At 54.9% G+C, this 57,885-nt stretch overlaps 2 protein-coding genes and 1 long non-coding RNA gene across 8 annotated transcripts; all 3 read left to right on the top strand.

The window, feature by feature from the left end:
- The first annotated feature begins 923 nt into the window (after window positions 1-923).
- PER2 (period circadian regulator 2) lies at window positions 924-30,958 on the top strand. Its single transcript, XM_088021945.1, has 22 exons — window positions 924-1,129; window positions 1,600-1,662; window positions 2,846-2,997; window positions 5,480-5,601; window positions 6,360-6,561; window positions 8,794-8,845; window positions 9,704-9,846; window positions 11,431-11,509; window positions 14,045-14,151; window positions 14,702-14,855; window positions 15,127-15,235; window positions 15,954-16,079; window positions 16,500-16,581; window positions 17,795-17,954; window positions 18,043-18,167; window positions 19,074-19,238; window positions 20,038-20,277; window positions 22,117-22,946; window positions 24,402-24,588; window positions 25,646-25,838; window positions 26,771-26,921; window positions 28,880-30,958. The coding sequence occupies exons 1-22, from the start codon at window positions 924-926 to the stop codon at window positions 29,027-29,029; spliced, it is 3,798 nt and encodes a 1,265-aa protein (XP_087878071.1). The 3' UTR covers window positions 29,030-30,958.
- Window positions 30,959-34,025: 3,067 nt separating this feature from the next.
- On the top strand, window positions 34,026-37,250 carry HES6 (hes family bHLH transcription factor 6). Of its 3 annotated transcripts, XM_028105037.2 has the most exons (5): window positions 34,026-34,402; window positions 35,051-35,172; window positions 35,705-35,791; window positions 35,916-35,997; window positions 36,226-37,250. In XM_028105037.2, exons 2-5 carry the CDS (start codon window positions 35,128-35,130, stop codon window positions 36,648-36,650), a joined length of 639 nt encoding a protein of 212 aa, XP_027960838.1. In that variant the 5' UTR covers window positions 34,026-34,402; window positions 35,051-35,127; the 3' UTR covers window positions 36,651-37,250. The 3 variants fall into 3 exon arrangements, with proteins under 3 accessions (XP_027960838.1, XP_027960837.1, XP_027960839.1); XM_028105036.2 differs by lacking the exons at window positions 34,026-34,402; window positions 35,051-35,172 and adding an exon at window positions 35,462-35,630; XM_028105038.2 differs by lacking the exons at window positions 34,026-34,402; window positions 35,051-35,172 and adding an exon at window positions 35,462-35,630 and having other exon boundaries at window positions 35,916-35,957; window positions 36,226-36,442.
- A 3,830-nt stretch (window positions 37,251-41,080) lies between these two features.
- LOC114210728 (uncharacterized) lies at window positions 41,081-55,035 on the top strand. 4 transcript variants are annotated; one of them, XR_015767826.1, is made up of 4 exons: window positions 41,081-42,033; window positions 42,764-42,924; window positions 45,314-45,456; window positions 53,709-55,035. It is a non-coding gene; the product is annotated as an uncharacterized LOC114210728 (long non-coding RNA). The 4 variants fall into 4 exon arrangements; XR_015767825.1 differs by lacking the exon at window positions 53,709-55,035 and adding an exon at window positions 46,342-47,790; XR_015767823.1 differs by lacking the exon at window positions 53,709-55,035 and adding an exon at window positions 49,604-51,081 and having other exon boundaries at window positions 41,085-42,033.
- The last annotated feature ends 2,850 nt before the right edge of the window (window positions 55,036-57,885 follow it).

Consider the following 57,885-nt stretch of genomic DNA (forward strand, 5'->3'; position numbering starts at 1 on the left):
CTATACCTGCCTAGCTTCCAGGCTCAGACATCTTTTGCTTCGAGCTGGGACCCTGAGGAGACACCATCCTGGGTCCTCCTCTGCTGGGGACATCTCTCTCCCCATCCTTGGCTCCTGGGTAAACCCCTCCCACCTTGCCTACGCCCTGTCTGCTTGTCCCCATGGCTGTCTCCCGGAATTACTGCAGAAGCCTTGGGGCTGGTCTGGCTCTGACTTCAGCCCCTCTCCACCCTCTTGCCCCTAAACTCCAAAGTTAAAGTTTCTACGTAGCACAGTGGTGAGGACCTGTCCAGATGCAACCAAGTTCGTTCATCTGGTACTGGCCTGGTGCTGCCCCCACCCCTGCTCCCCACTAGCACAACCCCCCTCCCGTGCTGCTGTCAGGGCTCCCACCCACTCGGCCCTCCTCATAGGGCAATGCCTGCTTCACAGCCTCCTCTCTCCCTGAAGTCTCCCCTGCCCACAGCCTGGTCTTGGGGTTCCCCCTGCATACAGCCTGCGCTTGGGGTCTCCTGCAGCTCGTGATGGCCCAGACTTCTTGGGGAGAAGACCTCCCCATCAGCTGGGGAGATTTGTAAAATGCAGGTTCCTAGGCCCTGCCAGCCATTCAGTGGGAATCTGCGTTTTCCCCAAGGCTCCCCACGTGCTGGGAGGTGCTCACTGATGCTCTTGTCACCTCCGACTAGGCCATCAGCGGTTTGATGCCTGGGGGCTGTGGCCACGGGATTCATCTGCCTTCCTAATTCATGGCAGCTAAGAGCTCATGAGGAGGAACAAAGAATACCATGATTGGCCCTGACTGGTACAGACCCTGACGTGGAAACAGGTTCCAGCACACATTCCATGCGGTGGCTGTGGGACCCCCTGCACTCGCCAAGGCCTGACGACACTTCTCTCTTTCCCAGCTTCGTTGTGGAGCCAACATGAACAGATATGCCAAGTACCCGCCCAGCCGCGGTCACCCCACCCAGGAGCCCGAGGAGCCCCGGGGAGCCCCACTCCAGGAAGATGTGCACATGAGCAGCGGCTCTAGCGGAAATGAAACCAACGAGAACCGCTCCCCGGGGCCGGACTCGCGGGGCGGCGAGCAGCTGGGGATGCTGGTGGGGCCGCCCATCGTCCCCCCGGGGTAGGTGGGGCCCTCGGAACGCTGAGGCCGGCCGCTTGTCTGTTTTCTCAGCATCTCATCCTGTTGTTTGATAGCTTTTGCGGTCTTTAAATCATGATTCCCCTGTTTTTCAACACTTAAAAAAAATCTCATTAACTGAGAACTAAAATTTACTATAATGATGCTGCTGTTGACGTTGACTCTCTGATTGCCGATAGATAGATACCGAATGAGTATAGCAAGATCTCGGGAGCAGACAAGCCTGTGGCCCTGCTAGCAGCCGGGGTCTATAGAAAATGAACCTGCTCTGTCAGTCCTTCTCCCGGTACCTAAAACTTGAAAGTTTTATGCTCCGGCTTTATCTTAACCTTGTATTTTTCGTAATTGTCTTACTACGTGTGGGATAATCTGGATTGTTGTCCCTGGTTGGATGAGGGGATGGTTGGAGCATGCAGTCCTCTGAGTCTGGCCTTTATTTCTCGTGCTCACAGTCCCGATGCCTTTGGCCTCATGATGGCCAAGTCCAAACACAGCACGTCTGCAAGCAGCTGCAGGTAAGGCCAGTCACATGTCCCTTGATTTACGGCCTCAGAGAAATGGAGATTTGTTACTAGAGGTTAGTTTCGGGGTAATGTGACGTTTTGCAAGCCTCCGCTAGAACCTGTCGGTCTGTGCACCTGTCTTGGTTGTGAGCCGGCCGTGCCCTCTCAGACACCAGCTGCTCAGGGCCCCTTACGATGCCGGGATCTGGAGCCCCTCCAGCCCCGTCTGCACAGGTCTTGTCTGCATCCTAGACATGTTCATCTGGAACATTCCTCCCCCTTTTTAGGTGTTGGTAACAAAGGTATCCTTAATTTCACGTCCACAGACATTTCCTCCTCTCTCTCTCTTTTTTTTTAAAAGGTTTTATTTATTTGCGAGGGAGAGAGAGAGCATGAGCAGGGGGAGGGCCAGAGGCAGAGGGAGAAGGAGGCTCCCAGGGAGCCTGACTCGGGGCTCGATCCCAGGACCCCGGGATCATGACCTGAGCCAAAGCAGATGCTTAACCGACTAAGGCACGCAGGCGCCCCCCACAGACATTTTCGTATCACTACAGGGGCAAACTCCAGCTCTGAGGCCTGGGTGCGTGGGCACCTGGCTGTCTCATCCTGACACCTGATTTCTAGCATTCTTTCTGCACCCTCTGCTCTAAACAGGAAGGGCCCACCTGTTTTGTCTTCTTCCCATCTCTGTACCCTTAAGTAGAGAGGTCCTTCTTATAAGTCTTTCGTGTCTGAGGTCTTGCTGTGTTCCTCATTCGCGTTCCTGCCACAGGAAACCAGTTTGCTGTCCTCTGTCATTTCCATCACTCGATCCTTTTCTGTCGGACACAGGGCAGGAAGGCACAGTCCTAAGGGGCAAAGCCCAGCTCCAGCCTGGGGGTGCAGAGAGCCCAGGGGAGGGACTTCTGCAGCCCTCAGCTGGGCGAGCGCAGTGGTTCTCAGCTGGAGCATTCCGTCTCCCCACAGGAGATGTGTAGCAGCATCAGGAGACATCTTTGGTTGCCACACTTGGCGAGGGTGCTTCTGGCCTCTGGTGGGGAGAAGGCCAAGGATGCTACACGTCCCGCAGTGCTCCACAGAGAACCACACAGACCGAGACATCCTAGTGGCCTGGTTGAGAAGCAGGACTAGAGGCGCAGGAAGGCAGAGTCAGGAAGCTAACGTGTGATCGCCTCTTTCTTTAATGCTCTAACAGTGAGTGGTCCACCAAAGCAGATGCGCACAAGGAGCTGATAAAAACACTGAAGGAGCTGAAGGTGCACCTGCCAGTAGACAAGAAGGCCAAGGGGAGAGCCAGCGTGCTGGCCACCTTGAAGGACGCGCTAAGGAGTGTGAAGCAGGTGAAAGGTACGTCAGCCTACGTATTTGTTCCGGACTTGTAGAGATAACTTGGATTATGTCAACTTTCTAAAACCCAACCCAGAAATTGCAGAAGGAAATTCTAGAAGGCTTAATTCTTTACAGCTTTTCTATTGTACTTGACTTCTGGAGAAAAAAAAAAAAAAAGAAACAGGTAGAAAACCAGCTGATAAAAAGGAATGTATTTATGGCGTAAAGGTTTTGTGCTCTGGGCTGGGGTCAGGTCATGGTCAGGAGAGCCCAGCATCCTCCAGGCTCAGGCCGGAGTTGAGCTGGAGTTCACTGAAATGTGTGAGCAGCTCGGCTCGGAATTTAAGCAAAACATCCCACAGTGTTGAGCTGAGGGCTGGTCGCTCCTTTGAAAAATAACAAGAGGAGATACCAAGGAGGCTGTTGCCAGACCTTATCCTTCCTTACAGGACAATACTTTAGCGCTCCTACATTTAAGACCTTGGGCAGTCTGTTTCTTGTTTGTCTAGAAAGGCGTGAATTTCCATCGAGGTTTTCTTCCACTCAGGAAGCCATGCAGAGCGCCTTCTTCCATCCCTGGTGCACAGTCGCAAGACCTCCACGAGCCACATTCCGTTCCCGTTTGTGGGCATGCTTGGACCTTATTATTAGGTGACAGAATATGTAAGAGCTTTTAGGACTGTCCGTGTTCTAGACTAAGGCTTTCACCTGAGAACACGTGTGCAAAAGTCTTCGTAGATGCAGTGCAGAAATCTATGAACAAACACTGCAGTGTCCAACGTATTTGCATCATCAAGCTCAGACGCTTGACATTTCAATAAACTCCAAGCCCCTTAAATAATTTCCAACAGCACCGAGTCTTCCTTCACTTGCTGCTGCAGCTGGACCCCCGCTGAGCAGGTGCTCTGTGCCCCCCCTCCCTATCTCCTGGGTTTCAGGTAACTGCAGGTGCCTCTGACTCTAGGACAGGTAGGAACACACTGCCGTGGAGGTGGTACCAGCATTTCTAGTGAACCAAGAACTTGACTCCTGGGTGAATTCTTCTGCAGACACCCATCCCTGGGGGCTTGGGTCGTGACCCCTGCATTTGGGGTCATCTCAGGATGCTTTAGCTCTAGGCGGTCAGAAAGTTCCGTGCAGCCTTGCCTTTCGGTCTGTTGCTGGGAATGGGGATGTGAGCTTTGAGAGTTTTTAAGTTTCCTCCAGTGTGTCAGAGAAAGCAGCAGGAAGCTTGGAGGGAGTATCCCCATGTGCATTCCTGATCTTACAGCCGCAGACACTCAGGTGAATCCTTTCTCATTACACGGGAAGGAGTGTAATGAGTCCACCCCCTCCTGCACTTTGAGGAATTTCTTAGCTGTTTCGGTCCCTTCTGACCAGCAAGCAGAGACAGAAGCCAGGCCAGCATCTCATTAGGACAGACGAGGGAGCTGTCCTTTCCCAGCAGGTGTGGGAACCCCACCCCTGCTCTACCTGCTTTACCAGGGGGTATGCGTTACACGCACGCTGAGGTCCCAGTGGACTCCACACACTGGAAACATGGGTAAAGGCAGGAAAGTTGTGAAGGCTGAGATAAAGGTCAAACAGTGGGCTTTATTCTGTGATCATCAGTTACTCTCAAGCTTACCAGCAGGGCAGGGCTTCTCACTAATAATGATGGATACGAAGCCATATTTCAAATAGTCTTCGTATCTTCTAATGTTTGGGCAACGTTTGTCAAAAGGGCGACTTTGCCTGCCCGGTGTATTCTGGTGGGGAGAGCTTGTGCCAAGCATGGAGGGCTGGGCTCTGCTGTGTGCTGGCGTGCAGTGGCCTTCTGGGTGCCCTCTGCAGCCCCAAGTTTCTCTGCAGGCTCTTGTTTAAGGCTGTATCTGTTTGGTGAGGGTTAATACAGTAAAAACAGACACCGTGCCCGGCCAGCCCACCCAAGGACGCTCACAAACTGCAGGGGGAGGAGGTTCTCTGAGGGACAGGTCTGCCAGCACCCCTCCCTGGGGACTGCCTTGGGTGCTGGGTGGGCAGCCCCATGATAGTGTGCCCTCAAAAGCTATATCCAGGGATGAGGGGCACTGGTCGCAGGCTCTGTTGGGAGCAGTCTGCTGCAGTGTGGTTTCTCGCGCCTTGTGTTTTTGAGCAGGGGATTCTGTCTGGATGGGAGTGTCTGCCACACCGCCGAGGAGCAGGTTTCCCAAGAGGAAACGTCAGCGTTGTGTCATGATTAAAGATCTTGTGGGCAAAGTGAGGGTTAGGTGGAACTGTGTGTCCATATTATTTAAAATAATGTGCACTTACCATTTAAAAAAGTTCTGTAATCAAAGGTCTTCGGATTTTTCAGGAAAACTAAAACATTTCTGTTTGCTTTGCCTTCACATTTCTCTGTTCCGTTCTCTGGGCGTCGCAGGAGGATAGTGTGCATAGCCCCCTTTCTCATGAGAAGAGTAGAGCCCCCAGCACAGGGAGGTGGGGCCGTTTTCATGCGCTGCCTTGGTCTCTCCTGCAGCCAACGAGGAGTATTACCAGCTGCTCATGTCCAGTGAGAACCACCCCTGCAGAGCCAATGTGCCCTCCTACACCATAGAAGAGATTGAGAGTGTCACGTCCGAGTTCATTGTGAAGAACGCAGTGAGTGTCTGACATGAGTGACATCTTCCCCCAGAAGGCTCACCTTCAGCCAGTGGCTTTATAGCAACAGAGTTTGGAATTTCTGGAAATAAGCTCCTACCTTAAAACAACAGCGTAAAGTCTGTGATTCACATGGAGCAGTTGTGTTGCAGACTCCTGCTGTTTTCCATGAGACTTCCTTCTCTCATGGCCGATCCACCCCCAAACTTTGCATGTGTAGGAGCGAGCCTCACCTTGACCGAGCAGTGACCAGGGGACCTTAGGCTCACTTTGGGGGGGAGGCTGGGATTTGAACTCAACTCATGAAGACTCCAAAGCTTGTGCATTTTTAAGTACCCCATAAGGGTGGGGCACCCTTGGAGTTCTAGGGGAAGGGAAGCGAGTTGTCCCTTCCCCTGTGCTCCTACTTCTCAGAGAGCACAGGGCAGGTGGGGACCCAGACCTACTGGAATCGTGGCAAAACTGATCTGGAGAGTGGGGCGCCCTGATCCCTCCCATCTCCTTCCTCCAGCACCCCTGCTGCAGCTGAACCCCCTGGGAGCTCTGGGCCAGGGCTCAGGCCACTAGCCAGCAGGGCAGGACCCGGGTGGCAGCCCCCCCACCTCCACCCCCGCCCCGCGCACCCTGGGAGAGAGGTTTGTGGCTGCCGGCCCGGGTGAGGGGCGGGGGCTGGAGGAGGGGGCCCAGAGGCCTCCCCCAAAATCTGTGCCCCTCAGGGAGGGGCAGGCTGTCCTCACGCAGCTGCTGCTTCCTTCCAGGGTATGTTTGCGGCCGCCGTGTCCCTGGTCACCGGGAAAATCCTGTACATCTCTGACCAAGTTGCCTCCGTGTTTCACTGTAAAAGGGATGTCTTCTATGGCGCCAGGTTCGTGGAGTTCCTGGCGCCCCACGACGTCCGCGTGTTCCACGCCTCCACCACGCCTTACAGGCTCCCGCCCTGGAGCGCGTGCGGCGGAGCAGGTGAGGGCCTGGGGCCGTGGCCGAGCACGGCTGCCTGCCTTGTGGGCCCGCGGCATGGGGAACGTGGGGGCTGCTGCCTTCCCGGGCGGGGGCTGGGCTGGCCCGGTGCAGGGGCGCAGCCCAGCTGCCCTCTGCCGGAGCCTGGAGCCCGGCCGGCGCCCCTGCCCCACGGCTGTCCCAGCCCAGAGATGGAAAGCTGCTTGTTCAGGATAAACTGAGAAGAGTAGTCTTTTCACAAATTCCAGAGAGGGAAACCCGTTTCAGAAGACTTTAAGAAACGTTAGGCGTTTTAGAAACGAGGCTGTTGTGAGACGCTGGCATTGGGCGTGAGCCCGCGGAGCGCGGGGACGGCGGGCGGACGGAGGCCAGGCCCTGCTTCCTCTGCGCCGACGTCGGGGTGACCGGGAGAGCGCTCCTCCCCCTGGCCGGGCGCAGCTTGGTGCAGGTGGGCGGCGACGTCCTCCTGTGCCTGTGCTCAAACCAGCAGCTTTCCAGGCGCGTCAGGTTCCTGTCTGCACGGCGGCCGCTGCTTCGGGGCCGCAGGGCGTGCGGTGTGTCCACTGCGAGCTCCGCCTCGCGTCCGGCTCCTGGGCCCGGCCCGGCCTGCCCTGCTGCAGCAGCCGGCCTCTTGCAGTTCTCCGCAGCGTGTCCTCGGCCCCCTCCACCCCCATGACCGGGAGACTTGGGGTCCGGAAGGCTGGAAGCTCTTACCGTGGCCAGTGCAGGCCTTGCCCATAAGTGGGTGCAGGAGGGATGGTTGATCAGATGAGTCTCAGCAGAAACGTGGCACAGGATCCTGGCGGAAGGTACCAGACCAGCTCAGGCCTTCCCTGCAGCCACCCCCCCACCCCCCGCCCCACGCTTTCAGTGAGCAGGGAGGCCAGCAGAAGCCCGCTCTTGACGTGTGAGTCTGGCAGCGTCTGCCTGCCTGCCCCTCACTGGGCTCTGGTCACTCGGAGCTGAAGGTGAACGAGTGAGCAGAAATGCTCAGCAGCCAGGAGAGGTGACGGGAAACAGTGGGCCTGGGAGTCACCCCAGACAGGCGTGACCTCAGTCATGAGGCCACATCACCCAGAACTAGTCCCTGTTTTGCCCTTGGCTCAGGGGTCCGCATCTCTGCTCACATCAGATGCACCTCACCCCCGCTCCCACCGCCTCCTGGATCGTGGGTCCCTCTCCGCCGCGTGCTCCCCACATCCTCCTGCTCGTAGTCGGCAGCCGGCTGGGCCACCACTCAGCCACCGCCCACCGCCACCACCACCGTTCCCTGACTGTAGCTTCCTGACAGCAAACAGCCTGGGCGTTTGCTTTAGGGCTGACTCACAAAAAGAGATGCTCGCTTTTGGTTTTGGATGTAGAGCCGCCCGCCTTCTCCCAGAATTCCTAGCCAAGGACTGTCCACAGTCAGGTCACTAAAGCTTGCAGTGCATGTCACGAGAACCCGTAGGTCACTGCGTGGAAGGGACATCACTCCGCACGTGGGTTCACAGCACGGACAGGCCAGCACCGTCTGCCTGGGATGGTTGCCACTGAATTTTTGTCTGAATGAAAAAGAAGGACCAGGTGACTTCTTCGGGGCCTTTCCAGGCCGGCAATTTTATACCATTTTCCCTAACTAGTGATTTCCTACTTCTCTTCCTTCTTTTGAATAGAGGAAACTTTATGTGAAAGATCAACGTCTAAGATTTCTTTTTAAAAAAATCCTATATTGTGAAAACACCATTTCCTCATCTCTGATGATGCCTCCCCAGTGACCTCGTACTTTTGCTAGGTGTTTCAGATTTCTAAGTAGGTTAATATTTTAGCAAAAAGTTTGATGTAAGCTTTGAAATTACCTGAGCTGCTTCTATTAGAACTGAATATCCCCCAAAATACATAGGTTGAAATGTTTAGGGCTTTACATGCAAAAATTCTGCCCAGCAGTACGTCTCCCAGAGTTAAATTGTTAATTAGTTGGTGTGTTTGTGGCGGCCTGTGAACCATTTCAAAACTGGTAAACTTCTGGCACTAAGCTTTTAGCATTCCGTAATTTGGTACGTGCTGCATTCGTGAAATAGGCTTGATTTTAGTCAGAACTGTAATAAATGCTAAGGGCTTTGCTTTGTGTTTGCGTAAATATGCATTCATGCCCTGACTCTGGATTCTGCTGCTTCTCTGTAGCTTGGGAGAAATAGAGTGCGCTCTGTACTGTGTTGTGCACTCGGATGGCTGACTTTGGGCTCTCTCTCTTAGATTCGTTTACTCAAGAATGCATGGAGGAGAAATCTTTCTTCTGCCGCGTGAGGTAAGCCTGGGACAGGCACAAACATTTTCTCCTGAGCACCTCTTGTGAGGGTGAGGAGATGTAGGAGTGGCCCCCCCCGACCAGTTCCTTCTGGGCTGTGACCCCCTGTGCCCCTCTGCACCTCTGCTCTTCAGGGTAGAGGCTCTGCAGGAGCACCCCCTACCACGCAGTGGGCATATTCCTAAAAAGTCTGTGTGAAAACACCATTTCCATAAGCTGATTTAAAATGTGCACAAGGCCTTAAGACAGCCTGGTCAGCAGTGGGGTGATTTCACTGCTCCTCAAGAAGAGCCTGGGGAGCCTAGACTTGGTGTCTGTCACCCAGGAAGCTGCCCGAGGGCCACTCCCTGGGAAGGCATCTCCCCCAGGGAGGACCCAACAGGCACATGCAGCTTTGTTCAAGTGTGCATTTTCCCAGGGAGAGCCCACAGCTTCCCCAGCAGCAGGCTTTTTGCCCGAAACAAGGTGACTGAGCGTCCAGCTGCAGGGTCAGGAGTGACCCCTGGCCAGGTCCTGGCGCTCTCAGAAGCTGGGGCCTCACCGGTGAAGCAATGTCCTTTTCCCGATTGAAATGCTCTAGAGAAGGGCTCCTGGAAGACCTCCCACTGCCCAAGGCTGTTCACTCTTTGGTCTGCCCTGAATGCCGTGGCGATCTGAGTGACCAGGGCGGAAGCCCGGTTTGCAGGCCCAGGCCAGCACACCCAGCTTGGTCCGGGTCCCCGAGCGAGGAGCCTGGCTTTGTGTCGCAGGCCTCTGTACTGCTTTGGGAACAGCCACTACTGAGGGAGAGGTGACTAGCAAAAAAGGACAATTCCTTGTGTCATAATTGCAAACCTCTGCCCGGGCCTTCCTCCGCAGTGTTGGGAAGAACCACGAGAGCGAGATTCACTACCACCCGTTCCGCATGACGCCTTACCTGGTCAAGGTGCGGGACCCGCAGGGAGCCGGGGGCCAGCTGTGCTGCGTGCTGCTGGCCGAGAGAGTGCACTCGGGCTACGAAGGTAACTGCCCGCCCAGGTGGGCACAGGCTCCATCTGGTCCCTCGGTGACGCCCCTGCTTCACACCTCATGTCAGTAAGGCTGCCGGCCCTGGCCTCAACCCCCAGCCTTGGCCAGAGTCTCTGTCTCCCTCTAGACGCACACCGACCTCTGTCACCTGGCCCTCCCCACAGCCGCTGCCAAACCACCTCCCCGCGTCTGTTACCGGGTCCGGGTGCCGGCATCTCCCACCCGTGACCAGCCCGTTGCCGTGACCTGGGTGCCCTGCCCCCTTCCCCAGCCACTGCTTCCCATCTGTTGGTGAGAATGGCCCTCACCACCAGGTCCCCAAGCCCCTTCCACCCCCATGCACCCCCATGCCTGGAAGAGTGCAGGGGCACCCCCACCTGCTCAGAACCCAAACCATGCCCCTCCCGCCCCACCTCGGCCCATCGACCTTCCACTGCTTTCCCCGTCCTCTGCACACGGCCTGGCTCCTGCCGGCGGGCTGGCCCCCCGACTCGCAGTCTTCGCTCCCGCTCGCTCCTCCCCTCCTCCGTGTGTAGAAAGCCGCTCATCCCCGCAGGTTCACCCCACCACGTGTCCGTCCCCGGTCCTACCAGCTTCTCAGGCCACCCCCTCCCCAAAACCCCACCAAATCTGGACTTCCCCTGAAGCCCAAGGAGCCCCAAGGCGCTCAGCCACCCTGATTCTGTCCTTCTGGCGACCCCTCCCACTGAATGGCACTGTGACATGGTCCTGCGGTACCGGCCACTGTACCTGGCATGGAACCTTCCTCATCCTGGCAACTCGGCCACGCTGACTTCAGAATTCTCAGAGGGCAGGCACTGTCTGTAGCTACTGAACCACAGGGACCCAGTTCTGTCCATGTTTCATTGTATTCCTAACCTTGTCTCAGTGGTTAACGAGGTCATTTCTTAAAACTGATGGAAATTTTTGGTGAGTTCGTTCATATAGCATATTCTCTTCCAAATATTCAATAAAGATTTAGAGGGGTTACTTAGATTTCAACAAGTTACTCCCCAGTATGATCTGAGTCTCCTTCAAGGACGAAGCTTTGGAATTTTGAGTGTTTTGTCCATGAATTTGGTGGTTGAGGGAAATTCTGGGTAGATGATTTCCTTAATGCAAATTACTCTACCACCTTTGCCCACCGTAGAAACTGTGAAGTCCCAGTGCAATGACATTTGCTGAGAATTTTGAATCTAAATACTTAACTCATTTTTTAAAAACAATTTGTTCAGGTCACTCTCGTTGGATCTTAAAAAAATCATGAAGTTGGCCTTCCAGCATGATTTTGCTGAGAGAAGCTTATGCATCACCACACAGTTCTGTGAATGTGGCAATCCTCAGCTTTCTAGACCAAACCCACCCAGAAGGAAGTTGAGAAGGCTGGCTGGCGGTCATCTAGCGTAGGGTCTGCTTCCCGTGCAGTGGGCTCTGTTGTAAAGGGTCCACTTGTTAATTTTCTTCCTTCACTGCCCATCCATCTGAATCTACGTGGTATTTTCTAGTAGCTGTAATAGAACTGTGCTAAGTGTGCATTTCTTAGAATCAGAAACTTGTATAAAATTCTATTCTTTCAGCCCCTAGAATTCCTCCTGAAAAGAGAATTTTTACGACCACACATACACCAAATTGTCTGTTCCAGGACGTGGACGAACGGTAAGCACGCTGTGGCGCTGGCCCGTCCGCCGGCCCCCACTCTTGCATGGGGCTTGTCTTGGAGTCAGTACCGTAACCTTCGTTTCAGCAGACTTAGTCACATGCTGCTTAGCGTTTCATCATGATCTTAGTGGTTACTTGGTGGCCATTAAGTAAAGCTCCATGAATGTTTGTGATTTTGACATTGAAGCTACGCAGCTAAAGTGAAGCCTGTGCGTTGGTTTTACTTAGGTGATAATCCACAACAATGTTGAACTGTAGGCAATGAAATAATTCTGGAATTGCACTAAAAATCTCCTGAGATGTGAATGTTGTGTAAATGGGGCATTCTGGGGAGCTGGTAATTGTTCTCATTGAGTCTGTCTGTATTATCCTATTGAAACCCATTTCAAAATCGCACATGAGCAAAGGATGGTACAGCCAGGGACAGTGTGCTTGGGACAGAGTTAGGACTGAAGCTGGAGACGCCATTGGCAGGATCCCAGCAGAGATGTGTCTGCCAGCCTGTGTACCACAGACTTCTCCCAGGGCTGGGGGCGGGGGTCACCTTGTTCCTGCCCAGAGCGTCGCTCAGTCTCCTGCCCAAGGCGCTCTAGCTGGTGCAGATGGTGCTTGCTGGAGTTGGGAGCACTGCCGTCCTGAGAGCATTCCGGGTTGGCTGGCTTTGGGCCAAGTCCCGTGGAGCACCTTCCCCCAGCTCCCCCAGCATGCAACAGGAAATGCTGCTGGCTGTGGGCAGGGGTGGGGAAGAGCTTTCCTCAGAAGACCCACTGGAAGTGGACCTAGACGTACTAGCACTCTGGCCTTTCTCAGATGGGCCAGGGTGGCCTCCACAGATACTATCGAGGATCCAGTCCACCCCACTGCCTACACCTGGCCCGGGGCCACCAGGTACCCACCCTGGACACAGGCCACGGAGCTTCCTGGGAAAGAGTTGCTCCCAGGCAGCCAGGGAAGCATCAGCCTCCTGCTCCGGCTGCTCAGGGGTGTTCCGCTCACCACCTGTGGCAGAACCGCCAGAGATGGGGTTTCAAGGTGCAGGTTCCTGGGCCCCACCCAGCCCTCTCCAGCAGGGTCTTGGAGGGTGGGCCCGGGGAGCTGCATCCTTTTTTTTTTTTTTAAGATTTTATTTATTTATCTGACACAGAGAGAGAGCGAGAGAGGGAACACAAGCAGGGGGAGTGGGAGAGGGAGAAGCAGGCTCCCCACGGAGCAGGGAGCCCGACACGGGGCTCGATCCCAGGACCCTGGGACCATGACCTGAGCTGAAGGCAGATGCTTAAGGACTGAGCCACCCAGGCGCCCCAGGGGAGCTGCATTCTTAAAGCAAACCCAGGATAATTTTTTATTCCTCCACAAGTCTGAGAACGCCTGCCTGCAAGCCACCACAGACGTCACTCGTGTTCAGGAGTTAGTGAGCCGGCACACGTGGTGTGGGGCCCACGGTCTGCACAGCCTTCCTTAGCGAAGCCCTGTAGGTGGCCCAGCCCACGGAGCACAGGACAGCTGGGCAGGTGGCCAGGACTCCTTCCTCCCCTCTCCCTCCCTTCCTCCTCCCCTCCCCTCCGCACCTTCCCTTCCTCTCTCCCTCTTCCCCCTCCTCCCCCCCCACCCTTGCCAAGCCTGGACCTGAAAGGGCGCCCGGAACATTTCGTACGTCCTGTCAAAGGAAAACACGGGCCTGGAGAGAGTGTATTTTGGACCAGGAAGAAAAAATCAAATAATAACACTGGGCCCACAAGACAGTTCCATTCTACTGGGAACGAGCAAGCTTTGCTCTAGAGACTTGGAGGATGTCCTTGCACTTGAGCAGAAGAGTTTGAGGGAGCATCAGTTCAGATGCAGGAAGACTGGCCACCAGGGGGAGGCTGAGACGCAGCTCAGAGGAGGAACAGTGGCCGAGTGGGCAGAGGACGCCTGACACAGAGGCAGAAGGGGCACCCAAAAGTTCACCCCCAAACCTTCTCCCAGCAGCTGCAGGAGAAGAGCAAAGGCACCCAGCCTGCATTGACCCCGCGGGACTAGACCCAGTGGCCAAAGTAATAGGAGAAGGGAACCCTCTGCAACTAGAAAGGAGGCACACAGAGTTTTCCAGAATCCAGGCAACACTTAAAAAAAAAAAAACAAAAAAACATGCCAGCCACGTCTGGCCGAACTTACAAATGACACGAAGAAAGAAAAGATCTGAAAAGAGGAGCAGCAAAAACATGATCATGACTTATTCCTTCAGGAGCTAAGCCCCAAGCCTGTACTGGGCCGGGCCTGATAGGGCCTAGTTTTCTATCACAGACCCATGGGGGGACTTTCGTTTGCTAATTAATTGAAAGGCTGTTCTGTTAGCCTAATTCCCAAACCTTGATCTTTGGAGAATTTGGAGTCTGTCTCTTTTTCCCAATGAGCAAGAGGGCTCTTGGAGATGGTCTGCTGCCCAGCCTGGAGGAGGCAGTGTTCTGGAGTGTGTCCTGAAGGGCAGCCATGGGGCTGAGGCTGGGCAGGAGCTACAGCTGAGCACCTGTGTGTGTGCTTGCCTTGCAGGGCGGTCCCCCTCCTGGGCTACCTACCTCAGGACCTGATCGAGACCCCCATGCTCGTGCAGCTTCACCCCAGTGACAGGCCTTTGATGCTCACCATCCACAAAAAGAGTAGGTCCCCTTTTCATGGTAAATACTGAGGTCAGCACCCAATGTAGACAGGTCACATCGGTTACCAGCATGTGGGGATGGGTGCCCTGGCTCTGTGCCTGAGCCCTAGCTCCATCAGTCAAGAGTAGTCATCTCCTGTGGGTCCCTTTGTGGGACCTGAATCTTTGGCACCCTGCTTTTACTGTTGGCTTCCCTGGCAGGTGGGGAGGGGTTCAGCTGTGGCGGCAGAGGTGCTGACCAGGCCAGGGGAGTGGATGACCCATGTCCCCACCAAGCCCAGGCCTCGCAGACACAGGGGACACTGAGCATCCCCTGGAGAAGACCAGTCAAGGCTAACAGAGATGTGTGTCCTGAAATATGTGGTGGCACTTCTGGAAACAGCCCACTGTTGCAATTTAAAGCAAAGCAGGGGGTTGAAAGCCATAGTGTTGAGGAGGTTGGCATCTCTGAAAGTTCTGAGCTGATTCCAGAACGGAGTGCACCTCGGCTCTCCTCTTGCCAAGAGCACCAGCCACTTGTGCTCATGCCCACGTGGCTCCCACTCTCGCAGTTGTGCGGTCCGGCGGGCAGCCTTTCAACTATTCTCCTATTCGGTTCCGTGCACGGAATGGCGAGTACGTCACTCTGGACACCAGCTGGTCCAGCTTCATCAACCCGTGGAGCAGAAAGATCTCCTTCATCATCGGCAGACACAGAGTCAGGGTGTGAGTGCTCCCAGTGCCCGGCACAGCTCGGGGACCCTTGCTTCCCCACCAGCAGGTGGCATGGAGCAGGACAGGGTGACCAGGACCCAAGCCAGCTCATGCCGCATACCTGTACCCCCAGGTGGGAGGGACCTCATGCAGCAGAGCAGTGAGGGGAAGGGAGGAGATAGTGAGTGGGCAGGTAGCAGCCCAGGGGTCTGCAGGGGGGAGGCAAGCCTGGCCAGGCTGTGCAGCATGGGGCCCAACTAACAGACCAGTTAAAACCACGCAGGGGCCCTTTGAATGAGGACGTGTTCTCGGCTCAGTCGCCTGTGGAGGAGAAGGACCTGCACCCCAGCATTCAGGGGCTCACGGAGCAGATCCACCGGCTGCTGCTACAGGTGGGTATACACTGTCTACACGCCCCCCTGCCCCCCCTCATGTAAGTGGCCCGGAGCTGCCCAGAGAGCCGGGGGGGCCATCTCCGTCCAGCTCCACCCCGCACCCCTGGTGCCCATGGCCTGGGCCCGGACAGTCGGGCACACCTGCGGCTTGCACAGTTGGGGGCAGTGCCCCCCTTGCATATTTGGGGTGCCTGTGTCTGAATTGTAGCCCTGAGCAAGTGACTGAAAGCCACACCCAGCCCCCGAGTCCACCCCCGAGGCCCTGCTTCCAGCCCGCTCGTGGCCCCCACAGGTGCGCTGGGTGGGAGGGGGTCACTGTGCCAGGACCTGGGGGGCGTGAGGATACTTTCTTCCTGTTCCTGGGGATGCAGCACTCAAGCAGACTTAGCGTGAGCACCAGTCCCCCCGGCTGGGCAGCTCTGCTCCTCCCCCTTAGACTGTAGCAAAACCACAGTGCGCCTTTTGTGTTTCTAAAACCCCTGGATAGACCCCGGACTGGCCACGCCGTGTGAGCTGAGGGAGAGCGTTGAATGAATCCTCTCGCAGGGGGTCTCCCGTGACTGGGACCGGGGCGTGCCCCACAGCCTGACCCTGGTGCCAGCCCAGCCCCACCTTGTCCTTGCCAGGCAGGGGGCAGCCTCTCTGCGAGATGGGCGTGTTGCACTAACCCCGCAGCACCAGCCGCATCCAACCCTCCCTGTCTGCTGTCTCCCAGCCCGTCCCCCACAGTGGCTCCAGTGGCTACGGGAGCCTGGGCAGCAACGGGTCCCACGAGCACCTCATGAGCCAGACCTCCTCCAGCGACAGCAACGGTCATGAGGACTCCTGCCGGAGGAGGACCGTAAGTCACCTTCTGCCCCCGTCTGTCCCTGTCCCGGGGAGACGGGGACGCCCGGGAGCCACAGACCCCGTAGAGCCCCGGCCGCCCGCTCTCGGAACCCTGCTCACTCGGGCCTTACCCTCTGCTCTCCAAGGGGGGAGCAGCCAAAAGCTGTGGCTACAGTTTGGGTGAAGATGACGTAAAGCAGGCAGTCAAGCCAGAGTGAAGACGTCACAAAATCGTTACCTTCCACGTCGCTCTGCGTTCTTGACATGGCCAAACGCATTTTCTCCAGCCCTGCCTCGCTCCGATTTCTCCTTCGGAGCTTGCTTCTGTGTCGCGGGGATTTCTGCGGCTCTCCGCTGTCCTCACTGCGGGGACAGGCTGAACCACTGCAGGGCCTCCTAGAGGGAATAACGTGTCCCTTTGTTTCTCCTCAAGGAAATTTGTAAAAATGGTGGCAATGTCAAAAACAAAAGTCATCCCGGGGAATCTGGAGAACAAAAGGAAAAATCTGCGGCAGGTAAAAACTTTCCGTTTCCGTAAGAAAATGTTAGTGTGGCAAGATGGCGAGAGGGACCCGGTTTGACTTTCACTCCGGATGGCAGGGAATTGACCTCTGAAGCGCGCTGCATCCCCTCCCTTGTTCGGCAGCCCGGCTCTGTGACAATGTGGGACAGCATGGGCCTTCAGTCCGTCAGTCTCGCTGACCGGGCGCGCACCTGGCGCCCTCTACACCTGTTGAGGTGTGGCCAAGACATGCCTGCCTGCCCCCACGGCCCCTGTTCTTGCTCTGCGTAGTGGCCGGAGGGTTGGTGCTTACACTCTTGTGAGCACGTGCACACGCTTACCTCGGGGGGCTGCCCAGCCAACCCACAACGTTCATACGCGTGAATGAAGTGTCCCAGGTGGATAGCACCAGCTTTGCTCATGGGCCCACCTCTCCCGGGGAGCCAAAGGCACAGGGGGCGGTCCGCAACCCCCCACCACCTGAGCCTGCTTCACAACATTGTGACTTGCCACCCTCGTGCCTGGGCTCACTGCGACCTCTTCCCCTGGTGCGCTCTGGCTCACCCCTTGCGCTCAGGGCTTACCTCCTCCGGGAAGCCTCCGGTGGCTGCCCCAAGCCTCTTCTTCACCAGGAATTTTGGCCTTCGGGACATGTGGGGGTGCACTTTGCCCCCAGTGGCCACGCTGCATGCTGCAGTCTGTGTGGGTTTTGGGGACACACTGGGGAGCAGGACACAGCTCTGCCCCCGAGGGCCCCTCGGGGGATAGCACGCAGCGCGTGTGCAGAGGGCGGGCAGAGAAGCGCCACGGCAGGCTGTCCCGGAGACACATGATTGTTAGTACCGCCGGTGCACATTTCCAGTGGTCCTCTCCTCCCCGAGACACGGAATATCCATCAACCGTAAAGCATCTGCCCTCTTACTGGCCCCGAACGTTTCAGGAGTTCAGTAAGAACTGGCCTTTTCTGGGGCTGAGTCCCTGACCCTGGGGACAGCCCCGGGGGAAGCAGGCCCCCGCCCTGGTGACAGCGCCCTCTGGCTTCCCTCTGGGGGCAGCACAGGGGCGCTTGCCCCAGCAGGGCTGCCTGAAGAGCCAGCTGGCTCTGGGTTTCCGTGTCTAAGAATCACAGCCTGATGTTTAGGTAGAACTAAAATGCTTTCTGAATAGAGAGTCCTCTTTGGGGGAAACAGGTATTAACTGAAAGAACTATTTTGTCCTTCTTTCAGAAATGCCAAGTGGTTCCTCTGCTCAGATGAAAGCTGTCCCCATGGAACAGCACAGCTCGGGCACCAGCCTGCCCACGGGTGGCTCTCCCGAGGAGCTGGGCTGCAGGAACCCGCCCGCTGGGTCCTACCAGCAGATCAGCTGCCTGGACAGCGTCATCAGGTGCGGGCACTTCTGGCCCCCGCCTGGCTCGTTCACACCTTCTCGGGGCCCCCGTGTTCCATGAAGCCCTCTCCGACCCTCCGCGCAGGTACCTGGAGAGCTGCAGTGAGGCGGTCACCCTCAAGAGGAAGTGTGAGTTCCCGGTGAGCGTGGCGACACAGAAGGCCAGCGATAAGCGACAGGCAGTGGCCAGCCCCGGGCTGCATTCCACAGGTGTCTTGTTGCTTTGAGCTGTGCGGCGTGCGTGCGATAACGCGGGTCCTCCGCTGTGGGGTCAGGTGTCATCAAAGGCCCGGAGCCCCCTGCTCCCTCCCATAGGAAGTCTGAGCAGCTTCAAGCACACAGTATGTGCGGGCGCCTGGGTGGCTCAGTCGTTAAGGACACAGTATGTGCGTGTAGGCTGTTTTTAAATGACCAAAGTAGCTCAAAAGTTAGCAATCTTCTTACAAGCTAGAGGTAAAGGGGATTTGGGACTTTGACACTAGGATCCTGCTGGGGTTGCTGGAGGCCTGGGGGCATCTCGCATTGTCATTCTTGGGCAGTCTTGTCTCCACGGTCTCTCGGAGGAGCATGGGCCTCTGAATGTTAGTACACCCCCCGAGTCAGCTTACATCTTGGGCCCCTCCAGCGTTGTGAGTATTGCCGGTGGTCATTAGCAGGCTTGGAAACCGGGTATCCCATTGTTGACAGAGCACTAGGGTTGGGCAGTGACACTGTGGTGGACAGTCCCTGCCGTAGCCCTTGGGGAGAGAGCGCCAGCCACTGGCCAGCTCCCAGCAGAGGGTGGGCTCCCGGCTGCCTGCGTGGCCTCTGTCCACAGGCCTGCCGAAGGGCTCCGGGCCCCAGTCAGAGGCGGCTGACCCCGGGTACCTGCAGCTGTGCAGCCGCCCAGCTCCTCTTGGAGGACGCAGGCTGGGAGACTCTGCTTGTGCCCATTTCAGACCTCCCTCTTCTCCGTCTTCACCCTGTGAATAAACACCTGGGGCCGTTGCACACCCGGGGGGTGCAGGCTGTGCGGGTCCCCTGGGTATGGGCGCACCGTGCAGACAGCGGTGTTTCTTATCCGAGCGGTTTGCTTTTACTGCATTTCTGTGTTTGTGTCCGTTTTCTCCTATAAAGAGACAGCGTCGCCCTCCAGGGTGAACGGCCATGCGGAGCTTAGCGCACCCCTGCCGCCACTGGTGCTGCCCGGCAAGGCGGAGAGCGTGGCGTCCCTCACCAGCCTGTGCAGCTACAGCAGCACCATTGTCCACGTGGGCGACAAGAAGCCACAGCCTGAGCTCGGTATGCCCGCTGTTCTCAGACGATGTCGGGAGCAGCCTGGTTTTAACGATGAATATTAGAAATCCGGCGCAGAAGCAGGGCGGGGCGCAGCGGCACCCGTCTCCTTTCCCGCCGCGCTCTGGCGCCACCTGGTGGCAGTTGTCTGCTTGGGCATAAATGGGGCAGGAGCCCTGGTGGTGCTGAACCAGGCCTCCCGGCGACTGAGCTGGGGTCCTAGGCGTCGGCGACTGAGTGGGGGTCTTAGGCATCCGCCTTCCTTGGGGCCGAGGGTCCCCACTCCCTCCCGTTTGAGGACAAGAGCCAGGACAGGTCGTACCTGCAGGGCAGCCAAGGGTGCCATCCCTGAGTTACCTTGTTCTTCACAACACCCACGAGTGGATTGAAACCCAGGTTTGTTCTTTGCTGAGAAGAGAGGGAAGGTGAGGGGAAAGTACACGGAAGAGAGTCAGTGGGTCCTGAACCAGGACAGGGGCCCTGCGCCAGCTTAGTGTGTCGTGCTCTCAAAGCTAAGGACAGCCCAGGAGCAGCATCTTCAATGTTGGGCTGAAACCCCAGATACCCCACATTTCAGTTTGCTTCAAAGATTGACCCTGGAGCCGCCCAGGCCGTGGGGCTTTCTGTCCTTGTGTTGTGCCCTTGATTGTTAACTTTCTCAAAGGGCTACCTGAATGCGCACGGATTACAGCCCCGAGCTGCGGCAGCACGAAGCATCTCACGTGTGTTCGAGGGGCTACCTTCTTCAGAGACGTGGTGTGGGTTTTCCGTTGTTTTAAACCCCGGGGCCCATCTTCTGTTCCAGAGCTGGTGGAAGACGCTGTGAGCGGGCCCGAGTCTCCGGCCGGCTGGCCGTGCATCCTGGGCCTGGAGAAGGAGCCCCTCAGGACGCTGGGCCTCACCAAGGAAGTGCTGGCCGCCCACACCCAGAAGGAGGAGCAGAGCTTCCTGCTCAAGTTCAAGGAGATGCGGAAACTCAATGTCTTCCAGTCTCGGTGCCATTATTACTTACAGGAGAAGTCCAAGGGGCAGCTGAGTGAGAGAAGTAAGTGGCGAAACCCAATTTTAGAAACGGTCTTCTTGGTGGAACGGAGTCCAGTGCTCCTGTGGATGTGTGAAATGTCCCCAGTTAGATACAGGCTGGAACTTAGCAGTGGTGCAGTCTGTTTCAGTAGAAACAGGTGTCCTCTCATGTCCCCGGGGGAACAGTGCTATCAAGAGCAGCGACAGTCCCAGGCTGGCCCCCGCGGAACGCAGTGCCGCCACGTGAGACGGTTCTCACTGGGTGACCGCGAGGGGCAGGGGACCCTACCTGCCCACGGTCCTGACGGGGCATGTGGCGTCAGACTCCTGAGGACTTACTCCTTCTCCCCAGGAGACATGCCCTCCTGCCAGGCGGCCCCAGGGCGAAAGGACAGACCCTGGTAGTGTTACAGGCTGAGAGCCAGCAGGTGCTCAAAGGGCACGGGGTGAAAAAAAATAGACGGGGCAGGTCTGACCAGAGACGCCACCTCTTCCCAGGGCTCCCCAGGCCAGACACAGGGATCAGAGTTAGTGAGCCCAGGAGACACAGACACCACAAGGACCCAGCTTCTCCTGCATCTGTAGGCAGATACACCACGAAGTGCATACGTAAGAAGTGAAAGAGACTGATGCTGTCAAGGATTATGTCTTTTCTAGTCTTTTCCTTTTCTCCTTCTTCCCCAGACTTAGGGTGACCCGCCAGGCCACAGAGAATCTCTTTGGAAATTAGGAAAAGTTGTCATCTCCTACCCTGGGCAGACCCACCCTGTGGGCCTGGCTTAGTGCAGAGTTCCAGCTCCCTCTTGCCCCTTTGGCCCAGCAGATTTTGCAGTGCACAGACTCTGCAGCTGTCCACTGCAGCCCTGTCTAGACCCTGATGTGCTATCCCAGGAGCCCAGTGCTTCAGCCACTAGTCCCACTAGGGGATGGGTTTCCTATAGAAAGAATACTAGAGTCCAAATCACAAGGCCTCTGCCCACTTAGCACTTTGCCTTGGACTGGCCCATTTGTCTTCAGCATGGAGCAAAGGTAAGGAGCACCCCTTGGCACAGCTGACAGGTGTCCCCACATACCTGCTGCAGAAGCCCCGAGTTACCCTGTGTGACATGAGAGGAGAGACTGAGGTTCCTGGGACCCATCCCAGGTGTGGCATGACCCCCCAGCCCAAAGTACTGCTCATGCTGGCCCAGGCCCAGGGGAGGTGTGGTGACAAGCCCAGAGTCCCTTCTGCTACCTGTGGAGACCTCCGGCCTTGTCAAGAAGGACTGGTCACCAGAGAGAAGGAAGGTGGCTCCAAGAGCATGTGCTCCTTCCACCCTCTGACCTCCACTCAGGCTGGAGTCCAGGCTTCATCTGACAGGCAAAGCAGGAAACATCTCACTTTAAGGAACAGTAGTGACGAAGCCCTTAAAATTCAAAAATAGGGTTAGATGAGATCAGGGATCTAACCCTTCAGATTTCACAAACCAGTGTTGGGGAACAGCGGAGACTTACCAGCCTTTTTACTTTTTGGACGAATGAAACCTTTTAAATACCACTTTCCATCACTATTATTTTGTAAGAAAAAGGATATTTTAACACCAGAAGAAAACAGGGCACATGATTTTGCAGTTAATGGCGATCCCTAAAATTGGCTGACTCTGGTTTCATGAACATTTTGCCCTGACTGTTCTCACTTCACCGAGGGCCAGGGAGCACCTGATGGTGGTCCTAGTGGCCACAGGCTGACGTTTGGAAACACAGGACTGCCGAACTTGGAGGTGTCCTTGGGTTTCCGGGAGCCTACGAGTCTGAAAACTGACACAGCAGGAGTCACGTTAAGTGTTTATATCTTAACCCTGGTGTTTTCCCATTATTTTAGCTGTGCCGGGACTAAGAAATACCTCTGGAATAGATTCATCTTGGAAAAAAACCGGGAAGAACAGAAAACTGAAGTCCAAACGGGCCAAGCCTCGAGATTCCTCCGAGAGCACTGGGTCTGGGGGGCCTGCGCCCCACCGGCCCCCACTGATGGGCCTGAACGCCACAGCCTGGTCACCGTCGGACACATCCCAGTGCAGCTGCCCCAGGACGCCCGGCCCCGCCCCGGTGCCTGCCTACTCCCTGCCCGTGTTTCCAGCCCCAGGAATCCTGCCCACACCAGGGACAGTGGTGGCGGCACCCCTGGCCTCCCAGGCCAGCTTCGCAGTGCCCGCCGCGCCCGTGGATGCCCAGCACGAGTTTGCCGTCCAGCAGCCGCCGTTCGCTGTCCCCTTGGCCCCAGTCATGGCGTTGGTGTTACCCAACCACTCCTTCCCTTCGGTGACCCACAGCCTGCCCCAGGCCTTCTTCCCAGGCCAGGCTAACTCTCTGTCCGAGGTGATCCCTGCCTCACGGCCCGAGCTCCCTGGTCGGACCTCATCCCCCAAAGTGCCATGCACATGGCCTCAGGCGGAGCGTGGGCCGGCAGCGTCCCGCACAGCCACCCCGGCCTCCCCGCCGGCCGCCTCTGGGCCCCTGGGCAGAGCCTCTCCTCCGCTCTTCCAGTCCCGGGGCAGCTCACCTCTGCAGCTCAACCTGCTGCAGCTGGAGGAGGCCCCTGAGGGCAGCGCCGCGGCCGCAGGAGCACCAGGGGCCTCAGGGACGGCGTGTGCGGGGCCTGACTGCAGACCTGCCACCTCCTGGGACCGGCAGCCGAAGGCCTCACCAATCGTAAGCATTCCTGCCGTTCCTTCTCTGAAGGAGGCAGCAGGGCAAACGCGCTCTTCTCTCTCGTGCGGGTGCTTAGATGCTTGCGGCTCCTGCCAGACGGTTCTGGTCACGACGTAAATACACGGGCTGGACGTGGTCTTCCAGTTCAGCAACCCCGTCAGAGTAGGCCTGTGGGAGCTTTTTATTATTTAGGGATCCAGATGAAGGAAGCTGGCTAGGTTGTCTGACGGTGAATACAGGGGTCCAAATGCCCCCACGCAACTTCGTGACTCATTGTGAGCTCCAACATTTTACCCGACGCTCCAAGGATAAGCAGAGTCAGCTTAAATGCCAGAACGCAGGCCCCTTGGAGGGCAGCGGGGGCCCCCTGGGTGGAGGGGAGGACGGAGCTCTGAAACCAGGCCATCGGCGCCCCTCCTCCCAAGTCCTATGGGACACTCGTGTGCAGTTCTCGTTCAGTTCAGGAAACTGTGATTGTGCTTCCGATGAACCACTTGTGTGTTGTGATGGCGCTGAGGTGTGTTGGCGCTCCCTGCCCTTGCTCCCGGGATGGGAAACGCAACCTCGTGGTCGCAGATGAACACCCTCCGTGTGCCCCGGGCGCCCCCGACTCCTGTGTCTGGGGTCCTGGGCCTACAGTTCTGGTTCTGAGGGTTGGAGGGTCAGGATGCCGCCAGACCAAGGCTGACCCCACTGGGAAGCCAGAGCCCCCCACCCCCACCCCACCGGGGGCAGCGGCCGCTGGGGTGCTGCTGACGCACTTCCCTGCTTCCCTGTCTGCTGGGGTGCAGGAACAGGACGAAGGCTTTTCTTTCAGGGATCCAAGAACCACTGACTTTGGTGTGACTGTCCCAAAATTAGTTATTAGATTGTCCTAAAATCAGTTATTAGATGACACTTACACACCACTAGCAAGGGTGTTATTGGCTGTAGTCCCAGTAACCGCGGGATGTGTTCATTTGGCCTTCTTCGTTGGCACCTGAAGGGAGGGCCAGTGACCTAAGGAGGACCACACTTGGCTCTGTCCCTGAGCGGCCCTGTGCGGACAGCGCTGTGCAGCTCCCCCCAGCCCTGCTCTGTGCACCGCACCCCATCCTGTGCGCTGAGCCTCTCTCTGTGCACCAAGCCCCTCTCTGTACGCAGAACCCTGACTATGCGCTGAGCCCCACTCTGCACCAAGCCCTGACTGTGTGCAGAACCTCTCTCTGTGCACTGAGCCCTGACTGTGCACAGAGCCTCTCTCCGTGCACTGAGCCCTGACTGTGCGCAGAGCCTCTCTCCGTGCACTGAGCCCTGACTGTGCGCAGAGCCTCTCTCTCTGCACTGAGCCCCGCTCTGTGCACCAAGCCCTGACTGTGCGCAGAGCCTCTCTCTGTGCACTGAGACCTGACTGTGGGCCAAGCCCCACTCTGTATGCAGAGCCCTGACTGTGCTGTCTTCTCCCTGTTCCCAAAGCGTGAGGAACCCACAGACGCCCGGAACAGTGATGCCCTCTCCACGTCCAGCGGCCTGCTTGACCTCTTGCTGCACGAGGACCTGTGCTCAGCCACAGGGTCGGCCCCGTCTGGGAGTGGAGCCTCGGCAACCTCTGATTTCCTGGGCTCAGCCTCGCTGGGCTGCGATACATCCAGAAGTGGGACAGGTATGTTGGTGGCGCTGGGAGCACCCGAATCCTGTGAGCGTGGGCATGTTTCAGTTGCTGGATTTCACGTTTGTTTGGTCACGATGGTCCCCTAATGTCCCTGGGCATCCCCAGGTTTCCCTGCACCCCAGGCCACAGGCCTGTGTGTGCTCAGGGCCCAGTATCTGGTACAGACCAGGTCTCCACGGGCGTCCAGCTGGTGCTCCAAGTGGCTCCCCAGAGCCTGCTGCAGTGGGGACCGGCTGGTGAGGGCTTCTTCCTCCTGCGCCCGCCCTGCCGGTCCGCATTCCCTCCACCCGTTTGCTACGGACATTGCTGTCATCGTGGGTCTCCACCCCGCCGGCCCTTTGGGACCATCTTGGACCATCCCTTGGGCTCTCTGGGCCTGCAAGGAGGGCCAGTAGTGTCCCCCTTGCTGAGGTAGCTCCCTCATGTGAACCTAGGGCGTGGACGGCACGCTTCACCAGGGAGGATCCCTCGGGTGTGATCCGGGACGGCCGACTGAGAGCCCTGCCTTCACCTGTTCTCTGGGCTCCCTCCCCATGGGAGGCTCACGGCAGAGTGTGCCAGGCCAGCTGCCTCCCGCTTACAAAACCAGCTTCTCTGTGGCCTGGCCTAGTCAAGGAGCAGGGAGCATGATTTCTACTGGGGAGACAGAGGTGGGGCAGAGGGAGAGGGAGAGAGAATCTTAAGGAGGCTCCGTGCCCAGCACGCAGAGCCTGATGCGGGGCTCGATCCCACGACCCTGAGGTCATGACCTGAGCCAAAATCAAGAGTCGGATGCTTAACTGACGGAGCCCCCCTGGGCGTCCCAAAGGAGCAGGATTTCTAAGATGCAGCCCCAGCTGGACTTCTCAGGGCTGACCCGGGAGAGAATCATCTCCATGGTGCTCGCTGGAATTATCCAGATAATTTGAGACCTGGAAAGAGAAGGGAAAATCCGCCAATCTAGGCACTCGTGACCAAGTAAAACTGTTCAGCTCCCTAAAACTGCCGTTACACAAGGTTTAATTTCATGTGAAAGGTTTTCACTTGCCACGTGTTGTGTTTTTTAAAGGCAGCAGTGACACAAGTCATACCAGCAAATATTTCGGAAGCATTGACTCTTCGGAGAATAACCACAAAGCAAAAGCGAAGGTGGACATGGAGGAAAGTGAGCACTTCATCAAGTATGTCCTCCAGGAGCCCGTCTGGCTACTGATGGCCGACACAGATGACAGCGTCATGATGACCTACCAGATGCCTTCCCGGTAACCACCCACCTTCTCCTAGGGACGTGGGGCTCCCTGAGCAGCAAGGCCGCCCAGTCAGGGGGACTTCCCTCTGAGAGCCTCATCTCAGATTGAGTGGAGCACAGCGGACGGAGAAGCGGTCACTCTGGACGGCTCTGTGGTCCCGCGGAGCCCTGCTGTGTGGACGGTGTGCCCCGGAGCCCTGCAGAGTGACCTGCTGCAGGCTGTGAGGAGGACGGGCTCCCTGCCAGCCCCCCGGGACGCTGCGCTCCGTGCTCATGAAGCGTTTGTGCCAGTGTTTCCCTTTGGCTTGGTTGCCTGTTCACCCTGTGGGCGAAATAGGGCGTGTCTGTCCTAGAGATGCAGAAGCCAAAGGCCAAGGGAGGTGAGCAGCCCCGGCCACCAGCTGCTCTGTGGTGTGGCCACGGGGTCTGTGCCTCCGCCGCTGTGGCTCCGTGTCACGCCGTTCCAGTGACCGCCACGGTCCCTGCTGCTCAAAGCCCCCACGGTGGGGGAGCCGGGGAAAGAAGGAGGGATGAACCCTGAGGCCCAGGCCTGGCGGTGGGGGGGGTCCTGGGGCTCCATCTCCAGAGCAGCTTCAAGCCAGCCCAGTGTTTGCAGGAGGCCAGGGACGGTTATTCCATCTACTGCCTTGATGGAGTTAACCAGCCTGTGCGGAACCAAGCGTGGGTACCCAGCTCCCCTGATTGAAAATGAAACCAAGATCGTGACTTGGATTATCGTTTTAATAGAAAAACTACAGTTTATTGGGTAGGGAGATTAAGGTGCCTTAAGTAGGGTAATTTATTTTAAAGAAAAAGGAAACTTGCATTAAACAAAATCACCTGAAATTAATCCTGAAAGAGTTGCTAGAAAAAGAGTGTATTTTTTTAAAATCCGCAGAACCCCCTTAAGACACCGTGACGCTTACCTCTTTCTGTTCTGTGAAGGGCTCTGGAAACAGTGTTGAAGGAAGACCAGGAGAAGCTGAGAGCGCTGCAGAGCTCCCAGCCCCGCTTCACGGCGCGCCAGAGGCGGGAACTGCAGGAGGCACACCCGTGGCTGCAGGCCTGCCGCCTGCCCGCCGCCCTGGACCTCGCGGTGAGCTCGGCGCCCTTGTTTGCGCTGTGCTCGGACCACTGCCTATTGCCCTTGCCGCTGTCCTGTAGGCCTCAAAATTCTCCAGCTAAAAACAGTTTGGTCATGAAGACGAACGATGTGGGGATGCTATTGAGCCTACTTTAAAGAACTTTGCAACCTTGTCCCCAAAAAGGTCTTCTGAATATTCCATCTCAATTGCAGACGGAAATTTGAATGCTGTTTCTTTGTTTCAATTCCGTTTCCAATTGAAAAAGCAAACAGAACAGGAAGCAGCTGTCCTATCGTGGACCCTCTGTGTCCACGTGGACGTAATGGTGGCAACACCATGCCCAGCGGCCTCGGGGGCCAGCAGCTGCGCCTTCTCCGCTCGGGACTTGCCGGGACGTGTCTGTGCCCAGCCCCACACCCTGGCAGCCGCTGGCTTCAGGGTGCCCGTGTCCTTCAGCCGCCGAACGCACCGCCATGTCTGTCCCCCGCCTTTGGGACAAGACCCCCGAGCCCTCCAGCACCACTGGCTGCCCCAAGCTGCCATGCTCCTTCAGGGGATATTTGCGGGCCCCCCCCCCCGCAGGTCCCTCCCCCTGTCCCTACAGTCGTGTCCCCCGCCAGCCGAGCCCCCGCCCAGTCGGAGTAAAGTGCTGCAAAGCCATAAAAATCTGACACGCCTCCCCATCTGCTGTTTATCTTCCCTCGCTCTCTGCAGCCACGCGGGCCTCCCGCCTGTCCCTGAACGCAGCGGGCAGGCCCCTGCCGTCCGGCCTTTGCACCTGCCCTCCCCTCGGCTTGGAAGCCCTTCGCTCAGTCATGCAGCTCCTCCTGGCTTCCTTCAGGGGTTCTCGTCACGTGCCACAGAATTGTCTGTTGCCTCATAGCAAAAAGCCCCAAACCTTAGTGGCCTAAAGCAGTGAACACTTACGATCTCCCAGTGTTTCTTTGGTCTGGGAATTTAAGAGCAGCTTGGTCGGGCAGTTCTGGCTCAGGGTCTGTCCTGAAGGTGAAGGCAAGATGTTGGCCGGGGCGTGTGTGATCATCTGCAGGCTGGAAGACACACTTCCCAGGAGGCTCCCTCACGTGCCCCACATGGGCCTCTTTCCGCAGGGCTGCCTGGTGTCCTCGTGGCATGGCAGCCTGCTCCACAGAGAGGACAGGAGGGAGCCACAGTGCCTCTTAGGACCCAGCCTCGGGGGTCCCATACTGCCCTCCAGCACATCTTCACCTCCTCTTGGTGTGGGAGGTGATCGCTAAGTTCAGCCCACGCCGCAGGGAAGGGGAGTGAGGGTCCACCCTGTGAGGGGAGGGTGTCACAGAACCCTCTTCCATCAGGAACTTTCTCTGGCCTGTTCTAAAGGTCCAGAGTAAGACTGCAGGCCTCGTCCGTGTGCCGTGTCCCATGTCCACCTAGGCTTTCATCTTGAATACGCCGGGGACACTATTGTCCCTCCCTTACCAGGGTCTCCCCTCCCCTTACCAGGGCAGGGATTTTCGTCTTTGTTCACTGGTGAATCCCAGCGCTTAGGACCTGCCTGGAGCATTATAGGTGCTTAACAGATAGGGAATGAGACAGTACATTCTTGATGCTCCATTTTCTGGATTAGAAAACTGAGGTTGGAGAAGGCAGTTAAACTGGGCCTTGACTGCGGCCCCACAGGCAAGAAGGGAGGAGCTGGGACAGACCCCGAGCCTGCTGGCTCTGCCGTCCCCTCACCATGTAGAGCTGCCTCTCAGATAAGGGCCCGGATGCTCCCCTGGCCTTGGGGAACTGGGGCGCCTGGGGGGCAGCACTGACCTCCGTCAAGAGCAGGCGAGGTCCCAGCGGCCCCTCAGAGCCTTCCCAGCCCCCCGCTCTCCAGCAGCCTCACAGGGCTGACCCCAGGTCACCTGCACCCCCCACAGGTAGAACCACTTTTTGGTAATGAAGATGTCATTTTTGTTACTGACTTTACACTTTTCCCTTTAAGGAATGTGTTTACTGTGAGAACAAGGGACAAGACGACATCTGTGTACCGTATGAGGAAGATGCTCCAACCCTGGGTCTCAGTGAAGCCACAGACGCCAAAGAGGAGGAAAATGGAGCCCCCTTGAGTCACAGATTTGAAGAACGGACCTAACTCTCCTCCCTGCACCCGACAGCCCGTGATCTACATTAGATGGTGCTCAGAAGCGATGAAAGATTTTCACATCTGTTTGTAATGAAATGGACAGATAAACTTATGTTGCTTTTTTTTTTGTTTTAGGAAAAAAACGCATAATTTTCTGAAGGAATGATTTAAAATGGTTGAGGGTGGGAAGGGATTAGGAGGAGATAGACATTTCTATTTAAAACGTAAATACAGAGTTTGGGACAGATTTCATGATTATTTAACTTGAGAAAGACTGAATCCCCTGTGCACGCAGCAGGGAGGTTTCCCTAGGGCTCTCGGAGGTCCGTGGACTTGAGGAGGCTTCTCACTGGCCCCCGGGGGTGTCCAGAGGCATCTTCCAGGCTGTGGCAAACAGCCGGGATGCCCCCGGTCCTTCCGGAGCTGCCCTGGGTGTGTTTGGATCAGATCAGATCCTGTGCTCTGGGGGCTGCTCTTCATCTAAGTCATCATTTAGTCCAACTAGTTTTTGAAACATCAAATGGAGATCACAGCCTCTCCTAATTTTCTGTCAAAGTGTTTCACGTGGATCGGCGTGAAGCGTACTCAGCAAACCAGCACCTTCTGCTTCGGCTACTACAGTGGTAAACGTTTCAATCTGATGTAGCTTGTGTTTGGGGCGAACAAAGGAGAGATGCTCACTCTGGACACAAGAGGCCCCCGTGGTTTGTGTGGCCAACTCCATCAGACTAGCACACACCCAGAACCTTCTGCATATTTCTACATCATTCTTGTATCCTTTTCAGACCATGACCCATATGTAGACAAAATACGGTGTTGACTGTCTCTGTGGTGACTTCCCTTTGCAGACCAGGCTCTGACCGCCACATCTGGGACCTGTTGGTGTTTGTCCTTCAGTTGGAGCCTCCCGGACATGAGCTCTGACACTGTGAGCTGGTGACCCCGTCTGTGTTTTCCTGGGTGCCGTGAGCTCACCTCTCCCCGCACCCTGGGCTGGGACGCCAGCCCTCGTTCTTTTCATGAGCCTGACCTCACTTGGGGCAGTTTCCAGTCTTTGCAGTGACGGTCCTAGCATCACTGGGACCCCTGGGGAAGAGTGAGGCCAGTCTGCCCATCTCCTTAGAAAACCTCACGTTGCATCATGTATCCTAAAGATTGGGGAAAAGCTATATTGGTCCCTGGAGTGAATGGAAAAGTTACCACAGGTGAAACAATTGACTTAAAATCGGGTCGAGTTTGCAGAAACCGAAAAGAAAGCGGGCTTCCCCCTGTCCTCTGAGAGAGAAGCGGCTGCTAGAGTAAATGGAGCCTCCTTGGAATGGCTTGGTTTTCCGTCTTACGTTTGGATAGTAATCCGATTTCTCATAAGCTCAAGTATAAGAATACTGGTGGGGTTTTTTTTTTAACTATGTGTAAAGAAACAGCACCTTCAGATGCCCAAAATGAGGTGATAACCTCTGCGTCTGTGTGGAGAATAGATGCCTCCGAACCTGCCTCCTCCCTCTGAAGTCCGATCATTAAGGGATTAGATGCTAGTCAAGGTCACATGTATGTTACCTGAACATACAACTGTCAAAACGTTTTCCAGTGTTATGAATGTTTACCATCAGCATTATTTTATTTACATGATTTGTGCTCATTGATTGTTAAGTGCATAGCTTTAACCCGTGCTCAGAAGTTGACAGTAGGAGCATTTTGTGAAATTGTTTACACGGTGCCACGCATCGAGACGTGTTTTCTTTAGTATGTGTGCTTACACAGGGGTTATAAAACCTTTTTTTCTCGATTTTAAACTGAGCCTTCTTTTTAATCTATTCCTAAAAAGACATGTAAATAAGCTCTCAGAGTCTGTGTAATGACTTGGTAAGCCTTGCCGGACAAGTGGTTTGTTCATGCACAAACCAAACTTTCTTCACCCAGTGCAATATGTTTGTTTACTGCTTGTGTCTTTTTATGACTGTTTTTGCTTTTTAGAAAATTGGTAAATAAAGCAAGTATATTTTTGTTGTTAATTGTATGTATTTTTAATGTAGCACAGAGCAAGAATAAGAGAGATCAAAGATTACCAAAAGATAAAAAAAAAGAAAAGAAAAGAAAAAAGAACTCCAGAAATGCTGTGTGAGGGACACGTCTGTCACCAAGGGCTCCCTCATCTCTTCCATTGCACAGTGAGCCCCTCCCTGCGCGGGCGCGTGGGCATCTCTCTTCCGTGCCCCCTCACCACACGCTGCCAGAGCTGCCCAGTGAAGTCTTAGGATGTGAAAGTCACAAAATGTAAACTAATCCTGTGATCCAGCGCTCCCACGGGCATTTCACTTGCAGATGCAGGGGTGGGGCTGCCTGACTCAGCTCCCAGCTCCCGTCCACTCTGAGGTGGCCCCAGGCACCTACTCTGTTCCCTTTGTGCCCTGCCCAAGGTTGTCTGTGCCTCCTGGGCTAGCTGGCAGCGTGCTGGTCACGGGGCTGAAGGCAGAGGTCAGGAGGATGGCAGCCAGAAAGGCCTCATGTCCCCATCGGAGACCGCAGAGGCGGCTCCGCACCATCCCCCCCGCTCCACACTCCCAGTTCTTGCCACATTGATGAAGCCTTGCGGGGCTGGTCCAAACAGGGGAGTCCTGCTTCCAGCCCCCTCCCACTTTTCATGCCAGCACCATGGGGAACGGAGCAAAGAGATGAATGGATCCTGGATCCAGTGCCCAGCCTCCCAGAAGCTCCCTGAGGTCAAGCAGGGGCTTGACCCCCTGCCTCCTGACCTAGTGGTGATGGGGAGACGGGGTGTGGGTGGGGAGACAAAGAAAAAGTTCTCCCAGTGAGTATAGAAGCCTCTGCAAACTGGCCTTAAATGGCCAGATATGGCTGTTTCACCAAACTGAATGCCACTGGGGACTCTTAATTCTGTTTTTATTTACCATATAACCCCAAAGGCACCCCCCCCCACTTTATTTCCAGACCAAAAGGAGCTTCTCCAAGCTTTCTGGGCTGATTGCCTACGAGGGCCCTGAACATCCATAGGCTGGCTGCTGCCTTTGTTCCCTGGGGATTTATGGCCTGCCACCCCTGCCGCTAACTGGTCCCCCTGTGGCCACCACAGACCTGCCCAGCCTCTGCGGGCCTCTGTTCCTGGATCTGGGGGGATCAAAGGGCCCAAATGCTCAGGAAGTCTGTGCTCAAGCAACCTTTGAAGGTAGGATCAGTCCAAGAGACAAATGGCAGGAAATGGGTCCACTAGGGGAGGTTGTGCAAAGGAGGGAGAGGGGGCTTGGTGGCCCTGAGATGGAACAACCAGGCTTCTGGGAGGAAAAGGCCAAGCCAGCCAGCCAACGGATGCACTAAGGGAAATTGAGGCGAACTTCAAAGATGGGGCCTTGGGCAACTTCTGGTCCATCCAAAGATCTTATCGATTCCTAATATCCTGCTCTATCCTCGTGCTTTTTTACCTCGGGGTACTTGGTCACAACGAGGCTTATCCCAGCACTTAATCTCTCCTTCCTTCAACTCTATGGACAACATTCCTCAAACCCCACTTTCCCATGTAAGATGAGACTCTTAAGGTCCCTCTCCCTCCCTTCAGCCTCCTCCCTTCTCCTGACAACTGTTACCTATCCTTTTGTTTTTACGAAGTCAACTTTATATCATATTCCATAACCATAATAAGTCCTCCTTCCCTTCTCTATAGATTGATTCTAAATGTTGAAACCTCATGAACAGTGTTACATTGTTTTGACTGTGAAGGAACTGTTAGCTCCTAGGTCAGTCAATGTGCTGAGATTACATTTCTCTTTGGGGGGAGTTTTTTGTTTTTCCTGGAGTTCCTAGTTGCCTCTCATTTTTTGCTTGCACTATCCACCTCTACCATGCCTTCCTCCCTATACCCATGCCCCATCCAACCAAGTGTTCTATTGATCTTTTCCTAGAGGCCTCCCCTGGGGCACTGACCATCATGTTCCAACAGGAACTGCCTTTCGTGGAGAGCATTCTAAAATACTTGTTTGGCTTTGTTCAAATAATACAATGGGTAAAGGGAGGCATATGCATCAGACTACAAGAAATACCACTGAGTTTCTTTTTCCATATTTCAGATTCTCAAAGTAGTGGAAACTTAATTGTACTTACTTAGGGGTCTCCTTCCCCGGAGTGATGTCTAAGTGGTGAAGAAGAGTAAAGTCACAGACCAGTTATGGGCTCTCATGGGGTCCACACTGAGCCCCCTCCCCTGTCAGCCCCACCACTAGGGGTAAGGGGAGAAGGGCATTTGGGTCTCTGAGCAGCCAGGTGAGGGGAAGGGAGAGACCTGAGCTTTCTGGCATGCAGGGGGGACTGAAAACAGCAGGGGATGACTGAAGTAAAGGGGTAGGTTTCTACCTGGATGATCAGTGCTAGGCTGGGAAGGTCTTAGAAGCCTGCTCACAGAGAAGCAAACAAGGGGCTGAGTGATGAGAGGTGAAAATCGACAGAAGAAACTCTCAGGTAGCTATAGATAGACGTCAGTGAGGTGACTTTGGGAAACGTCAAACCTCTTACCAAACTCACCCTGTTTGTAAAGGTCCTTCTAGTGGGGACCCCAAAGTGAAATAGTCACAGGGAGTAAGATCCATCTCAGGTGGCTGGGGTGGGGCATATTTGTGGCCTAGTACTACCACTCACTGCACTGCAGTCCCTGGATGTTTCCTTCCCCTGCTGCTTTCCAGCCAGGCTTGGGACATGCCCTCACCTTCCCTACCCACCCAGGCTTCTGCTGAGGCCAGGCTCTGTGCTGGAGGTAGATAGGAGGTTCTAGGTAGGTACCTTGACAGAGGGATGCTTATTGTCTGGAGGGATGTGGACCAGACCCTGACAATCCCAATCCCTGGTGAGTAGTACGGGACTGGGTAAGGGTGCAGTGCTACTGTGGGGCAGGTGCACTCCCACCAGAAAGAGGAAGAGGAATAGGGAAGCTGAGACCTAAACAGTGAGGAAATAGGTATTTGGGGGAGTGTTGAAGAGTGTTCCAGGTGGCAGGCTCAGTCTTTGCGAAGGCCTGGCGGCCACAGCCCATTTTCCCATTCCAACCTGGGTGCGCCGTGAAGTGGACCTAAGCCAGTGGAGCAGGGAACAGGCGGCGGTCCCCAGGGTGCTGCCCAAGGTCGCGGCCCCCCCGCCCACTCACCCCACCCACAGGGAGGCCAGTCTGGCAGATGGGCGGCCTGCGGTGGGGGTGGCGGTCGTCTGGCGGACACAGGCTCACCCGCCATCCGCCGCCGGACAAAGCGGGCCTAGACAAAGGCGCGGCCAACACCTGTCGCTCTTGGCGCGGCCCCCGCTTTTCTCCACCGAAGCGGCTGCAGCTGCCAACTGTCATGGGCATCAAGTTACGGGGACCAGACGGCGGCCTACGCGAATCTGGTGAGGGGAGGGCTGGGAGGGAAACGGAGCCGAGGGGGGACGGGGCGGGGGACCGGGGACGAAGGAGACTGGCCAGGGCGAATGAACAGGAGTGGGGACCACAGAAGGACGGGCGGGGAGCAGGGAGGACCGGGAAGAGTGGGCGGGAGGGGGAACAGTGAAGGGTGGGGAGGGGGGTCAGGGATGTACAGCGGGGGCGGGGGTGTGTGGCTGGGAGGGAAAGGGAGGTCACAGGGGGACAAGGGAGCGAAGGGGGTTAGGGGGACATGGGGAGCTCAGGGGAGACAGCGATGATGATTAGAAGAGAATGGGCGGCTGGTGAGGGGCGGTGGTGGGTGGTACCAGGGAGGAAGCGGCGGGCGGGGGAAGGGTGACCTGAGAAGGAGCGCCAGGAGGAGGGGCGGTGCCGGCTGGCCGGCGGACCCCGCCCCACTAGGATCCCCGCGCGGGCGGAGGGCGGTGTCGAGGGTCGAGTCCGGTGTCGGGACCCACAGATGCGCAAGAAACTCAACGGAGCCATAGGGCCGCTGCCACCGCCGCCACCCGGTGGGCCCCCATCTCCCCGGGGCTCCGCAGCTATCCCAAGCCGGACCCGTAGACCTTTCCAGGTCCAGAGACCGCGGCGTTGACTGTGGCTCTGCCCTACAGAATCCAGCACCCCGACAGTCGCGCGGGAGCGCTCCTCCCGGGAGGCACCTTGCACGAACTAGGACAAGTGTGACTGAATGAATGCTGCTCCCACGCACAGCAGACCTGGGGGCCTTGCTCAGGTAGGGAGAGCAACAGACGCAGCCCTGGCCGCCGCTCTCCGGGTCACCGCCCCCTCGGGTGCCCCAAGCCGCTGGGGTTGCGAGGAGGCCGGGCTGGGGGCCCCGCCCGCCGACCACGCCCCACCAGCTGCCCGCCGACCCGGGCGGCGGGGCCGGACAATGCGCGCCGCTCCCATTGGCCGCGGCGCACCTCGAAGCCCGCGGCTCGGGGCCCGCGCGGCCAATCCGTGCATTGAGATGCAAAGAAGCTGCTATAAAAGGGGAGGGGCCGCGGCGGGCGGAAGACGCGAAGGAGCGAGGGCTGCGGCGGCCCCACCGGAGCAAGGCAAGGGGCGCGGGCGCTAGTCGCGCTCGCCCCGCTCTGGGCGGTGCGGGTCATGGCTCCGCCCCCGGCGCCCGGCCGGGACCGTGCGAGCCGGGAGAATGAGGACGGCTGGGAGACTCGGGGGGACCGCAAGGTGCGGGCCGGGGCCTCAGGGGGGCAGGCGGGCGGGAGGCCCGGGACCTGAGCTCAGTCGCCCGCTTCCCGCAGGCCCGGAAGCCCCTGGTGGAGAAGAAGAGGCGCGCGCGGATCAACGAGAGCCTTCAGGAGCTGCGGCTGCTGCTGGCGGGCGCCGAGGTGAGACGGGGTCGCCGGGCGAGCTGGCGGGCGCCCTGGGGCCGCTGGGCCGGAGAGCGGGGTTCGCGGCGCCGCCCGGCCTCACCGACCCCCCCACACGCCCCCGGCGCTCCCGCCGGCGCAGGTGCAGGCCAAGCTGGAGAACGCCGAGGTGCTGGAGCTGACGGTGCGGCGTGTGCAGGGCACGCTGCGGGGCCGGGCGCGCGGTGAGTGGCGGTGGGGCGCGCGGGCGGGGCGCGGGGCGCGTTCGCCCAGCCTGTCCCCGGCCGCGGACTGGGGACTTCCCCGCCCGGCGCCCCCCTGCACTGTCGGCGGCGAGGGCGACCTCCGGGTCTCGTGGGTGAGCCCTGTCCCCGCGGGCTGGGCGGGCCGGGCCACCGCAGTGGCTGCTTACCGGACGGGGCGCCGCTCTCTCCCTCCCACTCCTGGCGCAGAGCGCGAGCAGCTGCAGGCGGAAGCAAGCGAGCGCTTCGCGGCTGGCTACATCCAGTGCATGCACGAGGTGCACACGTTCGTGTCCACGTGCCAGGCCATCGATGCCACCGTCGCCGCAGAACTCCTGAACCACCTGCTCGAGTCCATGCCTCTGCGCGAGGGCAGCAGCTTCCGGGATCTGCTGGGGGACGCCCTGGCCGGGCCTCCGGGAGCCCCTGGGCGAAGCGGCTGGCCCACGGGAGGGGTCCTGGGGTCCCCTCAGCCCAGTACCCCAGGCCCCGGGGACGACCTGTGCTCCGACCTGGAGGAGGCCCCCGAGGCTGAACTGACCCGAGCGCCTGCTGAAGGGCCAGACTTGGTGCCAGTGGGCCTGGGCAGCCTGACCGCTGCCCGCATCGCTCAGAGCGTCTGGAGGCCTTGGTGACTAACACCAGCCCGAGGTTTGCGAGGGTGGGCGTGGCCTTCCCTTGCTCTGTTCCCTCCTTCCTCCCTGCGGTCCAGATGTGGTGGGGCAAGGGGGCCTGGCTGTCTCCCAGGGCTGCCTGCTCTCTTCCTCCAGTGGCTGGGTTGCCGGGCAGTCTGGGATGACCAGCCCAGTCAGGCCCCTAGCCCTGTTTCTTAAGGAAGTATCTCTTACGGACCCCATAGTCCCGTCCCCCCCCCCCCCCCGCCCGTGGGTGGAGGGCAGGAGCTACAGGAGGAATCTTAGGGAACCAGGGTTTTCCAGGGTTTCACTGTCCCAGCCTTCTCAGGTACCGTGTGGATCTGGGGGCAGGGGTGACCAGAATGGTGCCGAAGTCCTTCTCGGGCCTGGGCACTAGTGACGGGACAGAGGGACACCTCAGACCCTGACAGCCCTGGCCTGAGCAGAAGCTTGAACTCGCCACTTGAGTCAGGACACAGGAGAGGCGGGTGCTTCCTCCACCTGCCAGAGAGAAGCAAAGCTCCCTGGACGTCTTGAGTCTGTGTGTTAGGTTACCACCACGTGTTCCAGTTTTCTTAAATAAAGCATCTTGGAGAGTTAGCTACCCTTCTGGAGTAGGACTGAACGATGTCGCGTCATTGATGTGTCTAATGTGTAAATACTACTCGAGGGGCGTTTTTCTTGTATCTGATGCTGGCAAATGTTTCTAAAAGCTCTCACCCTTTGTCAGCAGCATGAGGAGCACAGTGGTGATGGAGAGGAGACACCCTGCGGCGCGTCTCACGGTGGACACTGCTTCCACCTCCCCAGGAACTGTGTCACGGCATCCTGGAGATGGATACCATTGCCATGGGGTTTGTCTCCCAAGTAACAAAGCAACAGGGGAACAGCCCGTCCCCCCAACCATTCTCTGGTTCGTGACCTTCTAGGAACAAAACTAATGCCTACTCCCTAGCCATGTGGTTTGGAAGTTTCTCTCAAAGACCTGTTTTAGGATCCACGAGCGTGATGCAGATGTCAGTCTACTTGTGTGAGGTGGTCCCTTTTCCTGGCAGAAGAGGGATCTTCCCCCAGTACCAGTGAGTTCAGGGACATGGAGAGCCTCCCCTTCATGGCTTGAAGTGCAAGCCCTGTTGCTCTACTCAGCTTGGACTAGAGGTCACAGTGGGCTGCCCAAGAGGTCAGAGACCTTGGAAGGAGGGGGAGGGGACGGGCAGCGGGGGTGGAGGGAGGTTCCCTCCTGGGCTAGGCCAGGGCCCGCAGACAGCAGGTGGTCAGTTGACAGCGGTCACTGCCACAGGGAGCCCGGCCCGGTCACTCCTACTCCAGGACCCCAAAGCCACTTGAGTTGCCAGTGCCCAGACTGGGGCTGCAGTGTGACAACTCAGGATTGACACGTGGGTCTCTTCTCTGGTTGGGCGCCTTGGCTTCAAGAACATCTTTCCCAGCAGCCCTTTGACAAAAGCCTCCCGGCGGGTCCTGGCCACCAGGGGTGTTTCACATTGGCCCCCCTGTGGTTCAGTCTCAGACCTCAGCCACTAGGCTCTAACCAGATGCAATTTATTTTTAGCGACTGGGGAGAGGTTGGGACGGGGTGGAAGAGGCAGCTCCATAAGGGAGGGCTCAAGAGGGATGGAAACGTTATTCCTGGGATTATTTTAGCTGCCCCAGACAGACTGATGTAGGATGTGTCCATGGGGACACGGATGGAGCACAGGTGCCCATGCAGGTCTCAGTTGCCTGTGGCTTCCGACAGCACCCAAAGGCCACTGTGATGAGTCCCGAAGCCATTTGGGGGGCATCTGCCAGGGACTGTTTTGAAGCATCAACTCCTTCCTCTCATGCCCACACTTTGTCACATTCTCCCAGAGACCCTGGAAGAGGGCCAAGGGGACCCAGGACTCGGGATGCAAGGTGCAGGAGGCTGACCTGGGGGGAACGGTGTCGCTGGGACCAGGACCCGCCTCAGGTCAGAAGCCACTAAAGCCAAAGCAGTGGTCCTGCGCTCCTCCCACCTCTGATTCAGCCAGTTTGTACGGTGTGCCTCAGGAGCAGCCTCTTTACCAGACATGTAAGTGGTCCCCAGAGTGGCGACCACAGTCAGCCTCTGTGAGTGAGAGCTGCTCTCGCCTCTTGGAGCCTGGACCACCAGCTTCCTGCCTTCATTCCTTCAAAAGCTCTTTGCAAATTTCCCACTCTGCCAGACAACTATTTCATACCACCTCCCCTCTCGGAAACCCCCAAGGCTCCCTCACAGGCCTTGCTCTTGACTTTGGTAGCATTGCTTCGTCATTCCCTGAGATGAGCCTCCCTCCCACTTCAAGTCCCTGGCCCACTGTATTAGTCTTCTGTGGCTACCATAAATCGCCACAAACTTGGTGGCTTAAAGTAACATTATTATCTTGCATTTCTGTAGAAGTCTGACACAGGATTCACTGGGCTAAAGAAGAACCTAGAGCTTTCAGAACAGCTACATTCCTTCATGGAGGCTTGAGAGTGAATTCATTTCCTTTCCTTTTCCTGCTTCAGAGGTCACCCACATTCTTTGGCTGGTGGCCCCCTTCCTCCACCTTCAAAGCCAGCAACAATGCATCTATCACACCCTTCTTCCATAGTCACATCTCCTTCTGACCCTTGTGCCTCCCTCTTCCTTCTACTTTTAAGGACCCTCATGATGAGACTGGGCCCACCTGGATAATCCAGGATAATCTCCCTGTCTCCAGGCCCTTAATCCTCAATCAGATCTGCAAAACCTCTTTTGCGGGACTCATGTAAGGTAACACACTCACAAGTTCCAGGAATGATGATGTGGACATCTCTGGGGGACCACTAATCTGCCAACCATACCCACGTGGGCTTCTGCCCAGGCATCCTGCCTTCCATCATGATGCAGTATGGTGCCAGCCTTCCACGCAGGCATCGGATTTGGTCCCCTCGACCTCTCAGTGACTCTGCTGCATCACTAATCCTCTCCTCCCTCTGCCTCATTCTGCAAAGAAGCTGAAATGTCTCCTTCTGGAGAAAGCGGAGATAAGACCTCCTTGGACTTTGCCGTACCCTATTAGCCTCTGCCTCATTGCTCTGCTCGAAAGCAACATTCCGTAAAAGCGTAAAAGCGCCGTTTACACGAGCTGTCTCCACTTGCGCACCTCTCACCTCCCTTCATGCCTTTCCAGTCAGGCCATTGTTCCCTCCCCTCCAGTGACCCTGCCCTGGTCAAAATCTCCAGTGACTGCCAAGTTGCCAAGTCCAGCGGTCCTGTCTTAAGTTTCTTGCTCAACCTTCTGCCAGTGAAGCACTCCTGGGTTATCAGCCCCTCCCTCCTGAAACTCTCTCTTCTCTCGAACTCTAAAACACCCAGTGTCCTGGGTTGTCACTGGCCATCCCCAATCTCCTTTGCTAGATTCGCCTCTCCTAGATGCACACTTGAGGCTCTGTGTCCTTCCCTATCACCCCACTCGGTCCATTTGTTTTGTCCCATCGTGCACCCTTGATCCAAAGCCCATCTCCATCCTTGTGGGCCCCTATACTCTCCTGTTTGCTTAGTATCTACACTCCGACGTCTGATGGGCATCACAAACCACAGCCCAAGCGCCACTGACTCTCACAGCCAATGCACTGTCACTACCCCACTCACTGCTCGTTCATGGCACCCCACTGATTAGGCAAAAAAATCTATAGAAGCCACACTCTTTCTTCGCCTGTCATCTCACCTTCAGCCAATCAAGTGCATGAGCTATACTTTTTTTTTTTTTTAAGATTTATGTATTTATTTGAGAGAGAGCACGAACGGGAGGGGCAGAGGGAGAGGGAAAGTCCCAAGCAGACTCCCCGCTGAGCGCAGAGTCCCACAAAGGGATTGATCCCACCACCCGAGATCACAACCTGAGATCACGGCCTGAGCCCAAACCAAGAGTCGGGCACCCAACCGATTGCGCCCCCCAGGCACCCCATGAGCTCTACTTCTAAATCCACTCTCCAGTCGTCATCTTTCCACCGACAGAGTGCTGACATCCTCATCTCATCTTTAACCTGGACTTGGGCAGCAGGGCCAACTCGCCTCCCCACTTCCACGTGGGGCTCCTGGCAGAGGCCGCCTCCGGGGTCCCTCCCTCCCGTAGCTCTGCTCTAGGCTCGGGCGTTGGCTAGAGACCTGAGAGCGAGGATCCGGTCAGTCTCGCTCAGTGCCGTTCCTGGACGGCCTGGAGCCGGCGCTGGGGAAACCGGAGGGATTTGGGAATAAGGGAGCAGAGCTCCAGGGGCCCTCGGGCTGGACTCCCCGGCGCCCAGCTCACCGAGGCGCTCGGAGACGCTGGCGGGCATTCCGCGCTCAGCGGGCCGGAGGCATTGGCCACGCCCTCGCCCCGCCCCGCCGGAGAGCGAACCGCGGAGCCTCCTGGGAGATGTAGTTCTTCTCCTTCCACTTCCCTTTCTGCGAGGCCGCTTCAGGCGGAGCCGGCACCGCGACTCCCAGAGGCCTCCCGGCCCGGAGGCCACGCCCCCTGCCGCGAGCGCCCAGAGCCCGGTCCTCTGCCGGACCGAGTCCAGCCGCAGCCAGGAACCTCGAGCGGTTGGCTAAGGGGCCGTGTGGCCGACCGAGGCTGGGCTGCCGTCTCTCCAGCAGCCCTGCGACCGGGACAGGAAGAGAGGAAGGCGCCTCGTGAGAACGCGAAGACAGAGGGCGCCCCGGCACGTCTCTGCTCAGACTGCCACCCAGAGTCTCGGGAGGTCGGGAGTATTGAAAGTGCAGGCAAAGCCACCGGCGGCGGGCGCCGAGGAAGGAGGGGGTCGTTTCAGGCTGTGGAACGGAAGCAGGTCTGTTGAGGAGGGAACACGAGCCTTGCTGACGGTGCCCGAGACCAAGCCCCGGCCTTGAGCGGCCTTCACTCTCCACCTGCGCTGAGCACCTGGTGCGGGCTGCGGCCCAAGACAAACTGACCGGACAGACCCCTGCTGTCGTGGAACTTGGCTTCTCCTAAAACGGCCGAGGGCCCACAGAGAGCCACCGGCCACCGCAGACTGCAGACGTAGACAGGCATCGCTTTGGAGAGCAGCCAGGGAAGCCCCCAGCTTATCAGATTACTCATGCCCGTCCTGGGGTTTGGGTGGAGCTGGAAGGAGACGGGGTAAGGTTTTAGACTGGGGACCCAGAGGCCTAGCAGCTTGTCGTGGAGCGCCCAGGTATTTCCTCTGGCTAGAGCTGTTCTGCTTCATTGTTGCCTCGACCATCAGCCGATGACACTTGGGGCACTGTCCTCTGACCCCCTCCAGATCCTGCCCTCCCTTAACCTCGGAAAATCTTGTCGGCGCCCCTCGCGGTGAGGCTAGCTCCCAGACCGGAAGCTCCTACCTTCTGTCTTCGCCCGCTCTCCCAACAAACTTGGTAAACCTCACTGAGATCTCCTGGTCTTGTCCTGGTATTTGCTTCACAGTCAGGTTTCTTGAAAATCATTTCTATTCTCATTTTCTTCATTTGTTCACCTGTTTGCGCATCATAAAATTTCACTCTGGCCCACATTTCTGTTCACTCTACTGAAAACTTCTGGAAGTCTCTGATGAAGTCCTTATTGCCAAGCAGACTGTTTTCTTCTTACGTAAATATTGCGGCATTTGGCACTGTCAATAAACTCATGCTTCTTAAAACCCTGTTCTCGGGGCGCCTGGGTGGCTCAGTTGGCTAAGCGACTGCCTTCGGCTCAGGTCAGGATCCCGGAGTCCCGGGATCGAGCCCCGCATCGGGCTCCCTGCTCGGCGGGGAGTCTGCTTCGCCCTCTGACCCTCCCCCCTCTCATGTGCTCTCTCTCTCTCTCTCATTCTCTCTCAAATAAATAAAATCTTTAAAAAAAAAAAAAACCCAAAACCTGCTCTCGGTCGAGTTGTCCTGCTTCCCCTTCAACCATTCCTTCTCAGATTCTAGACAGGGCTCTCCTCAGCCCACGGTTTATTGCTCTGCCCCGTGTTTCCTTCCTTAGTCCTCTAAGTCTGTATGTCTCCATGGCTTTCCCTCCTGTGTCACTGACTCTAAAACTGACTTCCAGCCCAGCTGGGCTCTCTGGAGCGCTCGTGGCGTTTATCCAGCTGCCCCTGGTTGTCGGCCCTCGTGGCTCCCACAGGTTCTCCAAACTCAGCAAATTCCACCTGAACCCAGCTCTTCTGCAGGACCTGCACCTCCTGTCGTGTTCTGGATCCCTGAGAGCACCATGGCTGTCCTCCACCACCCAGGGCAGATGCCTGACGCTCAAGGAGGTACCTCCTTGCCCTTCCGCCGCACCATGTGAGCAACGCCCAGTAACTGTCAGTTCCACCTCTTTAGTCGCTGTAACCAACGAATGAGTTGGTCTCCTTCCTCGTCCCTCTCCCTCCGTCCACTGCTGCCGCGTTCTTAGGTCAGGTTCTTACCCCCCAGCCGGACGGTGGCAGTGATCCTTAGGAAAACTACACCTAGTAGTACCTCCTGAACTACAGTCCTTCCAAAGCCCAACACTGTGCACATGAGCAGAGCGCAGGAGGCCCACGACCCCCCGGGGCCACTCAGAGCTTCAGAGCTCCGCCTTCAAGCCCCTCTCCCCCGTTCCCGTCCCTGTTTCCATCTCCTTGCCAGGTGTGTGGCTACACACACACACACACCACACACCCCACACACACACCCCACACACACACACCACACCCTCACACACACCACACACCCCACACACACACCACACACCCCACACACACACCCCACACACACACACCACACCCTCACACACACCACACACCCCACACACACACCCCACACACACACACCACACCCTCACACACACCACACACCCCACACACACCCCACACCCCACACACACCACCCCCCACACACACACCCCCACACACACACACCACACCCCACACACACCACCCCCCCACACACACACCACACACCCCACACACACACCCCACACACACACACCACACCCTCACACACACCACACCCCACACACACACCACCCCCCACACACACACCACACACCCCACACACACACCCCACACACACACCACACCCTCACACACACCACCCCCCACACACACACCACCCCCCACACACACACACCCCACACACACACCATACCCCACACACACACCACACACCCCACACACACACCCCACACACACACACCACACCCTCACACACACCACACCCCACACACACACCACCCCCCACACACACCACACACCCCACACACACCACCCCCCACACACACACCCCCCCACACACACACCACCCCCCACACACACCACACACCCCACACACACCACCCCCCACACACACCACACACCCCACACACACACACCCCCCACACACACCACACACCCCACACACACCACCCCCCACACACACCACACCCCACACACACACCACCCCCCACACACACCACACCCCACACACACACACACCCCCACACACACACACCACACACACCACACCCCACACACACCACCCCCCACACACACCACACACCCCGCACACACCACCCCCCACACACACCACACCCCACACACACACACCCCCCCACACACACACACCACACACACCACACCCCACACACACCACACCCCACACACACACCCCCCCACACACACACCACACACACACCACACACCCCACACACACCACACACCCCACACACACACCCCACACACACACACCACACCCTCACACACACCACACCCCACACACACACCACCCCCCACACACACACCACACACCCCACACACACACCCCACACACACACACCACCCCCCACACACACCACACACCCCACACACACCACCCCCCACACACACACCACCCCCCCCACACACACACCCCACACACACACCACACCCCACACACACACCATACCCCACACACACACCACACACCCCACACACACACCCCACACACACACACCACACCCTCACACACACCACACCCCACACACACACCACCCCCCACACACACCACACACCCCACACACACCACCCCCCACACACACACCCCCCCACACACACACCACCCCCCACACACACCACACACCCCACACACACCACCCCCCACACACACCACACACCCCACACACACACACCCCCCACACACACACCACACCCCACACACACACCACACACCCCACACACACCACCCCCCCACACACACACCACACACCCCACACACACACCCCACACACACACACCACACCCTCACACACACCACACCCCACACACACACCACCCCACACACACACACCACACACCCCACACACACACCCCACACACACACACCACACCCTCACACACACCACACCCCACACACACACCACCCCCCACACACACCACACACCCCACACACACACCACACACCCCACACACACACCCCACACACACACACCACACCCTCACACACACCACACACCCCACACACACACCACACACCCCACACACACACCCCACACACACACACCACACCCTCACACACACCACACACCCCACACACACACCACACACATACCACACACCACACACCCCTGCTGCTCTTCTCTGCAATTGCTTTCAGGGTTGGGAAGGATTTCCCCGGCACCCAGTTTTAGGCAGTTGTCAAGTTTCTCTTTCATTTTCCTGTTGGTATAACTCAGACGGTGTTTGTTCTCTCACAGTATTTACCGGATGCCTACTCTTTGTCAGGCATGATTCCAGTTGCTGGAGATGAAGTTTCTTCTCGAGCGTACACTTTTAGCAGGAAACCAGACAAAAAATGATGATATGGCAGGCAGCGTCTCTGTGCCAAGAAGAAAATCAAGTAAGTGCAGAGGACAAGGAGGAACGGTGCAGAAGCAGGGCACAGGTGCGCGGGCTGGTTGGAGACAACCTGCCCTGTAGGCTTTACTCGAGCAGAGCAGTGACAGTGTGGAGGGACGAGCGAGCAGGTCTCCCGGGGGAAGGGATGTTCCAGGGAGAAGCAGCAGCAAGTGGGGCCGGTTCTGGGGCCTGGGCAGCCGGATCCTCATAGTCTCCTCACAGTCGTTCCTGGTGTGTCTGTGTTTCCTTCCGTAACAACAGCAATGCCATCCCTTCATTGACCCCAGGTGCCAGGGCCCTCGGTGTGTGGGATCTTAGCCGCTCCTTAAATGTCACAGTGACCCCGACGTAGGTATTACTAGTCTCCATTTTACGGGTGAGGAACTGAGGCTCAGAGAGGTTAAGTAACTTTTCTTAAACTAGATTTTTTTTAAAGATTTTATTTATTTATTTGAGAGAGAGAATGAGAGAGAGCACATGAGAGGGGGGAGGGTCAGAGGGAGAAGGAGACTCCCCGCGGAGCAGGAAGCCCGATGCGGGACTCGATCCCGGGACTCCAGGGTCATGACCTGAGCCGAAGGCAGTCGCTTAGCCAACTGAGCCACCCAGGCGCCCCTAAACTAGATTTTTCTTTAAAAAGCCATACACACTGCCAGGAAAAGTCAAGCATTACAGAAGGCCGGCCGTGGAAAACCTGGGCCTTCCTTCTGCCTCCGCACGCATCCCTTCGTCCCCCGCTCCAGGAGTCTCCACGGTTAACAATTTCTTGGGTGACCGTTTTGATGCTTTCCATGCCTCTGCAAGCATATATACCTAGGATAAATGTCTTTTTCTGCAAATGGGACCATTCTGTACATACCATTCTGCAACTTTTTGAACCCAACAGTAGAACCCCGGTTCAGCGGTGTACCCGTGATGTGCCACGCTCCGTCCTCAGCACCAGGGACACAGTGGTGAGGAGGAAAAGCCCCTCCCTCGTGGGGCCCGCCTGACCCACCATGTTGCCACGCGCAGAGGCTTCTCATGCACAATAGCCTCACCCAGGGTGTAGACAGGGTTTCCCACGCTTTTCCAAGACCAGTGCTCAGCGAACAGCCTGTGTACTTTGCAACATGTACCCTATGTTTCTAGAATTAAGATGGCATGTCATTGAAAATGTGTAAATGTCGGATTGCTGCCCGGCAAACCTGTCTTCCATTACACTCCACCTTCAGTGGAGAAGGGGGCGGTTTTCTGCACTCTCCTTAATAGTAGACATCCCTATCTCACTGATTTACGATGATGAAAACAAGTTTTTTAAGGGAAGGATATTGAATTTTGTGGGTGCAAAGCGTGCCCGGGTCTTGGTTAGAACGGCCTCTCTGTGTCCACCTGGTTCTCTTCCGTCTCCGTGCTCTGCCGCCCCTCGTCTCTGCCCTTCCCCACCACACCTGTCCTGCGCGGGCTCTCCCCGCCTCTACCCCACCTCTGTTCCTGCCTTTCCTTCCCGGTCCTGCTCAGCCTTCCTCTGCCTTGGCCTCCCTCCCTCGGGGGAGCGCGCTGCCCTGTGGCTGCTGCCTGCCGCTCTCTCTGGCCGTGGGGCAGAGCGACACAGGCCAGCTCTGCAGGGCAGGTGACTCTCCCTCCGGGCCCTCCGCTCCTCTCTTCCCGGGGCAACACCCTGGCTACCAGAGTCACCATGCCGAGGAGAGCTGTGGGGCACCAAGGAAGCGTGCCCAGCATTTGCTGAGCCAAGTCTTCGGGGGGCCCGGCTGCCCACGTGGAGAGGTGGGCTGGGAGTGGGGGGCAGGATGCTCCCCTTCTTCTGTTTCTTCCTCCAGTGCCCACAGACAGCCCCTGCTGGGCTTGACTCTGGTAGTTAAAAAAGAGGGCTACCCTGCGTGGAGCAGCGTGGAGCACTGGGTGTTGTGCACAGACAATGAATCATGGAACACTACATCCAAAACTAATGATGTGATGTATGGTGATTACCATAACAAAAAATTATTTTAAAAAAATATTATTCAGCCATGAAAAAGAATGAAATCTTGACATTTGCAACAACATGGATGGAGCTAGAGAATATAATGCTAAGTGAAATGAGTCAGTCAGAGAAAGACAAATACCATATGATTTCACTCATATGTGGAATTTAAGAAACAAAACAAACAAGCAAAGGGGGGGGAGAGAAAGAGAGAGAGACAAACCAAGAAACAGACTCTTACCTATAGAGAAGAAACTGATGATGACAAGAGGGGAGGTGGGTGGGGGGATGGGTGAAAGAGGTGATGGGAATTAAGGAGTGTACTTGTCATGATGAGCACTGGCTGATCTATGGAATTATTGAATTGCTATATTGTACACTGAAAACAAATATAACAGTGTATGTTAACTATATTGGAATTAAAAAAATAAAAATAAATAAAATATTCTATGTTGCCCCATTAAAAAAAAAAAGAGGGCTACCCAGTTAACATGGCTGAAGACCAGTGCAGGGAGGGGTCTTTCGTGGGGGCTTCAGACTTCAGCGAAGGACCCAGGCTCAGCTGGGGCTGCCGGGACAAAGTCAGGAGGGGGGACCAAATATCCCCAAATATATCCTGTGGGAATATCAGAGCTACAGGGTGAGGCTGTCAGGCCAGACCCCAGCTCTTCTCTGAAAGGGTCTGGTGAGGACTCCTTATGAACGTCGAGACTCTCCTCGGAGGCTGGCAGCCAGCTGGCTCCTCCTCCAAAAGCTCTTGGCTTTTTGTCCTTGGGCTTTGCCTTAAGAGCTAGTCTGTAGCAAGGCCCACATCCCTGGACTCCTGAGGCTTCGCTGTCTCCGTGCTCTGTAATAGCACAGCCAGGTGTGAGACCCCTCTGCTGGGCCCTGAACGGACGGACCTCCCTGGCATGGGCGGGCTAGGGGTGGGCAGGGAGCATGCACACGCTGCTCCAGAGAAGCTGAGAACACAGCTCGGGGGCAGTCCGTGCCCCCTGTAACCAGGAAGAGTTCCAGCAGGAAATCCCACCAACCCAGAGCAGCAGGGCCTCTGCCTTAAGGACAATGCAATTTCAGGGGGGACAGACATTTCCTGATCATTAATGTACAAGAAACAAAGGCCACGAGAGAACAAGAAATAGGGCTGGAGGGTGGAGGATAGGGTGACATGACCTTCCGCAGGCAGAGGCTCCTGAAGGAAGGCTTCCTGGAGGAGGTGGTATGTGAGCCTTGCAGGACAGCCAGGTTCTTGACGGGGGGAGGTAGGAGGTTAAGCAGAGGAGGAGGACTTACCTTTAGACCCCAGAGGTCACCATGCTCCTGAATCTGACTTGAGAATTTCCTGTGGCCGTCTCTGGTCCCTGAAGTGACACAGGGGGATTGGGGGGGGGGGCAGGAACCAGGAGGGTGAAGCACCCAGAAGTGCTTCAGAGAGCGTGCTCCCTCTGGGGCTTCATTCTGCTTCTCCCCACATGAGCTCCCTCTCCAGCAGCTTCCCGGGGAGCAGCTCCCTGGCAGTCAGTGGGGACTGGGATTGTCAGCGGCCTTGCAGTCCAGCGGTGCTGCTCGCCCTCCCTGAACTCTGGGGGCCAGAGCTTTCCATGCCTCTGCAAGCATATATATCTAGGATAAACGGATTCCTGGCCCCGTGGCTAGGTATATTAAAATTCAAAATATTTCTTAAGTTTAAATATTTATACAAAACCAATTCATGATTTTACTTAACCAGTTTTAATGGAAACAAACTCAGTCATATTTCCAAAGTCTATTACTTATTTTCAGTGGAGAGAATGGCCAGGTTGATTTCTTTTGACCACGTGATGAGCTTAAATGTTTCATGGTCATGAACTGCAGCTTACCGAGATGTCTTACGGGACGCCACTGTGACGGGCAGGGTGAACAGCCTTCTCGAGGCCGCTCCCAGAGTAGAGAGGAGTGCACTCCGCACTGTGAACTGTTCTAGAAGATGCAGACGCCAGACACGGGGATCATTGTACATCATCAAGTACTGATATTGCATGCTGCTTAGATAATTCCAGATAAAACTTCTGTAGTCCAGAGGATTTACGTCAGAATATTGAAGAGTCCAATTGGTGGCTGCTTTGCAGAAATCAGATGTATACACAGAAAATAATTTTTCTCCAGTTAAAAATTCAGAATCTGAAGACAGCTTTTTTTTTTTAAGGTTCCAGGAGTGCCATCCTGAACTTGGAATGTGTAGCCTTCAGAGGTAGTTCCTGGCACAGCATTAGAATCTGAAGACGTGTTCATTTCTCGTGTCTTCATTTCCAGCGGGGCAGAAGAGTGTCTGGGAGCCTAATCTCCATCGGATGTGCAGCCCCCCGCTGTCCAGGGATTCCTTTTCAACTTCCATATTTTTATTTTGAAACTCAGGCCGTATATTCATATCTTCTGCTACAATCTTACATTCATCTGCGACTTTCAAGTTACAATTGTGCTAGAAGCAGAGGGACAGCATTAAGCACGAAGCACGCAGCTGGATGCACAGTCCTGTTTCACTGTCTAGCGTCCCACAAAGACTCCAGACGTGTGCAGTCTGTTTGCACTGAGATGCTTTCAATGTCAACACATTGTAGTTTTCATTTGATATATATTTCAATATTTACAAATATCTTTGTGGGTGAAGTGCCTGATTGCATTTAATCTTGAACCTCATGGGGTATCTGGATGTGTTTTTAATGGAGGTTTTAGAACAGACATCAGAATATCCCTTCTGCTCATTCATTTTTCCTTGAAATCACACACAAAAAAATATGTGTCTATATCTTTTACACAGTGCTAAAGAAGCTTATCAAATCTGATTTCACACAAGGGGCATTTTTGCACATGAAGATTATGAGTGCGGAAGGCACCAATCTGACACAATCATATTTCGGGGAAAACAATGGTGTATGCACTCTTGTATAACTTGCCATACTTGCTCCCTTATTACATCCCTGGTCACGAGCATTTTTTACATCAACTCTCTTTCCAACCTCTACTTTCCTACGCTAGACCTAGGAGGCTTTTTCCTTCATTTCGATAAAGTCAGTATATGTTATTTTATCATTGCGACATTACTCTCCATGCAAGCAGCCCTCACAGTCTGACACTCGTTCACAGTGGGCACAATCAGAGAGTAAGGAAAAGTATTTGCATCCAAATGATAGGCGATCTAGCGTGGTTTGCTTACAGCATTACACATTTGTTCTGTATTTTATTAGACAAGACATATGGACTTCCAGTAGTTTCTTGGGATTCTCTCTAAGATGCACGTTATTTTTTGTTCAAAGTGTCATAGCTAAAATCATTCAAAATATTCTGCCATTTGAAGCACCTGGGTGGCTCAGCTGGTTAAGCGTCTGCCTTCGGCTCAGGTCATGATCCGAGGGTCCTGGGATCGAGCCCCACATCAGGCTCCCTGCTCCTCGGGGAGCCTGCTTCTCTCTCTCCCTCTGCCTGCTGCTCCCCCTGCATGTGCTCTCTGTTTCTCTCTCTCTGTGTCAAATAAATAAAATCTTTAAAAAATATATTCTGCCATTCTTTGTTTCTCTGATTTCATCATCTTCTGCAAGGCGTCATCTAATAAACCATCAGTTTGAATATTAAAAAAAAAAATACTTCCATTTTAGAGACCATCACAATGAAACATCAACTTTTCAAGGTCACAGATTCTGTTTAAATTTTTCTAATCTTTTTTCTAAACTTTGAAACCTTTTTTTACATTGCAAAAATTTGATTGTTATATTACTGCAGAAAAGTATGCATGAAAAATAAAGACAATTCTTTGGATTAAATGAGCCAATCACAGTGAATTCATTTGCCTAGAACATTAAAAAAAAAAAGTCTTTAGAAAAATCTTTGGACTATTATTTAGCAAAAAAAAAAAAAAGGAAGTTCTGATACATGCTACAACATGGATGAATCTTGAAAACATTTTGCCAGGTGAAATAAGCCAAACAGAAGACAAACAGTGTATGGTTCCAGTAAGACTTACCTAGAATAGGCAAATTTATGGAGACAAAGCAGAACAGAGTGTACCAGGGGCAGGCGGAAGAGAGCGTTCGGGAGATATTACTTAACGCCTGGTGTGGTGAAAAGTTCTGGAAACAGTAGCTGTGGCTCAGCATCGTGAAGCTACCTAATGCCGCTAAAGGGTACACTTAAAATGGCTAAAATGATAAGTTTTCTGTTATGTATATTTTACCACAATAAAAAAGTCAACCAAGGAAAGTTATCAACTGCGCAGAACATAAACGTACCCAAGACCCCATAACTCCATCCCGGGGCCCCTCCCAGTGAAGAACCAGTGCTCACCAGAAGGTCTGCATGGGAGTGTTCAGAGCCACAGCATTTGCTAAGAGCCTCAGACTGGATACAACTCAGCTGTTTGTAAACGCGAGGACGCATTTGTGAGGGGCGCTGCATCCAGACGGGAGTTACTCTGCAGTGACGACAAGAGGTCGGGTCTGACCGCTGACAATTCAGATGAGTCTCACCAACATGGTGCTGAGCGAAAGAAGTCAGAGTTGGAAGAGCATGTACTGTATGATTCCACTTATGTGAAGTTCAAACCCAGGCAAAATCAACCCGGAGCATAGTGCTAACCTTGAGGGGTGGTGACTGGAAGTGGCTTCTGAGACGCATGAAATGTTCTGTTTTGTGATCTGGGTCCTAGTTAGTGGGAGTATTTATTTTGTGAAAATTCATCAAGCTATATACACTTAGGATTTGTGTACTTGCCTGTAAGTATGGTTTTACTTCAGTAAAAAAAAAGTTTACTTAAAAAAAAATCAAATCAATCATTACAAATAGCAGAAAATTATGTACCCGGTGGAAATAAAGTAGTAAAAGTGTTTTTTTATATAAAAAAGTGAATAATGGTGGGGCGCCTGGGTGGCTCAGTTGTTAAGCAGCTGCCTTCAGCTCAGGTCGTGACCCCCGGAGTCCTGGGACCAAGCCCCGCCCCCCACATCGGGCTCCCGCCCCGCCTCGGGCTCCCTGCTCCACAGGAAGCCTACTTCTCCCTCTCCCACTCCCTCTCTCGCTGTGTCTGTGTTCCCTCTCTCGCTGTGTCTTTCTCTGTCAAATAAATAAATAAAATCTTAAAAGAAAAGTGAATAATGGTGACCTATTTATCACTGACTTAAGTGAATAAAGTATAAAAGTTTCCTAGTAAATTTATTTTCCTGGTTAAAAATTCTCAGAAAATGTTAGATCAAATCTCATTTGTGAAAAGTCAAATATATTCATAAATAAGATGTGTATTGCTCATTTCAGTGCCTGAGACAGGGTCCAGAAAAGCCTTTTGAGGAAGTGACCTTTGAGCTGAATTTGGGGAATGAGCAGCCACTTCAGGAGTGGAAGTTGTTCTAATCAAAGGGAATGGCAGGGACCCAGGCTTGAGGTCCAAAGACCTGCTGTGTCCTGGAGAAAGAAAGGAGCCCAGGGGCAGCGCCACAGTCAAGGGATGGGACTCAGGAGGTTGGAGGGGGGAGGAGGGGAGCTAACGGAGGACCTCATAAGCATGGCAGGGAGTTTGGATTTGATTCCAAGCAAATGGGAAGCAACTGAGAAACTTAAAGCAGGGGAGGGCAATAGGCCAAGCTGTGTTTTAAAATGATCTCTCTCCCTTTCTGAAAAATCAGCTATAGGAGGGCAAGAGTCTAACAGGGAGGAGGCAGTCTCATTTGTCTCAGAAAGAAATGCCGACATGCCTCAGAGATATTGGGGGTTCGGTTCCAGAACACCACAATAAGGCCAATATTGCAGTTAAGTGAGTCAAGTGAACTTACTGGTTTCCCAGTGCATATTAAAGTTATGTTTACATGATACTGTAGTCTGAGTGGATACTGAGGTGGGCAATAGTATCATGTCTAAAAAATATACATTAATTAAAATATGTTTTATTGCTAAAAAGTGCTGACCGTCATCTGAGCTCTCAGTGAGTCGTAGTCCTTTTGCTGGAGGAGGTTCTTGCCTCGATGTTCATGGCCGGTGACAGATCAGGGTGGTGGCTGCTGATGGCTGGGGTGTCTGTGGCAGGTTCCTAAAATATGACAACAAAGTTAGTTTGGTGCATCAATGGACTCTTCCTTTCACGGATAATTTCTCTGTCGCATGTGATGCTGTTTGATAGCATTTCACCCACAGTAGAACTTCTGCCACCGCTTTATCACCTAAGCGTACGTAATATCCTAAATCCTGTGTTGTCCCTTCAACGGTCTTCATGGCATTATCACCAGGACTAGATTCTGTCTCAGAAAACCGCTTTCTTTGTTCATCCATAGGAAGCAACTCCTCACCCCTCGCGTTTTATCATGAGATCGTCACAATCCAGTCCCTTCTTCCGGCTCCACTTGTAATTCCAGTTCTCCTGCTGTTCCCAGCCCATCTGCAGTGGCTTCTTCATAGAAGGATTGAACTCTCCATGTCATCCATGAGGGCTGGAATCAGCTTCTTCCAAACTCTTATTAATGTTGATATTTTGATGTCGTCCCATGAAACATGACTGTTTTAATATAAAACATATAGAATGGTGAATCCTTCCCAGAAGGTTTTCAGTTTACTTTGCCCAGATCCATCAGCGGAGCCACAATGACAGCTAGAGCCTCATGAAATGTATTTCTTAAATAATAAGACTTGAAAGTCAAAATGACTCCTTGATCCATGGGCTGCAGGATGGTTGTTGTGTGGGCAGGAATGAAAACATTCATCTCGTCCATCTCCATCAGAGCTCTTGGGTGACCCAGTACGCTGTCAGTGAGCAGTCATATTTTGAAAGGAGTCTTTTTTTATGAGCAGTAGGTCTCAACAGTGGGCTTAAAATATTCAGCAAACCATGTTGTACACAGATGTGCTATCGTATGTATAGAGCACAAGCAGAGTAGATTTCCCATAATCCCAAAATCCCCAGGATTTTCAGAATGGTCGGTGAGCATTGGCTTTAAGTCAGCAGCTGCATGAGCCTCTAACAAGAGAGGCAGCTGGTCCTTTGAAGCTTTGACGCCAAGCACTGACCTCTCTAGCTGTCGAAGTCCTAGATAACCTCTTCTTCCAACATAAGGCTGCTTCGTCTACAGGGAAGATCTGTTGTTTAGTGTAGCCACGTTCATTCATTATCTCACTAGATCTGGACAACTTGCTGCAGCTTCTCCATCAGCACCTGCTGCTTCACCTTGCACTTGTATGTTATGGAGACTGACGACTGACTTCTTTCCTTAAACCTCCTGAACCAACCTCTGCCAGCTTCCGACTTCTCTCCTGCAGCTTCTTCACCTCTCTCAGCCTTCACAGAATTGAAGAGAGTCAGGGCCTTGCTCTGGACTGGGCTTTGGCTTAAGGGAATGTTGATCTATCCAGACCATGAAAACTGTCTCCACATCAGCAATAAGCCTGTCTTGCTTTCTTCTCAACCGTGTGTTCACTGGCGTGGCCCTTCTAATTTCCCCAAGAACTTCTCTTTTGCATTCACAACTGGGAGGACTGTTTGGTGCAAGAGGCCTAGCCTTTGACCGGTCTCAGTTTCGACATGCCTGCCTCACTAAGCGTCATCATTTCTAGCTTTTGATTGAAAGTACACACTGGGTGTTATGCACAAACAATGAATCATGGAACACTACATCAAAAACTAATGATGTAATGTATGGTGATTAACATAACAATAAAAATTAAAAAAAAAGAAAAAGAAAGTGAGAGACATGTGACTGTTCCTTTCACTTGAGCACTTAGAGGCCATTGCAGGGTTATTAACTGACCTAATTTCAATATTGTTGTGTCTCAGGGAACAGGGAGGCCCGAGGAGAGGGAGAGGGATGGGGAACGGCCAGTTAGTGGGTGGAGCAGTGAGGACACACACAACATTTATTGGTCACATTTGTTGTCTTCTATGGGCGCCATTCATAGTGCCCAAAACGATCGCAGCAGTAACATCAAATATCACTGAGCACAGATCATCATAACAAATATAATGAACAAGTCTGAAATATTGCGAGAATTACCAAATGAGCAAATGCTATTGGAAAAATGGCGCCGGTAGACTTGCTTGACACTGGATTGCCACAAATCTTCCATTTGTAAAAACTACAGTATATGTGATGCACAATAAAGCAAAGCACAATAAAATGGGGCGAGCCTGTAATGGGGCTTGGTCTAGGGTTGCAGTGGCAGAAATGGGACGTGGAAGAGTTTTGGAAGTAGAGCAGGTAAGATCTACTACCAAATTGTATGTGTGGGATGAGGGAAAGGTAGAAATCAAGGCTGATGCCTAGGTAAATGGTGATTTGAGAAAGACGAGGGTGAATAGGTTTTGGGGAGAGGGCAAGAGTTGTATTTGGCATGTACTGTAAATGGCATAATTTGAGGTGCCTACTAGATATCCAAGTAGGGATGCTGAGGAGGTAGGTGGGGATATATGTATGTACAGTTCTGAGAGGAGGTCAAGGCCAGAGACATGTACAGGCGTGTCATCAGAATATAGGTGTATTTAAAGCCAAAGAACTAATAAAGATGATTTTGGAAGTGAGTAAATTAAAGACAAAAGAGGGTCTAGGACCATGCCCTGGGCCTGTCAATGTTTAGATAAAGGGAAGCCAAATCAAATCTGAAAAGAGGGCTCAGAGTGGGCCCCATTTCCCTTCCAGTTTGAGGTTGGTGGGACTACAGGGCCTAGGGATTACAACCCCCATAGGGTTTCTTTCTGCCATGACAGTAGCTGGCTTTATCATTCTGTGAAATGGCTACGGATTGCAGACAGAGGGCGCAAGCAGAACATGCGCCCATCCATTGTCTCTTTGGGATACTGAAATTTTTCTAATTGTGAAAAGGTCTATGGCTCCCCCACTGAATTAAACTCATCTTTTTGGTATTTAGGACCCCTTGTGAAATGACCCCAAGTTAACTTGGGCCTCAAGCCCTCCCCACCTACCCAGCTCCTCTCCATCCGTTACAGAGATGTGGCAGCCCTGCACCCCATTGTGCGCTGCCCTCTAGCCAAGATGAATCTAATATTCACACCTGACTTTGGAAGCCTCAGAGAAGGTGTCCAGTCCAGGCCCCCTCATAGCCATGCACTCCACACATGCACTTGGGTGCCCATGCACACACATCTCTTGTAGTTTGAGGATTTTCCACTCTGGCTAGTGGATACAGGAACTATTCCTGGCCTTGTATGGACTTCCAGAATTACTAGTCCTGTTCCTTCCTGACTGTTCTTCCCCCAGCCTTAGGTGGTTATCCTACTCCAGTGCTCATCGGTTCTCACCTGAAGATGCAAGGGGACCCCTCTGCAGACCTATCCAACAGGCTATAGTACTTTCCTCCAAAGGCTGTTAAGAGATTATATCAAATTATCATATGCAAAGCGCCTAACTAGCGCCTGGCCCCGAACAGGCACCCAATGTTCTGTTTTCTGCCCCTTCTTCATAATAAAAATAGCAAAGTGAGTTACTTTTGCACAGAGTGAAGCCTTTTCTGACATTTATGCAAACTTCCCCACACCAGAGTTGCTATAAAATCCTTCCTGCCGCCTGGAAGACAGCACAGTTGTCATTTTCTTCATTCTCCTTCTTCATTCTAGCTGCCTGCTGCCTGGGCCCATGGACAGTACCGTATGTGCTGGGTTTTTGAGGTGTCAGTATTCCACTCTGGACATCAAGCTCTTCCAGTTATTATTGTTGTGTAACAAATTACCCCCAAACTTAGCAGCTTAAGAAACATTTTTTGCTTGTCATTCTGTGGGTCAGGATTCTTGAAGGGCTCAGCTGGGCAGTCCTTGCTCGAGGTCTCTCACGCGGTCACAGTCAGATGTTGGCTGGGGCTGGAGTCATCTGAGGGTTCCACTGGGATGTATGTACTTGATGACTCACCTGACAAGGCAGGCAGCCAATGCTGGCTATTGGCTGCGAGCTCAGCCTGTGTTGCTGAATTCTGTGACTACGTGGAACTTCTCCGGTGCAGTTGGTGACCAACTCCCCAGCAGGTGTCTCCAGAGAAGCAGGCAGAAGCTGCATGGCCTTTTATGACCTAGCCTTGGAGATCAGATAATGGCACATCTTTCCTTCTCTAACAGCCAAGGCAGTCACAGTTCACTCAGCTTCAAGGGGAGAAGACTCGCAGCCTACCTCTTGATGGAAGGTGGCAGGGATACATTTTAGAAGAGCACGAGGAATGGGAGATATTGTTGCAGCAAACTTGGGAAAATACCATCTGCCACACAGGCAGCTGACAATGTCCCGGGACAAAAGGTCCCTTCCTTGTCTCTAGACAGCTTACATTCTTAAAATCAGAAACTAGGATTTTTTTCTAAGAGCAAAATAGCAAACTTAGTTTGGGCAGTCCTCAGCAAGCACACAGGAGGCACCACTCTCAGTTTCAACCTTCTTGACGTTCTTGAGGTAGAAAGGCTTGTATCATGCACTTTGAGCTTCAAAAATGGACATAGACATTCATTCATCCAATATAATGAGC

Source organism: Eumetopias jubatus, unplaced genomic scaffold (assembly GCF_037043125.1).
Source record: "Eumetopias jubatus isolate StellerSeaLion01/CBP00866 unplaced genomic scaffold, mEumJub1_p1.0 scaffold_3, whole genome shotgun sequence".
NCBI lineage: Eukaryota > Metazoa > Chordata > Mammalia > Carnivora > Otariidae > Eumetopias > Eumetopias jubatus.

Bases quoted from the DNA above. Each gene is read 5' to 3' on its own strand.
- PER2 (XM_088021945.1), top strand. From the start codon at position 924: ATGAACAGATATGCCAAGTACCCGCCCAGCCGCGGTCACCCCACCCAG. The intron at 8,846-9,703 runs GTAAGCCTGGGA...CTTCCTCCGCAG, and splicing joins TCTTTCTTCTGCCGCGTGAG to TGTTGGGAAGAACCACGAGA. The intron at 18,168-19,073 runs GTGTCTTGTTGC...TCTCCTATAAAG, and splicing joins CCCCGGGCTGCATTCCACAG to AGACAGCGTCGCCCTCCAGG.
- HES6 (XM_028105036.2), top strand. From the start codon at position 35,550: ATGGCTCCGCCCCCGGCGCCCGGCCGGGACCGTGCGAGCCGGGAGAAT. The intron at 35,631-35,704 runs GTGCGGGCCGGG...CGCTTCCCGCAG, and splicing joins AGACTCGGGGGGACCGCAAG to GCCCGGAAGCCCCTGGTGGA. The intron at 35,998-36,225 runs GTGAGTGGCGGT...CTCCTGGCGCAG, and splicing joins GCTGCGGGGCCGGGCGCGCG to AGCGCGAGCAGCTGCAGGCG.